Below are 72,089 nucleotides of genomic sequence, written 5' to 3' on the forward strand. Positions count from 1 at the left end.
GACGCTTCGGTTTCAGCATCCGGGGGTGATCCTGGGGCTGACCAGTCCCCTGCACCGGTCTGACTGGTTCGGTCTAGCCAGCAGACCTGAGCGGTTTTTGACCAGATGCTATGGATGTTGCTTGCCCCCTGTGTCCAAAAGCTTTTACACTAATTTTGAACGAATCTCTGCCATCTGAAAACTTTTCATACACCACTTCCCGTGTCAACTCCTTTTTCCTCAAATCGGGCTTTTCTTCCCCGATCACCACATTTTTGCCTTTAGTAGCTTTAGCTTGATCCAGACGAACCAGTACCTTGGGCTGCTGTATATCCATCGTGTTGATAGGGAATGGTGTCTTGTCCACTTGCATCTCATGGAAAGTCAAACGGCCTTCATTTATAGCCAATTGAATCTACCAACGAAATACATTACAATCATTAGTTGCTTGGGAAAAAGTATTATGAAACTTGCAATATGCTTTCCTTTTTACCTCTTCGAGTGGAGGCATAGTATGAGATATTTTCAGATGTCCAAGTTTAAGCAATTCATCAAAAATACGATCACACTTGGAAACATTGAAAGTAAATTTTACTTCTTCTTGCCAACTCTTGTGGGCCGGCTTAAGAGATGTACAAGAATATGATTTAGCTTTGGAAGGACACACAAATTTAGTAACATAAACTTCATTGTCGTTGTTGTTCAAACTATTGGAATCATATTCAATAGCATGCATATTAAACCGACAAGACTTAAAGCTATCTTTTTCTTTAGCAATTCTAAGTTCCATTGTTGAAGCCTTCATAAGTACTTGTGCAATAGTATAAAGCTCAAAACCTTCTAGCCGATCCCTAATGGATGATTTCAAACACTTAAGAGCAAGATCAGCCAAATCACTATCAGAAAGCGACAAATTAAAGCATCAGTTTTTAGTTTCTTTGAATCATCTTATGTAATCAAAGACATATTCCTCTTTGCCTTGCCTAACCGATGTTAAATTCATCAACTTTAATTGAAAACTCCCGGTGTAAAAATGATCATGAAATTTCTGCTCTAATTGTTCCCACGAATCAATAGAGCTAGGAGCCAAAGATGAATACCAAGCGAAAGCGGTTCCAATTAATGATAAAGAAAATAAGCGAACCCGCAAAGCATTATAATAACCCGCTTCACCTAGTTGAGCCAGATACTGATTAATGTGCTCCCAAGTAGTTCGGTTATATTCGCCACTGAATTTTACAAAATTGGGCATGCGCCAACTGACAAGATAGGGGACATAGTCAAAATCAGCATGATACAGTTTGTGATACAACTTTGAACTACCTGTATCTATGCCAAATTTATTTTGAATCATAGCCAACATCTCCTCTCTAAATTTTCAATCTCGCGAAGGGGATGTGACTCTGGTAGCACTGAGGCTGATGTATTCACAGCACTCACGTGGGGTGGATTGCCATTCTGAATGCGATGCAAATCAAAAAACACGTCGTTTGAAATACCCCTAGATGCAACAGTGGCGTTAGGGATCAGGGGCGACGTGTACAATGGCGTTGTGCTAATTGATGGTGTATTCATCCCAAGTTCACCAGTACGGTTAGGAGTAACCGAACTAGGTACAACAGCGAGTGGCATGGGCGATTCAGGAACAATTGCTAACTAGCCGGCCTGGGAAGCCTGACCGATCAGACTACCTACCTGGACCGGTATGACTGCTTTAGCCGTGTTTGGCTTTGGCGGTTGGACCCGGGGTGGTGTCTGTCCTGCATAGAACTTCAACGGCATGTCGTACTTAGGGTTTTCAGGAGTACCCCCTGGGTTTCATAATGGACTTGCATGCACAACTCCACGCGAATCAACTTGAGAAAAATTGTCTTTATTAGATTCAACAGATTTTCCCTCTACAAGTTGACTTACTTGCGCCATTAAAGAAGCAGTAATCTTATTTTGGTGATGAGGATTTTACGAAACTCTTCATTTAAGACGGACTGATCGGGGAGAAAATCACTTACATTGTGTACTTCCTCGATCATGTGGTCCTTCATCTTGATCGTGGGCATCTCGAAGTCTTGTACTCTCGTCGCCTTGCCCTTACGATCTTTCTTGACGCCCAATAGATAGTAGTTCTTCACATACTCCTGGAGCGCTACTCCTCCTCCCTGAGATCCTCCACAGAAGCCGTGATGATATTGTCCTTGTCGATTTCCGTAGTAGATCCCATCTTGCTAGGTTTTCCATAACGGTTGTAAAACAAGATCTTTTCCCCAGCGGAGTCGCCAAAATGTGTTGATGCCTTTTTCTGGCCAACACACGAATGCGCTAGCTCATGCACAAATCAAAAGATCACCTCGTCGGGGCTTCTACGCCTAGCCGGTCAGACCGGTCAGGGGTCCGATCAGACTGGTCCTCGCAAGGGCACCACAAAAGCCTACATTCACCACCTCGGGAGGGACCCCGTCGGAGATGGTGTGCCTATGGTTGCTCTGAGATCGGTCAGGCCACTCAGAACGTCCTCAAACACCGCCGAGACACAGGAGGAAAGCAAAGGGGTTGGAAAAGCTAGGGTTTTGAAATAAAAGTGTAAAAGATTTGTTTGTTGATTGGGTGATAGCCCTCAATCGGCTAGGGCCCTTTATATTTATAGGGTGGGAGGTCTTTTCCCGCAAGGAAGTCCCGCTTCAACTCCAATTCAACTAGGACTCTTAAATTCATCTCGGACTTGGGGTGACCGGTATGACCAGTCAGGGCCACCGGTCAGACCGGCGGGCATGTGCCGGATTGGCTATAGAGACCTCGACCGGTCAGACCACCTAGAGGATCCGGTCTGACCGGCCAGTCTCAGCCTCATCGACTTGCTGCCACTTTTGGACGTCAACAACATGCATCAAAATTCAGCTTCATTATAAATGAGAAAATAAAATTACAGTTGTTACATGACCAAAGCCCCTGATACCAAACACAAGAAAGAAGATTTGTTTCAGTGGTAGTTAATGAAGTTATATATCAAATAGGAAAATGCTACTTACTCAGTACATGATTGAACCTAAACACCATCTTATACAAAGGCTAAGCATGAGTTCCTGCACTTTCATGCCTCTCACTTCTATTGCCTTCTCTTTGAAGATCCCCGGGTCTCAAAACCACAATCGACTTTGTGCGCCCTTGCTATTTCAGTGCCTGATTTTTGCACGATGAAGTAGGGAGCGCCGTGTCCTGGATACCATGCCATTCTATAATCTGTCAGATCAGGTTGGCAAATGTAACGTTTGATTGCCTTTGATCGTACTGTCTCGTCCATTTGCTGTAGGCTATCATTTATATGTTCTGCCTTCCCTCTGATTATCTCTACTGAAGTTCTCCCTTGCATGCACTCTTGGAACAGGTGAGGGATGAAGCCCACTCCCAGCTTCAGAGGCGGCCAGTGACCCACGAGGTTTCTTGCAGTTGCAGCAGCTGTGTTATGCAGGCTGCTGCACTCAAAGGCTGAAACGTAGCATTCGGGAATTTGCATGATAATTCTGATGGAATACAGCAAGTAGCACACCCGTTTGGCTTGCAACATAGTGGATCCGGGCACCAAAAGTGGGTGTCATAGGAACACAAATCTTTTATGGTGAAACATGAAGCAGCGTGTGAGTGGGAAATGTCTTGCTGAGGCAGTTGGGTGAGTTCTCTCACAATTGCTTCAGCCAAATCCTTCATCGAAGACGTGAATGACTGCAAGCATCTTATAGCAGTTCCGACAATGTCCGTGCTCTTTGACAATCGTAGCATCAGCATGAGAGAAAAACTTCTCATCGGTGTCTTCCAGTCTACATAGCGAAATTCCAGTGTCGCCTCCTCACTGTAGAGAAGTAGATGGGGAAATACCACACACCCTAATGAGGGGGGTGACCTCTATTATATAGCCAATATGGCTTGGAGTACAAGCAATAATACAATCAATTGTACATGGAAAGAATAAATACTTCCTAATACACATATATACTTCCTAATACCCGTCCGCAGCATAGTGGGAGGATCACAGATGCAAAGACTGGACCTAATCTTAGTGAACAAAGCAGTCGGGAGGCCCTTCATCATGATATCTACGAACTGGTGAGAGGATGGCACATGGAGGACCCGGACCTCACCCAATGCCACCTTCTCATGGACGAAGTGGATGTCAATGTCAATGTGCTTCGTACGTCGATGATGCACCGGGTTGGCTGTCATGTAGACAGCACTCATGTTGTCACAATAGACAACAATGGCCGAAGCAAGCAGGACATGAAGCTCCTGAAGAAGTTGATGAAGCCAGCAACACTCCACCATAGCATGGGCCACAACCCTGCACTCCACCTTACCACTGGACTGAGACACCATGTTCTGGTGCTTGGAGGACCAAAACACCAGATTGTCACCAAGGTAGATGCAGAAGCCGGAGGTGGAGTGTCGAGAGTTCGGGTAGCCAGCCTAGTCGGCATCGGATTAGGCAGTCAGAGACTAAACAGAGCCAGTGCTGATGTGAAGCCCAGACGAGAGCATGCCCTTCACATACCGCAGGATGCTTTTGATCAGGGCAAGGTGGGGCTCGCGCAGGTCATGCATGAAGAGGCACACCTGTTGAACCACATATGCCAGGTCAGAGCGAGTTATAAGGAGGTAATGAAGAGCCCCAGCAAGACTCCTATACTCGGAGCCATCCTTGAGCTTGGCACTATCGTGTGTCGAGAGCTTGGCATGAGTGTCAACGGGAGTCACTGTAGAGTGACACTTAGCCATACCAGCACGCTGAAGAAGGTCTAGGGCGTACTGTCACTGGGATAGGAACAAGCCCTGGGAGGAATGCGTGATGGAGATGCTAAGGAAGTGGTGAAGATCGCCAAGGTCCGTCATGGCGAATTCGGAGTGGAGATTCCCCATGATGTGCTGGAGGAGAATCAAGGATGAGGCAGTGAGAACGATGTCGTCGACGTAGAGCAGCAAGTAGGCGATGCTCGGCCCCTCTTTGTAAGCAAATAGGGAGGTGTCGGAGGTGGAGGTGATGAAGCCGAGCTATCAAAGGAAGGAGGCGAACCGCTGGTACTAAGCTCTCAAGGCCTGGTTCAAGCCATATAAAGACTTATGCAGGAGACAACCATGGTCTAGGGCGACGGGGTCGACGAAGCCTGGAGGCTGCTGGTAGTAGACAGTCTCCACGAGGTGTCCATGAAAAAACACAGTCTTCACATCCAGCTGATGAATCAACCAGGCACGAGAAGTGGCGATGCTGAGGACAGTCCGTATGGTCACTAGTTTGACAACTAGGCTCAAGGTCTCATCATAATCGATGCCATGGTGTTGGGAGAAGCCACAAACCACCTAGCGTGCCTTGTGCCGGGCGAGGGACCCATCGGCGTGGAACTTATGCTAGAAGATCCACTTTCCTATCACGACATTGGCGCTGAGCGGCTGTGGGATGAGACGTCAGGTGTTGTTGTTGAGGAGAGCCTGGAACTCATCGACCATGGTAGCGCGCCAGTTGGCATCAGCCAAAGCACTACGGTAGTTCGCCGGGAGCAGAGAAGGAAGGAGTCGTGGCCGTCAAGCCCCTATAGTGCACCCGCCGGATGGCCCTAGTCATAGACCGAGTGACAGGGCGTGGTGGAGCAGAAGGTGGCACCAAGACGGGCACAAGGGGCGGCCCCTCCAGGGCGGGGACCAATGCCACGGGTGCTAGGGGTGCAGGAAGCGCCGGGTTGGGCGCTCGGGCTGCGTGCGTAGTGGGCAACGGGGGCGCCAGAGGCGCAGGGCATCGCCGGGTGTAGTGGAGGGGCAGCGGCGCCACCAGCGGGCTGGTAGGCGCCAGGCCGGTGGAAGGAGCAGGGGTGGTGTAGGAGGGGGCCACGCCTGTAGACCTACTGGTGGATCCAGCGTGCGAGGAGGAGGGCATCATCCCACTCGCCGAAGGAGCCTAGTACATGGCTGGTCTGCGTACCCGTATGGTGGGGTCACCATCAGTGATCTCATACAAAACAACCACTAAGGGCCATGGCTGCTCAACATCCGAGGACAGAGCGATCGAGGTGGGAACAGGAGCACCTGAGGGACTCGACAAGAGGAAGTCGAGCTGTGACAAGGGGGAGGGGAGGCAGGAGAAGGGAAAAACAGACTCATCGAAGACAACATGGAGAGAAATAATGACTCGACAGGTGGACAAGTCAAGGTAGTGGTACCCCTTGTGAGAGGAGGGATAACCAAGGAAGACACATGTTGTGAAGCGAGGAGCAAGTTTGTGGCGTGCCATAGCTGAAAGCTTAGGATAGCAAAGACAACCAAATACACGCAAGTGGAGTACTCGGGAGGTTGGGAATATACGAGGCGGTAGGGAATATCATTCTGGATGGCGGAGCAGGGGTGCCTGTTCCGAAGATAGGTGGCGGTGGCGAGCGCCTCAGCCCAGTATGAGGTGTCCATAGAAGAGTGAATCAATAAAAGTGCGGAGGACACATTTGGCTTTCCTATTTTGTGGAGATGTATATGGACACAAAAGGCGCAAGTGAATGGCCCGTGAAGCCAAGAAGGACGTGAGAGTCCTGTTGATGAACTTGGTACCATTATCAGCTTGAAGACTCCGGATAGGCAGACCAAACTGTGGAGTGGTATATGCACAGAAATTAACAATGTGTGTGGACATGTTAGACTTGTGGACTAGGGGAAAGTCCTGCAAAAATGAGAGTAGTAATCTAGAACGACTAGATAGTAGCGGTAACTAGAAACGCTAGCAACAGGAGACATCTAGATATCACAATGAATAATCTGAAAAGGAGTAGTGCTGCGAGAATGGAGACTAGAAAAAGGTAACTGCACATGTTTGCCCAACTGACACAAATGACATAAAGTGTGAGTCCCTTTATTACAATCCATGGAGGAATTAAGTCTAAGAGTGTCGATGGCAGCAGAACTCGGATGACCAAGACGAAGATGCCACAAGCTGGAGGAGGTGGCGATGTCGGCATGGGGAGCTGCTGGGTTGGCGATGGGTGGGATGGTGTAAAGGTCGCCGGCATTACTACACTGAAGAATCATGTGTCTTGTCTGGATGTCCTTGACAGAAAAACCAAGAGCGTCAAATTCTATAGAGCAGTTACTGTCCCTAGTATGCTGACGAACAGAAATCAGGTTACGGACTAAAGAAGGAGCAATGAGGACATTGTGTAGGTGGAATTGTGACGTGGGGGTGGATAAGGTGGAGTTGCCACGACACGTGATAGGGAGAGTCTGACTGTTGCCTACGGTTGTGAAAGAATGAGAGGGAGGTAGGCGAGAGTGGAGTATACCATCAGACGAGGCCATGTGGCTGGAGGTACTGGAGTCAACCACCCAGCCGCTGTTTTGTAGGGCCATCTGGTTGAGGGCAGCAACTAGACCAGCCTGATCCTACATCACAGCCGTCGGGGATGCTTAGACAGGCGTCTGGAGAGGAGTGTAAGCCGTGTGTGCTTGGGGCGGCAGGCCTAGGAGTCCGGGGGCAGAGGCACGCCAGCCGGCCCTACCACTAGATCCATAGTCGTTGGCCTACTTCTGTGCACCATAGGGTCCAATCCCAGGACTGAAGCACAACCACGGACCGGAGGGGCGTGGCTGGCCGGCTTGTTGTCCACTAGAAGCAGGCTACTGGAACCGGCCACCATCGCCATCATACGAAGAGTGGTTTGATAGCTGATGAGGACCGGAGAATGAAACAAATATAAAGATCTGAACATCTCCCCATCTATGCATCATCGTACAAGGAAGGAACTCAACCGCACCCACCCCTCACCAGCCACCCTCATCGGCGACAGCCTGCCTTTCTCCTAGTCTCCAGTATTTCATCTATGCATCCCGTTTCCGGCCTTGAAGAAGTGTGCTAGGGACAGCATGACTCCATTCATCGAGGCATGTCAAGTTGTCTGCACGTGGTCAACGCTGTCCTAGCAATCAATTCTTTGACTGACTTTGGTCGAGCAACCGAAACATTTCTTGAATGGCAACTGCAGTTTTCTTTTTCTTTTTCAGTTTTTACCAAAGGGAAATCCCTTGACAGGAAACCGTACGTACCCATCCAATACACAAAAAGGTGTCCGAGAACATGTTCTAGGACTGAAACATATTCAGACTGCAACTTCGGCTCACAAGGATGCAAAATGACCCAATTACTGAAAAATGCTTAACGAAAGTAGCTACACACTCGAAAGTCACATAGAAAATAAGAACAAGTGATGATCCTACACTTATAAGTCTACACTTACAAATGCACTGCATTCTGATCTCCCATGTAATTGAGTAATTCCCAGCGTATACTCAACTGGTGAGAACCAAACATCATACACACAAGACACACAAATTGAAACAAAGAACAAGTGATGTGCTACAGTTGCATAGGTACCTAATGTAGAACACAACACTTCTAGATCCCAGAGCTGTTGTGGTTTTTTTTTTCTTTACCCTCTTCTTCTTTAATGAAATGATTTAGAATTTCAGGTGTAACTGTGGTGCTGCTATCAAAAGTTGTTTTTCTTTCTGAATCCAATTCATGAGCGACCTTTGCAACCGGACAGGCACATGTGTAAACCATGAGTCAAACCAGTGACAGATATGTATCCGACGCCTAATGAGCTCCTCATCATCTCCTTGAAACAGCTTTCTTTTCCTAGCTCCCCCAGAAGTGCTCTGTCTTCTCATGCTTGATCTCCATGTGCTCATGGATGGCTTCTCAACCTGAATAAGTGCAAAACCATGTTTAGACTCCCAAAGCATTTGGTAAACCATTGCTTCGGCATTCTGGCGGAAGTAATCTATTCCATTGGCAGCATAATCTCTTCCAGCTGTTCCAGGGTAATGTCTGTATGCAAGAAATGTTGCTCCTTGCGGACTATCGCCGCTATCTCAGAACTCCTATTCGCTGGCAGCATGTCCTCTAAAGAGCCATGGGGTGAAAAGAAGATCCCAGCTTTCAGATATGGATAATCTTGTAGAGAAATTAGATCTTCAGATAGTTAGGTCTTCTATTTTCTGTACATAGGTAGTGAGACGTGGCAATGCAAATTAAATTGAATTACTGGTTCTAGCAATCCATCTGATAATCTTGCCATGGCCATGTTGCTAAAACGTCGAACCTCATGCTGTCCATGCTCCTTGCAACAAAATGGGTTTGGTCGAGCCAACTGAGATAACAAGCTATTGAATTTGTCCCGATGTTCTTTATGGTCCGAATAAAAAGAGGACCCCCATGAGAAGTCTTCATTGGGGAGTTGAGTAAGTTCATTTCTAATATTTTCAAATCTACCCTTGAAATGAGGGGCAAATAACTGGAGGTACTTAACTGCGATCCCAACTATGTCTATACTCTCCGAGAGCTGTATGGCCAAACTAATGCAGATGTTGCCCTCTGGTGTACCATCATACTGGATAAATGTTAGGCTAACATCTATTCCATGCACTGGATTATGGATGGGAGTCAACCATAATTGAAATAAAGGATACTCGTTTCCCCGAACAATTTTATGATGTAGTTCCTTGCCTGCAAAAAGGTTTTTGACTAGAGATTCAAAGGGCATGTGATAGCGTGGTGTGCCACCAAGCTCTATGAATCTCAGAAACTCACTAGCACCATCTGAATACCACTCAAACCTTTGAGCAATGGATCTTCTCAAGTCATTGTCATTGCGTTTAAATATGGAGAGAGCAAATGACTTGGTAGCATGCACAATACGGTTAGGGAGGGAGGAATTCTTTACCTCCCATTCCATTTGTTCGTCTTCTAGGATTCTCTGCTTGCATTTGTGCAGTGTGTCATCACAATCTTAAGCAGCATGCTTCAGCTTCCTACGCCAACGCAATAAGGATGCATCAGTGATCTGCCAATTATTAGATGTCTCAAGAGCAGCCTCCAGCCTGATGTGTGCCATCTCTAGCCTCTCCAAGTTTCTTTTCTCATTTGATTCCTCTTTCTCATATTTTTGAACCAGACCAGATAGGAATTGGCCAACTGTCTCCTGGACAATCGCAGCACTGACTAATTCTGCCATTAGAGTTCAAGCATCGCTCCCCTGCTCAGAAAAAGTAAGATATAACAGTATGCATGAGAGATTAGATGATGAACTTTGGATCGTGACCAAAGATTTAGCTTAGCGGTTGTATGAACATACCGTCAACCGGATTGGGTGAAAATTGTGGACAGCTAACCTGTGTGTAGAGAGATACTATTATGGGTGTTAAAACTGAACGAAAATGTGGCCCAAGAGGCAAAGACGTTGAAAGCAAAAAGAGGTTGATGGGCTATTAATATAGATGGGTCTGATGGTGAGTGGTGGAGCAGTTGGTCTCTACAATGGAAAAATGTTGACAAGGTAGGATTGTTTCTGATTTTAACTTTCGCCTAAATGAGTGGTGGAGCAGTGGGTCTGATGGTGAGTGATGGGCCCTTAATGAAGGCTTGAAGCGAAAAAGTCTTGGTCACTTGTCACTAGCAATTTCTAGTGGAATCAGTCCAATATACGAGTTTTCATAAATTTATTTTCATAGCACGCTAGTCTGACTGATATTTTGTACTGACTCACTATCATTTTTCGTGTGTCCCATTTTCTCGATGAAGTTGGTTCACGGACTGGCATTCTCCGCCATTAGGATTCAAGCATCTGTAGCATCCTCTTCACTGCTCAGAAAAAGTAGTAACCTATAACAGTATGAATGACAAGATGGAGTTTGGATCATGAGCAAAGATTAGCGGTTGTAAGAATGCACCCTTGATCGAATACGGTGAAAACTGTGGATAGCTAATAACCTGTGTAGAGAGATATTATGGATGTTATAAAATTGAACGAGAATGTGGCCCAAGACATTGAGATAGTCATTAACATGGATGGGTCTGATGGTGAGGGATGCGAAGCAGTTGGTCTCTGCAATGGAAAAATGTTTGGCCAATGGAAATTTCTCGAAAACCTTGCAAATTCACCGAAATTACTGGTTCTAGAGAAACATCTGATAGTCCTGCCATGTCTTGGCTGCTAATACTTTGAAACTCATGCCGATCATGCTGCTTGCAACATAGTGGATCTGAGCGAAACCATTGAGTGCTAGCAACGACAGGAAAGAAAGTGAAACACAGCTTGAAAATATCTCATCTACGCTGCAATGGGACAAGGAACTTGGAAAAATCTTGACCAATTTCTAGTAGAACGAAGCCAATATAGATGAGAACATTAGGAGATGATAGTGATGTCCAAGACTTTTGAGGTGGGAAACGAGGTAGACAAGTCTTTTAGTGAGGGGTGTGCTGGAAGTTAGTTAACAAGGTTTACATAAGTCAACGATGAGAGTCTCCCCTTTGTGGAGAAAATTGGAAGAGGTGCACTCAAAAATGTAGAATGGTGTGATAGCTGACAACGACAAAGAAAGAAATGTTTCAAAAAACGACAAAGGAAGAAAGTGAACACAGCTTGAAAGTACTTTCTTCGTTGTTACTCCTACAGTTCTACTTACACAGGGTCTGATGCCTGGGCTGGACTGGTGCAATTTCGAGAAAGTCGTTCGAGGCCCATCACGAAGAGGAGGACACCGCGGCCTCTATCAGCCCAGCCCCATTGCGCACCGGCAACGTCGCCCGGCAGTACTGCGCTGGCGCGCTGCCCGGAGGTGGCCGGCCGCCATGGCGTTCCGCTGGACTGCGTGTGTGCTCGGGTGTGCGCGCGCGGCCGCAAGGAACGCGCCGTGGTGGAGGGAGATCGAAGCCGGTAGCGCGGTAATATTCGATGGGCGGGCGAACCTGACGGTGGCTGCCGGCGAGCCAACCGCTGTCGCCTGCGCCGGCGCCAAGCTACCAAGGCAGCCTCAATCTGCCCCGTTGCGCGCGTAGGCAGTTCCGCTCCGCAGGGCGCCAAGCGCTCCTGCAGGTGGCTAGCCGCCATGGCGTCCCGTTCCACGGTGCGTGTGCTCTGAGTAGCGCTTCGGACGCGGGGACGCGGCGGCGGAGCGATAAGTCGGCGGCACGGTGATGTTCGACGGGCCGTTGACGGTGCCTGCCGGCCTTCTGATTGTCAAGGTTTCTTTCAAGGAGGGATCCGGAATTTTCAGGGTCGGGTGGCATGGTGCTTTTCTTGCTCTGCTCTGCTTGGTTGACGCAGGCTGCTAGCTACTCAATGAAATGTAGCACGGGAAATTCATCTTCTCCGACCCATTCCCGGCTCCAACCCGCCATGGCAGCACATCTAGATCTTGGTACACGACTGACCACCCATGGAAGCTGAGAACGAGCTGAGATGCGTTCCGGATCGGAGTCGGAGGTTCAAGAGAAGGACATGTAAAATGCATCCAGTTTATTTGCCATACAAAAGATAACCTGTCGAGGTTTTCTGGCCGGATCGACGGCGACGCTCGTGCAAGCCCGCCGGAGGCCGCCGGTGAGGCAGCGCCGCGACCGGGAGGATGACGACTTCACGCGCGGGGCGCGCTCTGTTTGGCTTCACTGGAATTCGTATCGGGTGTGTCCTGACCGTGGGATGCTGATTGGACGGCCCTCAGCTGCCTCTCCTCCTATGGTTTTCAGACACTGATTGCCTGATGTCGTGCAATTTGGCCCCACATGTTGTTCTTAGCTAGAAAAAAGGTCTGATGCGTCAAACGGTAATAATAAAATCCGCTAAACTAAAATTTCGAAGGGAAAAAAAGATGATTATCAATTACACATGGATTATTCATATGAGATGCAACTCTGAACATTTCCCCTAGGACATACAGAGAAAGCATACCCTACTGTATAGTGTATACCACACCTTAACTTGTTTCTTTCCGTAGCACACCTCCTATTTTGACGTCACTAAGATATAACGTTGATAAATGATGCATGGTAGCTCCAGCTTGATGTACGATGGGTGACTGGCCGGGGCTTGAACCCCCAGCGGCACGCGCGGTGGTGCCGTGCTGACGCACAAGCAGATGCAAGCAAGGGAACGAGCGAAAGGTGCAAGGAGCAACAGTTTGTTGATCTTGCTTAATCCCATCCGATACAATTGTCTGGCTATTTATAACCGAATCACAACCCTAACAAACCAATCGATATCTCCTAACAAACTACTCCCCCGTCCAAAATTATAGGTTGTTTTGGTTTTTTCTAGTCTGTACATATTTTTTTTATCTAGACATGTACTATATTTGGATGCATATAAATATCTATACGTCTAGAAAAACTAAAACGACTTGTAATTTGGGATGGAGGGAGTAGTAAATATCTTACGACTCAAACGAACTAAAGCTGATAACTTAATTGGATCTCCGTAACAGCTGCCGCCTCGTGCTATCGTGCACGTACGTCTAGCCACGTTGCCGCTTGCCGCGCCTCTAGCACGTAATCCCGGTCATAACAGCTTGTGTTTCCGACAGGGCTTAAACAGAAAAGCTATCCCCTGGACGACCGCTTAACGTTGCCCCATCTAAAATGTCCACTATTTGTATTCCTTTGTAGGTTGCAATCACGAGCCTGCATAATTTAAAATGACATGGATTAGAAGTTTGAGATCCGTATAGACAATTATTGTACCATTTCAACATATATAGAGCACGGGCACTATTGTCCTGTCCTGAGCATTCCACATAGTTTATTAAATTACACACAAATACTATTATAAAAACTAAGAACCTATAACAACTCATAAATCTTCATTATTAACATATAAAAAGACTAAGTAAGAGTGTGCGCGCGCATGGCACTACACCAAAAACGATTTGTGCTAGTATAGACAAATTATTGTGCTGGCGGGCGTGATTGGCACCCGCCAGCGCAGTGGTTCCTTGTGCCGAGGGGGGAGCACCCACCGGCGTCGCGAGGAAGGTGAGGTTCAGGAGCGCGTGCGGGCCCAGGAACACTGGGATGCTGCAGCGCGCGTGTACAAAGAAGCGGTCATCGGCAGCGCGGCAGCGGGAGCGGCGACGCGGGAGCAAAAGCGGTGACGGCGATTGGCAGGAGCGGGCAGGTGGCGGTGACCTGTGCATGCTTTTTTTTTCAATCAAACCACCAGCACAAAGAACCATTTGTGCTAGCTCAAAGTTGATGGTAGGTGCTCCACCCGCCAGGACAGTGGCCTTTCACCCGCCAGCAAAAAAGCTTTCTGGCGTAGTGTGGGCATGGAAGCCACATATAATTGTATTTTGGGAGTGATGAGCATATGAATATTCATGGTTTAGTAATAGTTATGACTTTTTCTTATAAGTCTTGAGTAAAAAAATCAATATTAAATTTTATTAATACAAGTGTCCAACCGGCGAAAAAATGTTTCTTGTATGTTAGGACAGTGTTTAGACAATAAAACAAGTGTCCCATTGAAGAAAAAAATTTATTTTAGTGCCCAATAGACAAAATAACAGAAAAGTACAGTGTGCCACAGACAAATGTGTTTTGACTAAATTATTATAGCATATCAACATTCATAGTTTAACTTTAAGGCACTCCAAGGACTTTAGAAAATAATACAACTACACCCATACCTCTTTGATATAGCAAATTAAACATTTCGGGCATTGTGGTGAATGCTGAAACATTTGTTTATGCAATTGGATAATTAACAGTGCATCTATGACCTAGAGTGCATATTTTTAACAAATTCAAAAGGAGGATCTGGAAGAAAATGGACAAGTGTTTGTGGTTTAAAGGTGATAAAAAACATTTCTTACAAATTGTAGCAAGAAAGATCGAAATTGGAAAGCCAAAATATCATTCATGAACGCAGGACAAGTGGGCTACAACAAGAGCTAACATAACTCAAAATGATTGTTTAGTGTGACACATGCCAAACATATATGCTCGGAGGTGCGATGCGAGAAGAGAGAAGGAAAAGTATATGTAATAATTGCTAACCAGAAGTCTAGCACAACTAACCTAATATAGATTATAATAGGATCCATATGGTATTGTAAGAAAATAAACAAACTAGACAAAACAAACATAAACCATTTTGATTAACTATGGGCCTCAAATTTCACAAACTGCTCATACTTGTACCTCTTTTAAAATGCTCTTGTTTCTAAAAAAATTGATAGCACATGCTACAACACAGGTTGATAGAAAATAGTAGAGTGTAGACAGGTTAAGGACAGCACATATAATAAGCCTAGCGTTCCAAATGTAGCACCTTCTGCTAACAACTCTGAAACATATCAAAAAGTTTCTAAACCTGATTCAAAGATTTCATAGAACAAAGCAACAATGTTTGAGTCTTATTCAACAATTTATGAAAAAATCAATGAAGTCTGAAACCTAGTCCAACTATATATTTAACTTGTTCACCCACAAATGGAAGTTAGAAAAGGAACTAAAATGTTCACTAGACAAGGATCTTATTATGAACGCTCTACTATTAGCATTCCATTGTTATACAGCATAAAAAATACATTTACTGTAGGGAAAAAAATGCTCTAAGAGAGTAAATTTATCAAGAAAAAGTTGTTACCTTTGGAAGCCCTCGATGTCTATGAATCCAAGACCCCTGACCGGGTCACCACAATTAAATGTATAGACTCTCTTAAGCCTGTCAAATAAGAAATATTATGTCATTGAGTTGTTCTTTAACCTACAATCATTACTGAAAAACTACTACATATCGGGTGGTTGTTCGTCATGGAAAATTTTAGAACAGTTGGATTTAGTCAGTTTATCTCATGGTCATTTACCATCGGCCATGGCTAATTTACCTATCATGTTTAAATTAGATGCTACTGAGAAATCGGTGCCCAAACCTTGACACCGACTTCCTAGAAGTGGGACCAAAGTGGTGTGACACCACTTCTTCTGTAGACCTTATACCCACACTACTCTGAGAAGACCTTCACACCGACACCAACACGGGAGACTAAATCTAAATCTATACAAGGGAACCAAAATCTTTTATTCACCTACTCTCTACAAGGGAACCAAAATCATTGTGGTGTTGCCATGTGACAATTTCCACACTGTTCCATACAAAATATCCTAACTCTAGAATCCCCCTCATCCTTATCTAGTTTCTTATATTTCTACCATGCTAAAATATCTAGTTCTAGAGTATTCTACACTTCACCATGAAGCATGGCAACTATGGCTCATGCATTTTCTCTAATTTTCTAGAACTTTCTTACCTTGCCATGATCTTATCCTTAGACATGGCAAAGTTAGCATGCATTGCATATTTCAACAGATACAAATAAATCCTTGCATGCCACAGTTTTGTTATGAAACTGTAAGAGATATAGGAAGAATGGGCCCTTAATGCATTGTCCTATTCAATCCCTTCAATTTCTAGCACGGTCGTTGTGTCTTAACACATGGTTTCAATATACGACCTAAAAAAAATGAAAAGTCTCTGTTCCTCTGCCCACTTTTCAACTATTTCCTCCCGTTTGTGACAACTGACAAGCAAAAGGATATTTGTGCTCCTTTTCGGCAGGCCCTTTGGACCGTGTAGGCTTGCTGCACCAAACTTTGTGGCCGTGCACACCTCGGGTATTATGTAGATCATGTACACCCATAATCAATTCTCGAGCCAGATCATAACTATGCTTTCAGCCTAAACCCTAGTTCTCGAGCCATCATACCTTTGCTTTCAGCAGTGGCAAGTAAAACCTCAATACACATTCCACTTTGTCGTTTGCCTCCCTTCTTTTGTCCCCAACGTTGATCTATCAATGGGTCTGTTGCTGCTGCCACCGGTATGGCTGCTTTGGGGGTACCCTTACCTGTTCCCGAAATCCACAATTGGTGATATGGGTAAAAATCTCTATATCCTTAGGGCACGTCCAGTGGTATATATAGATAGTCAGCTCTCTATAACACACTCCATCGAGTCCCAGGGCCACTTATCATGTTTACATAAAGAGAAGGGAGGAGGGTCGGACATTGTTGGCTGTGATGTCGTAAGCTGTGGGCCTCGCATGTCATGGAGGGAGGCATCAGGAATTCAGGAGCAAAGGTGCACACAACACCTGTGCTGGTGCTGTTAGCACCACCACGGGCTGGCATCGGAATTTCATTGAAAGGCGCTTTTGGCTGCCACCAGCTGTGCAGCTTGCATCCATTGAGAGGGCGACCCATTTTGAGGTCGGCATGGAATGATGATGAATGGACGGGGTCCAGCAATGGGAACAGGAGATTAAGTTCTAGTGTTTTGTTTTTTGCTTAGATGTGGAGGGTTTGGAGAGGAGGGAAGGGTGGAAGTAGGAGTGGTGGCTGACCTAGACCTCGTAGTCAAGGCTGAGCTCCAATTTATTAGGCTAGAGTTTAGGGAAAGATTTCAAGTTTGAATACTTTAAAGATCATTGGTATTTGTTTTGGGAAGGTTTGGAGTTTAGTTCAAACTCAAATTTAATTCAAATTCAAAAAGGATTAGGCATGAAATATTTTATGCCAGGTTTGAGTTAGAAAAATGACTTTAAATATTTGCTAGCCAAGAAAATAAGGAAAATATATCAAGTTTGTAGAGAAATTTAAAAAGGCTCAAGTTTAATTTTGAGCGAAAATAAAGTTCTTTAAAAGGACGGTGTTACATTTAGTAAAATGAGCCACAAGTGGTTTATTTGGATCCTATGGTTTGCTATAACTTTAAGTGTTTGTTTTAAGCTATTATATTGCTTTAGCATCTAGAACTAATGTCTATGTTTGAAGGATACCATCATGGTATGAAAATCTTTGGTGACGCACTGACTAGCTTCAAGTCAATTAACTTATATGGAAGCCTTCAAAAAAGGACTATATAACTGAGCATCAAATTTGTTTTATTCAATAGTAATATTTTTGTCACTCAGTACTCTATGTTTTCCAATAATGAGTTGGCCTTGTGCTCGAAGCTAACCTATCCAGACCCATAATCATATACATTAACATACCTAACGGGTCATCATTAGCATTAGTATGGATACGCTAATATCATTGCTGAATTTGGTTAAAAGCCAACTGATATCTGTGTCGTATCACAATAATTGCTGGTAAAGATACAAATGATTATCGGTTCCAGCGTGAATAATGGCCTCTCAGCCATCATACCTTCCATAATCGGCACGGATGAGTATTAGGAGCTGGCAAGGATGAGGTTCTCTTCGGTAGTGAGTAGGGCCGTACGAAAAGCTCGATGCTTGTTAGCCCACTCGGCTCGGCTTGTTGTTGCATTTTTCTAACAATGCGAGCTGGTGTTTTAGCTTGATGTGATAACGACTGAGCTCGCGAGCCGATTTTCGTGAGCTGCTCGCAAGCTTAACAAGCCATGAAGAAAAGCAGGCCAGCAGCCAGCAGTGAGGCGCTCACCAGGGCAACAAGCAGCCCAAAAAGCCCAATCGGCTGACTAGTCACTCACCTAACCTAGATCCCATCCCCTATCCCCCATAGTCGAATTGCCCATCTCGTGCTGCCACGTGCTCAAGACATAGGCGAAGCCGCGGTCCATGGAGGCGGCAGGCTGTAGCAGCACCGCCGTGACTCGCTCTCGCTGTCCGTCTCTGCTCGCTTCCTCTCCCATCAGTCAGTCAACACCGGTGCTAGGCGGAGGAAAAAAGAGCAGATAAGCACAAGCAGGAGGAAAAAGATGATGAGCCATGCGCAGCAGCATCTTTGTGATCCGCTTGGTGATTCCGTGTTCTTCTCTAGCTTGTTTTCTCTTATCTTGCTTTTTCTAGCCTATAGATTTTGGAGATTTTTTGTTTGTGCGTTTCACGATGTATGTAACAAATCAATTTTGGAGATTTTTTTCTAGCCTATAGCCTTGACTTGTCTACCCGTTGAGTCATTATTTCTCGCCATGTTATCTTCGACGAGTCTGTTTTTCCCTTCATCTCCCACCCCATCCCCCGTCACAGTTCGATTTCCTCTTATTGAGTCTCTCAGATGCTCCTGCTCCCACCTCGGTCGCTCCGTCCTCGAACGTTGAGCAGTCGCGGCCCTCACCAATTGTTTTGCAGGAGATCACCAATGATGACCCTGCCATACTAGCATGTGGACCGGCCATGTACCAGGCTCCTTCGACGGGTAGGACACCGCCCTCTTCCTCGCCCGTTGGACCCACCGGCAGGTCTGCGGGCATAGCCCCCTCGAGCGCCGCCCCTGCTCCCTCCCTCAGGGGCCCCCAGCCGGCTCTCCCTCACCTAGCTCCCCCTAGCCTACTGGTGGTGCCCCTACCTCGTCACTACACCCGGCGGCCCCCAGCGCCTCTGGCGCCCCCGTCGTCCGCTGTGCCCGCAGCCCTAACGCCCACCCTGGTAGCTCCTGCATCCTCTATGCCCCCATCGCCCGCAGCCCTAGCGCCCATGGTTTTGGCGCTCGCCCCGGCATTCCTGGAGCCCATGGCTCTAGCACCCCCTGCGCCCGACCTGTCGCCACCTCCTGCTCCACTGTGTCCTGTCACTCAGTCTAACTAGGGCCATCCAACGGGTGCACTACAGGGGTTTGACGGCCATGACTTCTTTGCCCTCTCCGATCCCGGCGAACTACCGTAGTGCTTTGGCTGATGCCAACTAGCGCGCTACCATGGTCGACGAGTTCCAGGCCCTCCTTGACAACGACACTAGGCGCCTCGTCCCGTGGTCGCCCAGCGCCAATGTCGTGTCGGGCACGCTCTCCTCCGAGCTTCACATCGGCACCGGCTCTGTTCAGTCTCTGACTGCCTACTCCAATGCTGACTGGGCTGGCTACTCGGAATCTCGATGGTCCACCTCCGGCTTCTGCGTCTACATCGGCGACAATCTAGTATCTTGGTCCTCCAAGCGCCAGACCATGGTGTCTCGTTCCAGTGCTAAGGTGGAGTACAGGGCAGTGGCCCATGCTGTGGCAGAGTGTTGCTAGCTTCACCAACTTCTTCAGGAGCTTCATGTCCCACTTGCCTCGACCACTGTTGTCTACTGTGACAACGTGAGTGTTGTCTATATGACAGCCAACCCAGTGCATCATCAGCGCACGAAGCACATCGAGATTGACATCCACTTCGTCCATGAGAAGGTGACATTGGGTGAGGTCCGAGTCCTCTATGTGCCGTCCTCTCACCAGTTCGCGGACATCATGACGAAGGGCCTACCGACTCCATTGTTCACTGAGTTTAGGTCCAGTCTTTGTGTCCGTAATCCTCCCGCTGCGACTGCGGGCGGGTATTAGGAAGTATATATGTGTATTAGGAAGTATTTATTCTTTCCATGTACACTTGATTGTATTCCTTGTACTCCAAGCTATATTGGCTATATATAGAGGTCATCCCCCCTCTCATTAGGGTGTACGGTGTTTCCCATCTTTTTCTTATTCTCTACATACTCTATGTAGTGCCTTGAAGGAAGATGGCCTTTTCAGCAATTTATGCTAGTAAACGGGCAGGTTGCTTGTGAACCCTATTTGCCTGCATTATTTAGGTCCTCTTTGGCAAAGCTTAACTCCATAGTGCTGGTTCACTAATCGGCACAGATGAGTATTAGGAGGTGGCAAGGATGAGGTTCTCTTCGATAGTGAGTGGGGCTGGACGAAAAGGTCCATGCTTGTTAGCTCGCTCAGCTCGGCTCGTTGTTGCATTTTTCTAACAAAGCGAGCTGGTGTTTTAGCTTGTTGTGATAATGACCGAGCTCGCGAGCTGATTTTCACGAGTTGCTCGCAAGCTTAACAAGCCATGAAGAAAAGCAGGCCAGCAGCCAGCAGTGCGGCGCTCAGCAGGGCAACAAGCGTCCCAAAAAGCCCAATCGGCTGACTAGTCAGTCACTCACCTAACCTAGATCCCATCCCCTATCCCCCACAGTCGAATTGCCCATCTCGCACCGCCACGTGCTCAAGACACAGGCGAAGCCGCGGTCCACGGAGGCAGCGGGCTGTAGCGGCACCGCCGTGACTACCTCTTGAAGTCTGTCTCTGCTCGCTTCCTCTCCCATCAGTCAGTCAACACCGGTGCTAGGTGGAGGAAAAAAAGAGCAGATAAGCATGAGCCATGCGCAGCAGCGTCTTTGTGGTCCGCTTGGTGATTTCGTGTTCTTCTCTAGCTTGTTTTCTCTTGTCTTGCTTTTTCTAGCCTATAGATTTTGGGGACTTTTTTGTTTGTGTGTTTCACAATGTATGTAACAGATCGATTTTCATTCCAATCCCATTGCATTTGTCTAAAATTAAAAGCGCATTGATGCTTACTTCAAACTTTTTATCTACGATGCTGATTTTTATTCTGTTGTCCTGTTATGCACCGGCTCACGAGCTAAATGAGCTAGCTCGAGCTGCTGTTGAATGAAGCTGAGCTGCCTCTTCTGCTCGTTTAGATAATGAGCTGAGCCGAGCCGAGCTAGCTCACTATCTTAACGAGCTGGAGTGAGCCGAGTAGTAGTGAGATTACTCTATGTAGTGCCTTGAAGGAAGATGGCCTTTTCAGCAATTTATGCTAGTAAACAGACAGGTTGCTTGCGAAACCTATCTGCCTGCATTATTTAGGTCCTCTTTGGCAAAGCTTAACTCTAAGAAATCCGTAGATTTATTGGAGTTGAGTACCTATAGATCCAAAAAATCTTGGATCTGGAGCAAGCTGGAGTTGAGAGCATTCCACTAAATATTTAAACTACACTAATTTGATCTAGAAACTTTTGATCCAGCCATGATATAAAAAGCTGTAGCTCTAGCAAACAAGGGTTTAGTATAGCCGGTCGTTCTTCTATATATATGCAGTGGGAGGATGTTACCAACCTATAGACACAAATGCATAAGAAACTATCCCTCTTCTTTTTTGACAGTGTATTGACCATTTTTTTTAACACTACTGGACATGAAAGCTGAAACCAACAAGGTAAAATTGCATAAACACCCCTATAAGTCACTTGAAGTTTGAGATTCCCCTGTCCCCCAAGTCATTCTGTTGCAAATACCCACCCACATACTCTGTTCTGTTGCGAAAACATGCCCATTACACACATGCTTAACCGAATCAATATTTTTTTCACTGATGTAGAGCTATACCATAGTCCAAGAGCAAAGTCAAGCCTAGCCAGTTGCTTGGATTAGATTTATTATCCGTGTTGGATTGTTTCTTTTTTTTTCAACTCGCAAAATTTGGTGTGACAATGCCCAAGCTCCTATTCATCAATCTATTTGAGGAATTTTGGAAAAAATATCGATACCACATTGAAGGATTAAAAAATTATGAAAGCACGTTGAATCGCTTAAGATTGTGCACACTAGGGTGGTTTTACCAACAAAAATGAGTATATGGTGGGCATTTGCTACAAAATGACTTATGGGGGAAATGTCAAACTTTGGTTGACTGAGGGGGTGTTTCTTTTTTGCAAATTTAACCTAAAGCAAATACAAGCAACGAAGCGAGCATCAAAGAAACCATTACCCGTAACTAGTGTAGTTCCACAGGGCACCTGTATAGGGTGCGCATATGCTACATGTTGTAGCTAATAAAGGAAGCGTAGGGTGACAGGCAATAAGGCTCAATTCCTTGTATCCCTCAATTCGCATTGCGGCTTCAAGTGTTTGAACATGTGTAGTGTTTGAGCGCAAGTCCAATATCTGATTCAAAGCAACCAAAACAAGACGATTAACAACCGCACCGTTCAATAATACACTACACAGCTAGTTAGCGTTTTCAATATACTGAGTAGTATATATGTACTCTCTCGATCTATTCCAAATTATAGGTCGTTTTGGCTTTCCAAGGTTCGTAAATATTATTATGCATCTAGACGTACACTGTATCTAAATGCATAACAAAAACTATGCACCTAGAGAAGCTAAAACGACCTAAAAATACTAAAACGACCTAAAAAAGCTAAAACTATTTACTACTCCCTCCATTCTAAATTGTAGGTCATTTTGACTTTTCTAGATTCATAGATATTATTATGCATCTAGACATACATACTATATTTAGATTCATAATAATATCTATGAACTTAGAAAAGTTAAAACGACCTACAATTTGAAACGAGGGAGTGGAAGAGAATGACCACATACCTCTATCTTCTCTGTGTCGTCGACCATAGCCAGCATACGCTGCATGTTAGGACCTGTGTTGCAATAAGCAATAGCAGCAGTATCCCCACGGAAGCTGGTGATCGGTCTTTCATAATATATGTTCCAGAGCTACAAATTATAATTAATAATCATTCGGTCTCACAACGTGGTGGTCATCAGAAATAAAGAATATAATAAGGGAAATTAAAGGATTGGAGAGAGGGGCAAACATTTATGTCTCCACTGTAGTTAAGACTGGCAAAGGAGTAGGCATCTTTGGGGTCAAAGGCCATTTGGAAACTGACGCTCCTTCGTGTATCTGCACGAGAACATTTGAATTTTCGAATACAAATCCATCCCTCGTCCCAGTCCCATAGCTGGATGAAATTGCCCTCGGAGGAAGAAAGCAGATACGGGAGAGTTGGATGGACTGCCAAAGATTTTAGATTGTGTAATTGATAGTCAGCTTGAAACCTCTTGATTTCTGTCAGTCCATTATCAGCATATGTGAACACCGCGATGCATGTGCTGTGATACGCTGCGCACACCACCCATTGCATTCGTGCAATGAACTTGACTGAACTCATCCAAAAAAAGTAGTCCGATATCGGTGTACCAGTCATCTTAGACGTCATCCTCTCCTCACACGCACCTGTCTGCATGCCCATAATAATAAAGTAGAAAAATTTCATCAGTTAGTAGTACCATGATGACAACGAGCATAGTATGTACAGAGAAGAGAAACCAATGCGACCGCACACATCCAGCTACGTACGTAGTGGGGAGTAGCTAGCTAGAACACTGTTAATTACCTCGGTGTCTATCTTCCAAATGCAAACAACCCTGTTCCTATGACCGGTGACAATCCTGCACAAGTGTGCGATAATGAAACCAATTAATACATACAAATCGACAATTAAGCACAAGAGTAACGGTACGGTGCACCCACCATGGCTCTGTTGGATGCACGTCCATGCACTGCAGGGATCCGAGACCAATCTCATCGTCCATGCTGTGTATCACCTGAACAACAAATGAGGCACTGATCAGGATGGACGGAGAACTTATCATATGATCGATGAAGGGAAAATTTGACCTGAAGCAATAACTGATCGATGAAATTAAACATGTATACACTACAAGTATGTACTAGCCTATACCTGGTGCTGCTTACAATCTGTTGCCACGCTCTCTGGGTGAGGAGAGGTGTGTACGACGACACACGCCAACAGCACCTCGTGCACCTTTCCTCCCTCTGCTCTGACTTGACTCATTAGTTCCTCACGCGTGTCGCAAGTGTAGTTATCAAAGAAATCATCAGCGGAACGATAACGGCGGCTCCCACTGATCATCGTCACTCCAACTTGGTAATGATGATTGCTCACACAATGCACACGGACAGCACAAGTGGATTGGGGCGGCAAAACGCCTTTGTCATGGGCGATTATGCTGAAGACTTCCCCTCGTCGGTCATAGTAGTAATTGATGGCATACATAACATCATCATCTGTCTTGTTGGCTAGGCTTATGTACTCACCGTCGTCTCCTTCTTCGTCTCCTCCTTCGTATGAGACATGGAGCTCTGCAGGGTAGATGTGCAGCAACTCCGTCTCAATTAAAAAAGGGCTCATCTGCAGCATTATATGAAAGCATTATATAAAAAAAAACGCCAGCAATTAATCAAACTAAAATGGATATGAAGCGAAATACGCAGCATTGTTTGAGACGAAATAAAAGAATAAATGAAGCATTGAACTCACCAGCATGGCCCTGTCTCCCAATAACTCAAGTTGGTCCTCTTCCCAATCCTGATCGTCGTCGAACATAGGATGTCGCACTGATGAAGAAGCTGCTTGGGGCTGCTCTGCGAACACAATGTCCAACTCCATCTCGTGCACACCAATTTGATCATCGAAGAATTCCACCGTCACATCATCGTTCCTTAAACCCTTGTCCACGACGACGCTCCGCACAACGCATGTGTCCTTGCATTGCATCATCTCTGTAAGTGCTTCCTCCTTCACCAGCATGTCTACAACAACTCCTCGTGTTGACCATGGTGGCATGATACCCGTGCCAATTGCTTCGTGGTAGTAGAGCACATTGCCTTGCTGGGGCAGTACAAACGTAAAAGCCACGTAATCATCTGTCATGTTGGTCAGCTGTATTAAACAAGGCGACGGTTTATTCAGCTCAATAGTCCTGTATCGGAGCTCAAGGGGATCCACAATCAGGAGCTGCTTTGGTGCATGCACGCTTACCTGCAAGAGACGATAGATATGTGGAATATTGTTAATCGATGCGAACAAAACTAGCTACATAGAGATCAATTGTACTATTATTATTTGGAGATTCCTTTCAATCTACATATCAATTATGATCAGGATATGATCTAAAAATGAGAGAGATCCTATAAATTCTCACGAAACTCTGAAATATCCTGCTATTAATTCAGTAACCTAATAGTCATCGACAATATATAGTGGCCGTGTGAAAGGGGCCCCTAGCCTAGTTGTTAGAGCACCTGAGTAGCACCCAGCAAACTCGGGTTCGACTTCCCGTCGGAGTAAATTAACCGGATTTGGAATTAAAAAATTACACAAAAAATAGGTAGAAACTTCCATGCTGACTTTGGTCAAAAAAAATATATAGTGGCCGTTGGATCTACTCTGTTTTTTTTTAAAAAATAGTCACCTGTGCGGTTATAATAAGCCCCTAAATCTATAACCATTATGCACCGCTGCTACTATGAAAAATAACATAGAGTAATCTGAGCTTCTTCTAAATTACTTGCATATGCCATTATAAAAAAAATAGTCTACCATGTCAAGCAATTTCGATCACTAACCATAAAGTTCACCATGTCAACATCTTTGCCTGCCTCTTCCTTGAACATGTCTCCCGTTATATGCTTGGATGTAACACCCTTATCTACTCTGGTGCTCTGCACACAGAACTTCTCTATACAGTGCTTCTTCTGCAGTGGCTTCTTTTACTGCTTCCAATGTTACGGTGACCCTGCATGAGGACCGTGGTGGGACAACATCTTTGTTCGGATGCACGCACAATGGAAGTCGGCTTGGGGCTGATACCCAAAAAGCAATATTCTTTTCCTCGAGGGATATCTGAAAGGCAATGTAGTCATCGGTATCATTGGTCAGTTTGATTGATCCTGACGTCTGCTTGTTATGCTCAGCAGTGAAATGCAGGTCCAGTGGCTCTATCCCAAGCATGTCCTCCAAGAAAGAGTTTCTCTACGAGTAGAAACAAATATAATGTATTAATAAGATGAAAAATTTAGAACGCTTTCTGAGGTTGAGTGTATATATGGGCATACCTGCTGCTCAACTGTAGATATACTTGCATTGCTAATGTCTGGTGTACTATCCATTTCATTAAGTTCACGGATTATAACCAGTATATCAGGCCTTTCTGTGGGCTCCAAGTTAGTGCACCTTTGCGCCAATTGGAGGCATTTAGTCACTTGTTGCTGATATACTAGTGACATGTGCTTAGCATTCTTCCACCTGTGCCTCCATCTTCTTTGTACCTGCCATTTCCACAAAAGTGAATTATAATGGCACCAAATATATCAAATAATATAAATACTTAAGCTTCCGTCTGGAGTCTGGGGGACCTAATTAGTTCCACAGAGTAGCTTCTTAGAGAAACGGCAATAATAGAGCCAAGCTCTTGGCTATTAGCTAGCCAAGCCATGTAAACAGCTAATAGACAAGATATGCAATGATAGTCTTATATTTGCTCGTCTATAATTAATAAATCCTTTTATTTAGTTTTGGACCAACACTTCTTCACCCTTCTTTTAATACTATCTTCTATTATCTCCATGCATTCCAGCCCTCCGACTGTATCTGGGCCCACATATGTGCCTTGGAGCACAAGTAGCGACTGGCATAGCATTCCGCGCCATACTACGTCATTCATACAGATGACCTGGTGGCCATTAAGCCGATTATTTTACCTGCTCTTACAAATTCATGCGGTAGAGAACGAGAGAGAGGTGGAGAGTGATAGGTGGAAGAGAGAATTAATGGGACAGTCACATTGCCATCTCAGATTCTGAGTTTACTTGACAAGCCTTTAATGGGCTAGTGTAGCATGCAACTTCTAATCCAGGGGCAGGCGGGCAGCTAGGACAGAAAATTCGAACAATTCAACCTTATACACAATTTTGAAATTATTGGCATAACAAGAATGTATATATACTATAACAAGTGAGGTTATCACTACATTACCCTATCAACATTAGGCTCCTCCCTACTTCCGGTCACCATCTCTTTGATTATGACACCCAAACTGTAAATATCTGACATGAATGACATTCTCCGATCAAATTTGTATTCTGGAGCGCAATATTGTCTGCATAAAAGTATCAAATATTATGCAATATGACAATGGAAATGTAAGTGAGTAAATATTTGAAAAGGACAAATAATAATGTGTTGTCTCGATGCATTACTTACGGTGAATACATACGAACATAGTTTCTGATGTTTCCCCAGATCTTGATATGCCAAAATCTGTTATCTTTGGCACCAAATCATCATTTAATAGTATGTTGGCAGGTTTGAGATCCATATGAATAATACTCTTTTCCTTATGAAGATGATGCAAACCCTGACAAATCCCCTTAATAATTTGAAAACGAATATGCCATTCAAGTCCCCTTAATTCATCTAAGGACGCAATAGAAGAAATAATATTACAACCTAACTTTTTAAATCTCTAACTCAAATCTTTAAAGTTGATCAGTAACACGAATGTAATCAAAATCTATTTGCCAAGAGAGCTGGTATTTTTGTTCTTGGCGTGGTTGAGTTTTTGCAACAATATAATAAAAGTCTTTTCATACCGGTTACATGGTCCTCAAGACTTCCCTTGCTGATATACTCAAAACAGAGCAGCCTTTCCAGATCATCTGCAAAAACATGTTTTCTTGTCATTTGCACCGCTTCTTGTTCTGTATGAGAGCAGTACCCTATAAACCTAACTATATTTTGGTGCTTAACACTCATCATGGTTTCGACCTCCTGCTGAAACATCCTCTCATCCATCGTTTGGCTTTTGAAAAGCTTCTTGACAGCAACCATCTTGCCACTTGGGAGGATGCCCTGTTTAAAATATGTCGTGAGTGCAGCCATTAGTACTTGGATCAACATTAGATCTGCTTTGAGGAAATAAGGAGTGATGGATTTCAAATATATTTTACCTTGTAGACATGGCCACAGCCACCTTCGCCGATTTTTCGATTATCGGAGAAATTATCTGTGATGTGACTTAAAACTGGCAACTTCAATCTACCTGGCTTCATGCTCCCATCTAGTACACGACCCAGGCTCTCAAGTCCACGAGCTATATCACCCATTCTAAGTAAACAGTGCAGTTTAAAATTAGAGGAAGGAGAGATTAATTTTCTCCCTGAACAGAGAACAATCGCTTTAACACAGATTCATAAAAGTAAGCTCAGGAGAAGAATGGAAGAGACCTCAAACTGTGATTTAAACTAGTAGGATATATATTTGGAAATTTATGAAGACGAGAATCCATGAACGCACCTGCAAGTTTAGAAGCTCAGATCAACTGAAAAACAACAAGATTCTCAAGCTGGGATATAGACGGCCGGAGGGGGAGATAGATGCCCCTCGCTGCTCGCAACACCAATGAAGCAATGAGGACTGCATAATGCGTGGGACTTTAATTAACAGGGACAAGACATTGAATGCCCGGAGGTGTAGACTTTGGGTGCCTGGCATGTGATAGCACATGACATTCATTCAAATTAACATAATGCCATGTGATAGCACATGACAGTCGTTCAAATGATCTCATATGGTGTATACCTTCATGCTCAAATTTCACATAGAAAACAGGTTAAAATAAAATTTGATTTCATCTCAAGCCACAACTTGGCCAATAAGTGAATACACTACACATTAATATATAATACCCAGCACAAGATCTGCTGGTGAGAATCAAAAAGCACATCTGACACACAGTAAGAATCCTCACATCTCTCCTGTGCGCACAGTTGAGGAATTTTTTTCTAGAATACGCAAGAGAGCTGCGGCGTGAGGATTAATCAAAACGTCAAGTACTGTGAGATGTGGGGAGCGTACCTTGATTGCGCATGCGCAAGGAGGCACGGGCGGCAGCGGTGGTGCGGTGCGAGGCGAGCTGGGCCAGCGAATCGGACGAGCCGGCAGCGGCGTGTGAGATGTGGGGAGCGTACCTTGACTGCGCATGTGCATGGCCGACGCTGGCGCCACGCCGTCCTGGACGACTGTCGTCCTCCCCCTCCACGCCACCGCAGCCCCTCCAGCCACTCCAGCCGTCACTCCGCCACTCCAGCCGTCCAGCCTGCCGCCCGCAGTTTCCAAAGGTGGGAAGTGTTGACCTCGCGCTTGAATATCTGATAGAAATTAAATCTCCACCAATATTATTATTGGTCAGAGAGAAGTCCATGAAGCAACTGAAAAAAAAACATGATATAATCTATAATTATTTTATCCTCTTTAATTTTAACCCGCTTATGTTACAAAATACTTATAGAAGTTTTGTCACAAGCCCTGACTCAATATTCATTTATGGTGAAGAAAAACCCTCACAAGAGTAATGTGTTGCACTCATTAAACATCAAGCTTAGCTGCTTACGCCCTGTTGTGGTGTGCCTGTAGTCACTACCGAATCCTTCCTGCACATGACCAAATGTTGTGTTGAGCCCGTGGATGACATTCCAGGATTCCATTATTTGATCAGCTAATTCCCTAGAAAATTAAGTTTCATTCTTCTATTGATTCCTCTTTCCCTTATGCATGCATCCATGTCACAAGGTCCCAATTTCAGGTGTAACTGCGGTGCAGCTAACTGACGTCCCTTTTCTTTTTGCAGCCAGTCCACGAGAGTGCTTCGCAGCTGGACTGGCGCATGTACACCCCACAAGTCCAGCAATGCAAGTGAGAGATCACACGTGCCCAACTCACAAGCTCTTGATCCTGTCGTTTCATCAACTTCCCTTTCCTAGCTCCTCCAAAAGTTCTCCGCTTTCTCATGCTTTTTCCTTCTCGATCTGAATGTGTGCAGTGCCATGTCTAGACTTGCAAATAATTCTGTACGCTGTTGCTTCGGCATTCCGGTGGAAATAAGCTACTGCTCCTGGCAGTATGATCTCTTCCAGTTGTTCCAAGGTAATATCTGTATGCAAGCAATGTTGCTCCTCGCCAACTATCGCTACTATTTCAGAACTTGTATTTTCAGGCAGCACGTCTTTCAAAGAGCGCTGGGGTGTCAAGAAAATTCCAGATTTCAGATATGGAGGATATATCTTCCAGAGAAATTATGTCTTCAGATAGCAAGGTCTTGTGTTGTTGTAGACAGACGATGGGGTGTAAAGAAAATTCCTGATTTTTCTCTGCTTACATTTGTGCAACGTTTCGTCGCACTCTTGAGCAGCACGCTTCAGCTTCCTGCGCCAACGCAACAATGAGGCATCAGTGATCTGCCACTGTTGTGACGCAGCGGGGCTCGAGCTCGCTCGGTGGTGTGGGGCTCCAGGAGCGGATGGAGAGTGATGTCGTTGAAGTGGGTCGGATCATCTCGACCCGGATCTTAGGGGTATACTAGCAGAAATGTTCGTGCATTGCTACGGGTTCTTACTTGCTCTCACGTTATTATCCGCTTGTTCCTACTATATTGGCTTCGCTTCACAATATGTTGGTGCGTTGTCCCTAGTAGTCCTCTCTTTAAAAGTATAGTAGTAGAAGATATTTATGGGTGTTTGATGTCATATGTTTATTACGTGAGACCCACATATGAAAATAAAAAAAATCACCGCTTAACCTCAGCTCTATCGATTCATTCGATCCCCCCGTACTCATCGTCATCCAGCCAATCACTGCCTCTTCGTCCATTGGTGCCACCCGCATCTTGCCACATTCTCACCGTCACCCAGGCGCTGCGCATCTTGCTGTCCTCGCCGTCGTCCAGGCAAACACTCCTCCTCCCCGTGCCTAGCCTCATTCCCACTTCAAGCGCTAGGCTACGTCGCCTCTAGCCGCCATGAGCAGGAGTGCGTCCACCTCTTCTTCCTGTTTTCATCCATCTCCCTTCTATAATCTACTCCAAATCTTTTGAATCAAGTGCAAAATTGAGCCCCCCCAATTATTAGATGTGGAGGCCTTAGTTCTGGATCTAAAGGGATGGACGTCATTGAGAGGGGGTGTAAGGTCACGGCCTCTACCCCTGTTTGCATTGCCTGCCGACTACCACTGTGCCCCCCTTGTCCCTAGCATCATGCCCTCGCTGGCACATGGCTCTACTTGGTTGACTGCAAGGAGGCACTTCTCCTTGTTTCATTTCCCTTTCCTCCTCTCTCCTTCACCCCTTAGGTCCAGATGGTGGGTAGGGCGTGCAACCCGAGGGAGCAGCTACCTGCCAGGGTGAGTGGCAGTAGTGTGTGGTGAGAGCTGGAAGGGTTGGCAACGCCAAGAGACAGAGTAGTGGCACATGTCCCACCCCGCCACCGGCAAGCACACTGTGGGGGCGGGACAAAAGAATAGGAGGAAATGCTGGATCTCGGGTCAATTGCAGTAAAGTTTGGGAACCTTTTTGTAAAATCATCAAGAACTATTTCAAGGACTGCGTGTTGATTACGAAAGTGAGGAACTTTTTTGCAAAACAACCATTATGGTTGAAAGAAAAACCCGTACTTTAATATTATACTAGCATAAATGCTCGTGCGTTGCTACGGTTTCTTAGCTGCTCCCAAATTGTCGTCTGCTAGCTCTTAGTTCGCTTGCTTCACTTCCTAATGTGGTTTAGGATGTTTCATAATATTTGTATACATCTCTGATAATAATAAGCGGACAACTCCTTTAAATTCCACATGGCCTATTTGAACGGTGGAATCTCAATTTTTATACATTTGTAATGTGTCCTACGTCTGGTTCAAACATGCATTAAAACTTCTAGTAAGATTCAGTACTGCTATAACTCATATCTTAGCTTTTATGAATATGCAAGTTATTATGAACATAAGAGATTGTTCACAAAATTAAACTGCAAGGTTAAAATAAATGCTTAGTCCTTGATTATAATATGCTTAACAATTCATGCCTAAGTGTATACACCCTGACAGCTTGACATCATGGTCTAGTTGCTCGTCATCCTATGCATATGGTTCCTAGTTGAGGATTGCCCTCCTAGTGATGCAGCAATGGGCAGTGGAGCTTCTTGCTGAAGTCGAAGTGGCAGCCCTTCTGGCAGGTGGCAGTGAGTGTTGCTGACGAAAATGACATCAGCTAGCGCTGCCTCTGGTTGAGGACTATTGCTAGGCATGCGAGCGAATCCACACTAGTGGGTGGTGGCATACATCACTATCGCTATGCGAGATCTGCTACACGTCATAGGGGAACTCCTCCACCAGTATGCTATGCCTATGACGTCTCTCCCGCCGGGATTATATTCAAGTTCTAGCAAAGGGTGACGGCGATGCGACGCGACTCTACTGCGGGGAGTCCCAGCGCCACCACCGGGAAAGCCACCAGTATGCCCTCGTCGAAAGCCGCGACACCCCCATCCCCCTCGTGCGGTGGCGTAGCTGCACCAAGATCACCCCTCAGGCCTAGTACCGGCCATGCCTACACTGGCCGTGCTACTCCGTCCCCGCGCTCGCGCTCAACGACCATTACAAAAAAGCTAAGGGACTTTTTTGCAAATCATCATCGAACTACAGCAGTTTAACTCTCAGGACTATGGGTTGATTATGAAAAATTTAAGGGATTCTTTTGCAAAATAACCATAACGGTTGGAAGAAACAGTCGCACTTTAATATTAAGTATAAATAGATATAATAGATAGAGATTCCCTATAGGGATGAACCCAACCCACTTTATTTCTGAACCAAACATAGGTACATCAGGGTCCGACCCGTCCCAACCCACCCAACCCTCGAACCAAACACACCTACGGTCCTATTTACACAGGGTCTGACCGTCTAACGCCTGGGATGGGCTGATGCAATTTCGAGAAAGTTCGTTCGAGGCCCATCACAAGGCCCGTCATGACTTGACAAAACGAGGCCCATCAGAAGAGGACGACACCGCGGCCTCTATCAGCCCAGCCCATTGCGCGCCGGCAACATCGCCCGGCAGTACTGCGCCGGCGCGCTGCCCGCAGGTGGCCGGCCGCCATGGCGTTCCGCCAGACCGCGTGTGTGCTCGGGTGTGCGCGCGCGGCCGCAAGGAACGCGCCGTGGTGGAGGGAGAAGCCGGTAGCGCGGTAACATTCGACGGGCGGGCGAACCTGACAGTGGTTGCCGGCGAGCGAACCGCTGTCGCCTGCTCCGGCGCCAAGCTAGCAAGGCAGCCTCAATCTGCCCTGTTGCGCGTAGGCAGTGCCGCTCCGCAGGGCACCAAGCGCTCTTGCAGGTGGCCGGCCGCCATGGTGTCCAGTCCCACGGTGTGTGTGCTCTGAGTAGCGCTTCGGACGCGGGGACGCGGCGGCGGAGCGAGAAGTCGGCGGCGCGGTGATGTTCGACGGGCCGTTGACGGTGGCTGCCGGCCTTCTGGTTGTCAAGGTTTCTTTCAAGGAGGGATCCGGAATTTTCAGGGTCGGGTGGCATGGCGCTTTTCTTGCTCTGCTCTGCTTGGTTGACGCAGGCTGCTAGCTACTCTATGAAATGTAGCACGGGAAATTCATCTTCTCCGACCCATTCCCGGCTCCAACCCGCCATGGCAGCACATCTAGATCTTGGTACACGATTGACCACCCATGGAAGCTGAGAACGAGCTGAGATGCGTTCCGGATCGGAGTGGGAGGTTCAAGAGAAGGACATGTAAAATGCATCCATTTTATTTGCCATACAAAAAAGAACCTGTCGAGATTTTCTGGCAGGATCGAACGAGCTCCGGATCGACGGCGACGCTCGTGCAAGCCCGCCGGAGGCCGCCGGTGAGGCAGCGCCGCGGCCGGGAGGATCACGACTTCACGCGCGGGGCGCGCTCTGTTTCGCTTCACTGGAGTTCGTATCGGGTGTGTCCTGACCGTGGGATGCTGATTAGACGGCCCTCAGCTGCCCAGGGGGTGGACGGTAAATGAAATACCGTCCAGCGGTCCAGCCCCCCTGGTTGCCGGCCGCATGCGGCGACATGGCCGCCCGCCGGCGAGCCGAGGGCCGGCAAGCGAGGCAAGGAAGGGGGAAATGCTCTGCAATAAACCAAAGAGCGCCGGCCAGGCATCCGCCGCGGCCTGCGTCGCCACCAATCACCGCAGCCTCTGTCTGTCCCGTGACTCCCGTCGCGCGCCGGCAACGTCGCTCGGCCGGCAGTACTGCGCCAGGCGCGCTGCATGCAGGTGGACGGCGGCCATGGCGTCCCGTCCCACGGTGCGTGTGCTCCGAGCAGCGCGACGAAGGCGGTAACGCGGCGGCGTCCGCGCCGGACGTGACGCGGCGGTGGAGCGAGAAGTCGGCGGCGCGGCGACGTTGTTCGACGGGCGTGCGGCGAACGGGGCGATGGCTTCCTGCTGGTGCCAAGGTTTCCTCGAAGGTGCCATCGCCGTGGGGTGTCTTTTCTGTCACGAGGTGGCACGCGATGCCGAGTGTGGCGATGAACCCGACGAGCCGGTGACGGTGGGGCGCCGGAAGTTCAGGGTCGGGCGGCGTGGCCATTTTCTGGCTCTCCTCTGCTTCAGTTCAGGGTGAAGTAAGCCATCGCCGCTTCATGTGCAAGCCATAACAGAAGTAGCATCATGCTGGATTTCAGTTAACATGCACAACACGCCTTTGTCTGCGAGATTGTGCAATGGTAGTTTTAAAACCCACTAAATCGAGGGGAGGTGCTGATAAATAAGACATGGATTATTCAGATGTGATGCAGCTCTGAAAATTCAGAAAAAGAATACAGTACTGTATACCACACCTTTTTTATGCCCTGCTTTTATCTTACACTCTTACAGCAAATTTGTGAAGCAGACGAGTCCTTCAAATACTATGATGTTTTGGCCCATTTTTTCTCAGTTATTAATAGTAATTCCAATATTCGATATGTTCCTGCAACTTTCTTTCGTACTATTCCTTCCACATTGATCTATGTTACATCATATAGATTTTCATGCATAGCCGCGGCACTAAGGAAGAAAATTGGGTGCAAACCGGATGCAAAACGCATCCGGTGCATACCCAATCGGCTCGGCCGACGCGTGGAGTCCGCTTCAATCCGTCGATTGGCATCGTTTCGCGTTTTCGGAGTTTTCGCGGCTCCTGTACACGGCTCTAGGACTGCATGTGTACTCGGCTTCGTCATTTGACTTTTCACAACTACATGGCAACGCCATCGGACCGGGCTAGAACGCACAACGCCATCGGACTGCTCGCGTCCTCGGAACCGTACTAGTTGTAGCTCTTGTTTCCTTCGACTCCCCTCCGAAGAAACCGTACTAGCTGTAGCTGTTGAACATTTGAGTCCCTCTGCTGCCACCCCCTACCTACCCCCCGGTGTGTCGCCGAACCCCTTCTTCATTTGTGAATCTGTACGGCTTTGCTTGTTCTTCTGAACCTGATTGCGGTTGAATCCAGTTTGTAGTTCTATTTGTTCATCGAACCTGCTCGACTCTTTTGGTGCCGATGAAAATGCAGTTGCTGTCCCTTTATCTCCTCGTGTTGTCAGGATTGTGCCTTTTGTGTTGCCAGTTAAGGGTATGTTCTTGAAGGGCCATGCGGCCGGTGCCACTTGTCTCAAAATGTTTTCTCGATGGTTATGCGGTCGAGTTGAGAGCTCGTGTTGGTCAATGACCGACAGATGGACGAATCAAGACGGGAATGGCTAATAGACCCTCGCCTCAACTAGGGCTCTTATCTAGCTTCCGAAAGTTAGATGTAAGTTGTAGTTTCCGGCTCATTCAAGGCTCATCTCCATCCTCTTCTTCTTCCTTCAGCAAGCTCCACCTCCACCCCTCCTCCACCACCCTGCCCGACAGCAGCCGTGCCGTCCGCCCACCATCCGCCACTGCCCCCTTGACCCCGCCCTTCCTAGCCCCCGCCGCTAGGATCCAACCCCACCCGACTGGCGGCGCACCCGCGCCATGTCGTCTCTGCCACCGACCAACCCGCCACCACTGTCGGGTCTCCACACCGCCCCCGACCCATCCTCTTCTATGGACGCCGACCTTGGAGCCCCCACCCCCAGCAACCCCGAAGGGGCCGGCGACGCTGGCTACTGCTGCAGCGGGTCGGATAGGGAGCCTGCGGACGCCGCCATGGCGAGGTGGGGCGCGGCTGCGGTGGCGGTGAATGGGTGAGGGGAACATTCTAGAGCAGCAGACGAGAACGCGATTCTTCGAGATGGTTGGTCGGAGTTGGAGCCTCTCGATCTCGATTTCTCCATTCTGATTTCTGGTATGGAGGTAGACCACTGGACCGAATTAATAGGTGGTCTTGGGGCCTTGGGCCGAACGTGAATCAAATCATCTTGTAGCAGCATTTGGGAGCCATTGCTTTTTTTTTTGACAATTTCACAGCGACAGTCCTGCTTGATCCATCAACCAGCAGAAATAAGTAATCGGCTCTAATTACTATTTAAATCCAATCGGCTTGTCTGCACAGTGTTGCTTTACTTGTAATTTTGCGAATCAGGGCTTCTGGATGCAAACAACAATTGCACAGTGTTGGTTCCAGACACAATCTTGTTGGTGTTATCTGCAATAGGGGGACTGACTGTACAATACGCTTAAGCTCGACAGGATTGTCTGCACTCTGCACGCTCCATTTGCATCACCCGTAGAGGCACAAGGAACTACAGAAACAACCTCATGCTCCACGGACTCGTTGCCTACCTGAAGATAAACAACCAATGCAGAGTTCAGAAGCAGCATTACTGAAGTTAAAAATTCATACAACAGCACGTTCAAATCCTCAATCTCGACACCAGAAGGACTATAAATTTCAGACCAAACCGCGCCTCCATCCATCCAACACGAAATCAGCCACAAGCCCACGGCCATAGCATCCCAAGCACACCCCCAAGGCAAAAGACCAATGGCATCCTGCAAGCTCGTCACCCTCTTCTTCGCCTTCGCCGTGGTGGAGGCGACGACGGCGCAGCCGTCCGAAGCGAGAATTGGGGGAGACCAACTGCTCCACCCCTCGACGTTCCACAACACCCCGCCGCAGTTGCCGAGTTCGTCCGGCGGCACCGTCCCACCCCACCTTTCGTCCCCGCCGCCACCGTCACCGCCGGCTCAGCTAACAGAATGCCTGACGCCATTGATTGGCATGATGCCGTGCATGGACTACCTGACCAACCTCATCGTGCTAGCGCCTCCCGCCGAGTGCTGTGACGGCCTCAAGTCGATCATCCGCGACGCCCCCATCAGCCTCTGCCATGGCATGACTGGCGACATGAACGACCTCATGCCCCTACCCATCGACCCCGTCCGCATGATCATCCTTCCGCTTGCCTGCGGTGCCATGCTACCGCTCCAAACGCTCTTCTCCTGCATAAGTTTTTTGCAACCTTTTTCTTCATGCATATGTCGTCCGTACGTTATTTTGATCCATGGATCAGATATGGCTGCAAGGAGATTGACAACAGCATGGTGTGATGTGTTTTGATAGCGCAACAAGTGTCGCCGATAATGCCACCGATGGCGGTGCCGGTGCCTGCCAATCCTCCAGCGTCACCAATCAGGTGATTTATCTTCTTTGACACACCTTATTCTGAATGATTTGTTGCAGTTTGTGTTGTAATCGCCACCTAAAATATCCTTTTCTTCTTGTCTTCAGGTAATATATGTCATAGCAGTAGCAACTACCAAGAGGATCAGAGCACGGATGGTTTGCGTCAACGTTAGCACTAGGGGTAGTGGGTACAGTCTTGTTAGTTTTAAGTTGCTCTAAGGATAATAGCATTGTTTAGGTAGAGGGGAATTGTACGTTAGCACTAGGGGTCGTGAGGTGCAGTCTTGTTAGTTTTAAGTTGCTCTTAGGATAATAGCATTGTTCAGGTGGAGGGGAACTGTACTTATTGGTACGATCATGTAATGATTTCGTTGATGGATGCAACCGTCAACTGCGGATATATATTAGTAGATGTTAAATAAATATAATGGTGGTCTATGTTATGACACCTTGGATCTGACGATCTGATATTTACTTCTGAATTTACTAGCAAGATGCCCGTGCGTTGCTACAATAAAACGACGTTGCTTAGTGCACGATGTGTTCTATCGTGTCGTGTAGCACAACATATTTTTTATCATGTTGTGTAACTTTTTTATCACCTTGCTCCGGCGGACCGCGCGGTTGGGATATGGACACGCTAATGCGGCGCAGCCGAGGTGGCTCGGGCGCGGCCGGGTAGGGCTGCCGTGGCGGGCGGGCGGGCGGCCGGGGCCGAGGCGGCGCGGCTGGTGCCAGGCTGGGGCGGTGCGGGAGCCCTCTGACAAGTGTGACCCACTTGTCAGGACGATCGGAAATTTTTTGGCAGAATATCTGCTCCTCGGCCAAGTATTTCTTCAGTGACCAAGGGAGCTCCCCTTAGGACTCCGAGTCGCGGCCAAACGGCTTCTCCACTATAAATCTAGTCCATCCGGTTGAAGAAGACGTGGTGCGGCAAGCAGACCTTACCACATCTGATGAATATGTTTGGCGGGATCGACAAGTACAATAGCCTATTTGGTACCTTGCCTTCCTGATGACACAAAATTCTGAAGCGTGGTTATTTTGCATCTCACCACACAAATGCATCAGCTAACCTTAGAAACTGAACTCCAATCAAAAGAAAGGTACTATATGCAAAATCATCGCTCTTCCATACGATTTTGAGAACATTTTCTAAATTGCACGACAGATTAGGCATAGCGGGCACGATGCTTGCTGAATTTCCAATCCAAACTCGATTTGTGATATCCGTACCTCTTTTTCTTCAAGCTTCCCCTCCTCTGAGTTGTACTGCCGAGATTGGTAGAAGCACCTCTGCAGAAACTGCTCCATCTTATCGCCACAGTTCTCCCTATTGGTCACTCAAATAGAATTTCCATTACATTTAGAATATAAATTTGGGGATTGAAAATGTCTACAAAAGGTATGAAGCGATACTGATTGGATGGTTGACAAGCTTAGACGGATTGCATATGTAGCAGGTAGTTTTTTGAGTCACTAAACTTAAAAACACTGAATTTCTTAACTTCATACACTCTTTAATTTATGCAAATGCTCCTGAAGTCCATTTAAAATCAAACCGTAAATGATTTGAAATTAGTGACGTAATATTGCAATGGCGCAGTATTAAAGTACATAATACGATTTCCTATATTTTGGCTCTCCAATCTGATAGCTAGAACTGGATCCATGGTGCAAAACTATTGTAGTGTTGAACTGTTGATATATACCAATACATACTATTTTTTTTGCGAGTATACCAATACATACTAATGACAGAGCAAGAACATGCCTTTTGTCAATTCGACATATCAGTGTCATGCTAATCATGTTCCTGAGCTCTTCATCGCTCATCTTGCTACGGGCATAACCAAACACTGTAAAATGCTGCACTAACCATGATTAGCTGTAACTGAAACTATCACACATTCAGTAGCCCCACCCAAACCAAAACAGCCACAGCAAGGGTTCATGGAACCGCATCATCCACAGCCGAGCAATGAGGTCACAAACCTCCGGGAGGCAGTCCTCGTAGAACAAGGCGAAGAGCGCCGGGAAGATCTTCTTGGCGAGGTCGCCGGAGGCGCCCACGACGGTGATGCTGACGGTGCTCCCTCCCTGCTCTGGTGGCCTATCTCCGGATGGCTCCCCATCTAGCACCTCTGCAGGAACTACCTCTGCTCATAGCCATCATGGCACAGCCACTTGCTCGTCGTCCCTCGGGGCCCCACCTCCTCTCCTTGCTCCCTCCCTCTCTCTCTCTCCTCCCTCTCCTCCTCCTCCGCCGGATCCGGCTGGCCCCCACTCCTTCTCCCTCAGCCAAGGCACGCGGCAGGCGCAAGCTGGGCGGCCGGGGCTAGGAAGGCGGCTCTGGCGCGGCCGGGAGGGGTGGCCGTGGCGGGCGGCCGGGGCCGAGGCGGCGCAGCCGGGGCCGGGCTAGGGCAACGCGGGAGCCCTCCGACAAGTGGGACCCACTTGTTAGGTCGAACTAATTTTTTTTTGACAGAAGCCTTACTTGCTAGGTAGAGATTTTCCACCATATTGCTGCTTTGTATGGTCATAAACTACATGCAATAAATTCCTAGAGCAGTGGACCGAGACTAGAGTAAACCTAAGGTGATTGCAGACTTTTTTTTCTTTTTTGAAACTTATATTAGATATTACTGCTCTAAAAATACTTCCTCCGTTCCGAATTGTAGGTCGTTTTGGCTTTTCTAGGTGTATAAATTTTGCTATGCACCTAGATACAGTATATGTCTAGATTTATAATAATATCTATGAACCTGAAAAAGCTAAAATGATCTACAATATGGAACGGAGGGAGTATTTGGATACTGGTCCAATTCTGTTGCATAATCATAAGGCAGAGTTTTTTTTTAAGTTCTCAAAGCGATCGCGAACAAGATCCATTGAGTGTTGAGTGTCTCACCTGAACAAATCAAAATAATGTGTGTTAGAGCCAGTCAAATACAATCACACATGTTCTCCGATATTGTGAATCGAGGTATCGAGGAGTATCTATAGTCATTTGTTGGCAATGAGATTGGTATGATCGCTAGTACTGAAGTAGTTTAACATCTCTAAATATGGTGACATTTGCGTTAGAAAAAAGGTGTGACACCCAAGAGGAACAAATCAAAAGAACGTTTACTTCACTATAGAGAGACATTCGTATACAATCAAATACGTTCTCAGACTTTGTCAATTGAGAACTTGTGCGTGTATAAAGATGGTCTTCTCTATGTTGAAATCTGACAGTCCTGGACATCTGAATGATAACTCGGTAGAGTAGGCTTGTTCTACCTGAGCGTGACTACTGTTCTACCTGAGCGTGACTACTGCCCACACCCTCCAACAATCTCATCTGAATCCTATCATCTCTCCGTTGTTAAAAACATACGATCGACTGATCTGCGCATGGGACGTGGCGAGGGTGCAGCAGTTCAAAGTACGAATCGGGATGCAGGAACGGCCGGAATCTCGCGTCTAAAGCTCGGCCAACAGCAAAAAGGATGCAATATACAATTAGCGTGTGTTTGGCTGAGTGAATCGACGCGTACATGCATGACAACGTCCCGGATGATGTTTGATTCCCAGGATCGAACGTCCGGGACTCGTTGATCCAGGAATATACCGACCAGATGTTTTGCCGGAACGTCGCACAGTGTTGGTTCCGGACTCAATCTTGTTGGTGTTATCTGCAATAGGGGACTGATTATACAATGCACTTAAGCTTGATAGGCCATTTGCATCACACGTAGAGGCACAAGGAACTACAGATAGAACCTCATGCTCCACGGACTCCTTGCCTACCTGATGAAAAACGACGTTCAGAAGCAGCAGTAGTAAAGTCCAAAATTCATACAACAGCACGTTCAAATCCTCAATCTCGACACCAGGAGGACTATAAATTTCAGACCAAGCCGCGCCTCCATCCATCCAACACGAAATCAGCCACAAGCCCACGGCCATAGCATCCCAAGCACACCCCCAAGGCAAAAGACCAATGGCGTCCCGCAAGCTCGTCGCCCTCTTCTTCGCCTTCGCTGTGGTGGCGGCGACGACGGTGCAGCCGTCCGAAGCGAGAATCGGGGGAGACCAACTGCTCCACCCCTCGACGTTCCACAACACCCCGCCGCAGTCGCCGAGTTCGTCCGGCGGCGCCGTCCCACCCCACCTTTCGTCCCCGCCGCCACCGTCGCCGCCGGCTCAGCCGACGGAGTGCCTGACGCCGCTGATCGGCATGATGCCGTGCATGAACTATCTGACCAACCTCACCGTGCTAGCACCTCCCGCCGAGTGCTGCGACGGCCTCAAGTCGATCATCCGCGACGCCCCCATCTGCCTCTGCCACGGCATGACCGGCGACATGAACGACCTCATGCCCGTACCCATCGACCCCGTCCGCATGATCATCCTCCCGCTCGCCTGCGGCGCCATGCTGCCGCTCCAAACGCTCTTCTCCTGCAACAGTAAGTTTTTTGCAACCTTTTTCTTCATGCATATGTCGTCCGTACGTTATTTTGATCCGTGGATCAGATATGGCTGCAAGGAGATTGACAACAGCATGGTGTGATGTGTTTTGACAGCGCAACAAGTGCCGCCGATAATGCCACCGATGGCGGTGCCGGCGCCTGCCAATCCTCCAGGGTCACCAATAAGGTGATTTATCTTCTTTGGCACACCTTATTCTGACTGATTTGTTGCAGTTTGTGTTGTAATCGCCACCTAATATCCTTTTCTTTTTGTCTCCAGGTAATATATGTCATAGCAGTAGCAACTACCAAGAGGATCAGAGCACGGATGGTGTGCGTCAACGTTACCACTAGGGGTAGTGGGGTACAGTCTTGTTAGTTTTAAGTTGCTCTTAGGATAATAGCATTGTTAAGGTAGAGGGGAATTGTACTTATTGGTACGGATCCTGTAATGATTCCATTAATGGATGCAACCGTCAACTGCCGATATATATTAGTAGATGTTAAATAAATATAGTGGTGCTCTATGTTATGACACCTTGGATCTGACAACCTGATATTTGCTTCTGAATTTACTTGCAAGATGCCCGTGCGTTGCTACGGCGAACCGATGTGTCTTAGTGCACGATATTTTTTATTGTGTCGTATTGAGCACCATATTTTTTATCGTGTTGTGTAACTTTTTTATAACCTTGCTCCGGCGGTTTGTTGTGTGTGCGGTCTCCATGTGGTTGGGATATGGACACGCTCACACGACACAGTCGAGGTGGCTCGAGCGCGGTCGGGTGCAGCTGCCGTGGCGGGCGGGTGGGCGGCCGTGGCCGAGGCCGGGGCAGCGAGGGCGGCTGGGGCCAAGGCGGCGTGGCCGGGGCCAGGCTGGGGCGGCGTGGGAACCCTCTGACAAGTGGGAGGACAGTCGGAAATTTTTCTGCAGAATATCTGCTGCTCAGCCAAGTACTTCTTTAGGGACCGAGTGAGCTCCACTGAGGACTCCGTGTCGCGGCCGAACGGCTTGTGCACTATAAATCTAGTCCATCCGGTTGAAGAAGACGCGGTGCGGCTAGCAGATCTTACCACATTGACGAATATATTTGGCGGGATCGACAAGTAGAATAGCCTATTTGGTACCTTGCCTTCCTGATGACACAAAATTCTGAAGCGTGGTTATTTCGCATCTCACCACACAAATGCATCAGCTAGCCTTAGAAACTGAACTCCAATCAGAGGAAAGGTACTATATGCAAAATCATCGCTCTTCCATACGATTTTGAGAACATTTTCTGAATTGCATGAAAGGTTAGGCATAGCGGGCACGATGCTTGCTGAATTTCAAATCCAAACTCGATTTGCGATATCCGTACCTCTTTTCCTTTAAGCTTCCTTTCTAATTCAGCAAACCCCTCCTCTGAGTTGTACTGCCGAGATTGGTAGAAGCACCTCTGCAGAAACTGCTCCATCTTATCGCCACAGTTCTCCCTATTGATCGCTCAAATAGAATTTCCATTACATTTAGAATATAACTTTGGGGATTGAAAATGTCTACAAAAGGTATGAAGTGATACTGATTGGATGGTTGACAAGCTTAGACGGATTGCATATGTAGCAGGTAGTTTTTTGAGTCACTAAACTTAAAAACACTGAATTTCTGAACTTCATACACTCTTTAATTTATGCAAATGCTCCTGAAGTCCATTTAAAATCAAACCGTAAATGATTTGAAATTAGTGATGTAATATTGCAATGGCGCAGTATTAAAGTACATAATACGATTTCCTATATTTTGGCTCTCCAATCTGATAGTTAGAACTGGATCCATGGTGCAAAACTATTGTAGTGTTGAACTGTTGATATATACCAATACATACTATTTTTTTTTGTGAGTATACCAATACATACTAATGACAGAGCAAGAACATGCCTTTTGTCAATTCGACATATCAGTGTCATGCTAATCATGTTCCTGAGCTCTTCATCGCTCATCTTGCTACGGGCATAACCAAACACTGTAAAATGCTGCACTAACCATGATTAGCTGTAACTGAAACTATCACACATTCAGTAGCCCCACCCAAACCAAAACAGCCACAGCAAGGGTTCATGGAACCGCATAATCCACAGCCGAGCAATGAGGTCACAAACCTCCGGGAGGCAGTCCTCGTAGAACAAGGCGAAGAGCGCCGGGAAGATCTTCTTGGCGAAGTCGCCGGAGGCGCCCACGACGGTGATGCTGACGGTGCTCCCTCCCTGCTCTGGTGGCCTATCTCCGGATGGCTCCCCATCTAGCACCTCTGCAGGAACTACCTCTGCTCATAGCCATCGTGGCACAACCACTTGCTCGTCCTCCCTCGGGCCCCCACCTCCTCTCCTTCCTCCCTCCCTCTCTCTCTCCTCCCTCTCCTCCTCCTCCGCCGGATCCGGCCGGCCCCCACTCCTTCTCCCTCGGCCGAGGCGGGCGGCAGGCGCAAGCTGGGCGGCCAGGGCCAGGAAGGCGGCTCTGGCGCGGCCGGGAGGGGTGGCCGTGGCGGGCGGCCGGGGCCGAGGCGGCGCAGCCAGGGCCGGGCTAGGGCAACGCGGGAGCCCTCCGACAAGTGGGACCCACTTGTCAGGTGGAACTAAATTTTTTTCACAGAAGCCTTACTTGCTAGGTAGAGATTTTCCACCATATTGCTGCTTTGTATGGTCATAAACTACATGCAATAAATTCCTAGAGCAGTGGACCGAGACTAGAGTAAACCTAAGGTGATTGTAGACTTTTTTTTCTTTTTTGAAACTTATATTAGATATTACTGCTCTAAAAATACTTCCTCCGTTCCAAATTGTAGGTCGTTTTGGCTTTTCTAGGTGTATAAATTTTGCTATGTACCTAGATACAGTATATGTCCAGATTCATAATAATATCTATGAACCTGAAAAAGCTAAAATGATCTACAATATGGAACGGAGGGAGTATTTGGATACTGGTCCAATTCTGTTGCATAATCATAAGGCAGAGTTTTTTTTTAAGTTCTCAAAGCGATCGCAAACAAGATCCATTGAGTGTTGAGTGTCTCACCTGAACAAATCAAAATAATGTGTGTTAGAGCCAGTCAAATACAATCACACATGTTCTCCGATATTGTGAATCGAGGTATCGAGGAGTATCTATAGTCATTTGTTGGCAATGAGATTGGTATGATCGCTAGTACTGAAGTAGTTTAACATCTCTAAATATGGTGACATTTGCGTTAGAAAAAAGGTGTGACACCCAAGAGGAACAAATCAAAAGAACGTTTAGAGAGACATTCGTATACAATCAAATACGTTCTCAGACTTTGTCAATTGAGAACTTGTGCGTGTATAAAGATGGTCTTCTCTATGTTGAAATCTGACAGTCCTGGACATCTGAATGATAACTCGGTAGAGTAGGCTTGTTCTACCTGAGCGTGACTACTGTTCTACCTGAGCGTGACTACTGCCCACACCCTCCAACAATCTCATCTGAATCCTATCATCTCTCCGTTGTTAAAAACATACGATCGACTGATCTGCGCATGGGACGTGGCGAGGGTGCAGCAGTTCAAAGTACGAATCGGGATGCAGGAACGGCCGGAATCTCGCGTCTAAAGCTCGGCCAACAGCAAAAAGGATGCAATATACAATTAGCGTGTGTTTGGCTGAGTGAATCGACGCGTACATGCATGACAACGTCCCGGATGATGTTTGATTCCCAGCATCGAACGTCCGGGACTCGTTGATCCAGGAATATACCGACCAGATGTTTTGCCGGAACGTCGCACAGTGTTGGTTCCGGACTCAATCTTGTTGGTGTTACCTGCAATAGGGGACTGATTATACAATGCACTTAAGCTTGATAGGCCATTTGCATCACACGTAGAGGCACAAGGAACTACAGATAGAACCTCATGCTCCACGGACTCCTTGCCTACCTGATGAAAAACGACGTTCATAAGCAGCAGTAGTAAAGTCCAAAATTCATACAACAGCACGTTCAAATCCTCAATCCCGACACCAGGAGGACTATAAATTTCAGACCAACCCGCGCCTCCATCCATCCAACACGAAATCAGCCACAAGCCCACGGCCATAGCATCCCAAGCACACCCCCAAGGCAAAAGACCAATGGCGTCCCGCAAGCTCGTCGCCCTCTTCTCCGCCTTCGCCGTGGTGGCAGCGACGACGGTGCAGCCGTCCGAAGCAAGAATCGGGGGAGACCAACTGCTCCACCCCTCGACGTTCCACAACACCCCGCCACAGTCGCCGAGTTCGTCCGGCGGCGCCGTCCCACCCCACCTTTCGTCCCCGCCGCCACCGTCGCCGCCGGCTCAGCCGACGGAGTGCCTGACGCCGCTGATCGGCATGATGCCGTGCATGAACTATCTGACCAACCTCACCGTGCTAGCGCCTCCCGCCAAGTGCTGCGACGGCCTCAAGTCGATCATCCACGACGCCCCCATCTGCCTCTGCCACGGCATGACCGGCGACATGAACGACCTCATGCCCGTACCCATCGACCCCGTCCGCATGATCATCCTTCCGCTCGCCTGCGGCGCCATGCTGCCGCTCCAAACGCTCTTCTCCTGCAACAGTAAGTTTTTCGCAACCTTTTTCTTCATGCATATGTCGTCCGTACGTTATTTTGATCCGTGGATCAGATATGGATGCAAGGAGATTGACAACAGCATGGTGTGATGTGTTTTGACAGCGCAACAAGTGCCGCCTATAATGCCACCGATGGCGGTGCCGGCGCCTGCCAATCCTCCAGGGTCACCAATAAGGTGATTTATCTTCTTTGGCACACCTTATTGTGACTGATTTGTTGCAATTTGTGTTGTAATCGCCACCTAATATCATTTTCTTTTTGTCTCCAGGTAATATATGTCATAGCAGTAGCAACTACCAAGAGGATCAGAGCACGGATGGTGTGCGTCAACGTTACCACTAGGGGTAGTGGGGTACAGTCTTGTTAGTTTTAAGTTGCTCTTAGGATAATAGCATTGTTAAGGTAGAGGGGAATTGTACTTATTGGTACGGATCCTGTAATGATTCCATTAATGGATGCAACTGTCAACTGCCGATATATATTAGTAGATGTTAAATAAATATAATGGTGCTCTATGTTATGACATCTTGGATCTGACGATCTGATATTTGCTTCTGAATTTACTTGCAAGATGCCCGTGCATTGCTACGGCGAAACGATGTGTCTTAGTGCACGATATTTTTTATTGTGTCGTATAGCGCACCATATTTTTTATCGTGTTGTGTAACTTTTTTATCACCTTGCTCCGGCAGTTTGTTGTGTGTGCGGTCTCCATGTGGTTGGGATATGGACACGCTCACGCGGCACGGCCGAGGCGGCTTGGGCGCGGCCGGGTGGGGCTGCCGTGGTGGGCGGGCGGGCGGTCGTGGCCGAGGCTGAGGCAGCGCGGGCGGCCGGGGCCAGGCTGGCGCGGCGCGGGAGCCCTCTGACAAGTGGGACCCGCTTGTCAGGACGGTCGAAATTTTTTTGGCAGAATATCTGCTCCTCGGCCAAGTACTTCTTTAGGACCGAGTGAGCTCCCCTGAGGACTCCGAGTCGTGGCCGAACGGCTTCTCCACTATAAATGTAGTCCATTCGGTTGAAGAAGATGCGGTGCGGCTAGCAGATGTTACCACATTGACGAACATGTTTGGCGGGATCGACAAGTAGAATAGCCTGTTCGGTGCCTTGCCTTCCTGATGAGGCAAAATTCTGAAGCGTGGTTATTTCGCATCTCACCACACAAATGCATCAGCTAATCTTAGAAACTGAACTCCACTCAGAAGAAAGGTACTATATGCAGATTCATCGCTCTTCCATACGATTTTGAGAATATTTTCTGAATTGCACGACAGATTAGGCATAGCGGGCACGATGCTCGCTGAATTTCAAATCCAAACTCTTATTTGCGATATCAGTTCCTCTTTTTCTTTAAGCTTTCTGTCTAATTCAGCAAACCCCTCCTCTGAGTTGTACTACCCAGATTGGTAGAAGTACCTCTGCAGAAATTGCTCCATCCTATCGCCACAGTTCTCCCAATTGATCGCTCAAATAGAATTTCCATTACATTTAGAATATACCTTTGGGGATTGAGAATGTCTACAAAAGGTATGAAGTGATACTGATTGGATGGTTGACAAGCTTAGACGGATTGCATATGTAGCAGGTAGTTGTTTGAGTCACTAAACTTAAAAACAAACAGTGAATTTCTGAACTTCATACACTCTTTAATTTATGGAGATGCTCCTGAAGTCCATTTAAAATCAAACCGTAAATGATTTGAAATTAGTGATGTAATATTGCAATGGCGCAGTATTACAGTACATAATACGATTTCCTATATTTTGGCTCTCCAATCTGATAGCTAGAACTGGATCCATGGTGCAAAACTATTGTAGTCTTGAACTGTTGATATATACCAATACATACTAATTTTTTTTTGCGAGTATACCAATACATACTAATGACAGAGCAAGAACATACCTTTTGCCAATTCCACATGTCAGTGTCATGCTAATCATGTTCCAGAGCTCTTCATCGCTCATCTTGCTACGGGCATGCCCAATCACTGTAAAATGCTGCATTAACCATGGTTAGCTGTAACTGAAACTATCACACATTCAGTAGCCCCACCCAAACCAAAACAGCCACAGCAAGGGTTCATGGAGGGGCATCAACAGCCACGTAGGTAAGGCCGCAGGAGTTTAGATGCTCTAGCTTTGATTTGATTCGTTTTCTTTTGTGCAGCTTCGTTATCTCGGATGAGAGAGCACCTAAAATAGTAATAGGTGAGGGAGCCTGAATCATTTTTGTTAAAATAAATTTCTTTTGTAAATCTGCTATATTCTGATTTGAGATGCTCCGTTTAGTTTTCTGTGAAGAGATCTCATAGCTCACGGACCGACACACCGCCGGGTCATGCAGGATTGCAGGAGGAGCCGTGGATGACGAGGTGATGCAATTTCAACGCCCACAACTCCGATGAGCTCGGGCCCAAATCCGACGCGCCTAGCTCCTTCCTATCGTCTCGCACCGCCGTGCCGTCATTGAGGTAGCTTCACGCCCTCACCGTCGCTGACACTGTCCAGTCGCGGAGAGGTCTCCAGCTCACGAGCCAAAACGAGGTGGCTCGAGCTACTAATAATGAGCCGAGCAAAAATGAGGGTGTGTTCCCAATGGTGTTGTGCGTTCGAGCCGAGTCCGGTCCGATGGTATTGCCATGCTGCCATGAAAAGCCAACCGACGAAGCGGAGTACACATGCAGTCCTGGAGCCGAGTTCAGGAGCCGCGAAAACTCTGGAAACGCGAAGCGACGCCAACCGACGGATTGAAGCGGACTCCACGCATTGATCGAGCGGACTGGGTATGCACCGGATGCGTTTTGCATCCGGTCTGCACCCAATTTCTTAGTTGGATGGACACATGAGCACACCATAAGTCAATCCTGAATGAGTGCGGACCTATGTTTAGACTTCGAAATCATTTTGTAGATTGTTGCGTCGGCATTCTGGTGGAAGTAATCTATTGCCTTTGGTAGCATGATTTCTTCCAATTGTTCCAGGGTGATGTCTACACGCAAGCAATGTTGCTCCTCACCAACGATCGCCACTATTGCAGAACTTGTGTTTTCAGGCAGCATGTCTTCTGAAGAGCGATGAGGTGCAAAGGAAATTCCAGCTTTCAGACATGGATAATCTTGCAGTGAAATCATGTCTTCAGACAGCAAGGTCTTCTGTTTGTTGTGCAGAGACAATGAGACCTGGCACTGCAAAGTTACTTCAAGTACTTGGTCTAGCAAGATATCTTATAATCCTGCCATGGTGCTTGCAATATAATGGGTTTCGGCGAAACCATTGAGAATAAAGGATTTGGATATTGTTCTGATTATTTCTATACTCATTAGTAGGTGGTGTCACCCATTACAAGTCTTGAGTAGGTAGTTGGGAAAGTTCTTTTCTCATATTTTCAATCGTACACTTGAATGAGGGGCAAACAACTCCAAGCACTTAATTGTGATCCCAACTATGTCAGTGCTCTCCGAAAGCTGCCGCGTTATTACCTCTGGCCAAATGTCATCTTTCTGGATAAACATCAGACTAGCTTCTTTTCCATGCTCTACAGTATTGAAAGGCACCAACAATAGTAGAAACAAAGGGTACTTGTTTCCCCTAACTATCTTATGCTGCAAGCAAAAAGGTGCTTAATAAAGGAGTGGAAGGGCATGTGATGGTGTGGCGTGCCACCAAGCTCTACTAATCTCACAAACTCGCTAGCACCATCCGCAAACCACTCAAATCTTCGGATAATGGATCTGGCCGACCCGTCGTTGTTGTGGCTTAAGATTGAGAAAACAAATGATGAGGTAGCATGTGCAATACGTTTAGGAAATGAGGATTTTCTTACCTCCTTTTGTATCTCTTCATCTTCTAAGATTCTCTTCTTGAATTTGTGCAGGGTGTCATCACACACTTGAGCAACATGCTTCAGTTTTCTACGCCAACGCAACAAGGACGCATCAGTTTCTTCATGTTTTCATCTGATGTCTCAAGAGCACTTATCTGATCTCTCAAGAGCAGCCTCCAGCCTGATGTCTCAAGAGAAGCCTCCAGCCTGCTGTGTGCCATCTCCAGCTTCTCCATGTTTTCATCTGCGTTTGATTTCTCTTTCCTTTCACACTTGTGAACAAGACCAGATAGGATTCTTTTTAAAGGCAGCCTGCTAAGGAAAGCAAAGGTTAGGGTATCAGCTTTGGGATACAAGCAAAAATCTAGCAGTGGTTGTAGAATCTACCCTCGACTAAATTACACGAAAATTGTTGACAACTATCGGCCTCTATCCAGAGAGATCTTCTGGATATGTTAAATTTGAACTGTGCTGCTGTAAGATGACAACTTTATAATAAGAAGACAGTGGGGCCAAGACTGTGTGTGCCGAAAAAGATAGATTTCCACATGGGAAAAGTGTTAATAACTTGAGTTGACTCAAGAAGTGTAGCTGACTTGAGTTGACTTTATTGACTCTCAATTCCGAGACGTCTAAATCTTGGAGCGGAAAAAAGAGTAATCTAGTCAATAATGGGGCCTGAATCGTCGAGAAGGATTATTTGACGTAAATTATGTATCTAAACATAATTGGCCATCATGGATCAAGTGGTGAAAATGTGAAGGGGACATGTTAAGATGTCTAGTTTCAGAAAGCCTGGCACACCACCAAATTGTGGCTTAGAGACCAGAGGTGCCAAGAACCACGGTTTTGAAAAATGAGGTCTCAAGTGGAGTTTCTAAAACCCCAAAACCATGTTAGTTTCTGCAATTTGTTGTATATGAAGCAAATGTCCAAGTCTTTGTAAACTTATGGCACATGTGCCTGTTCTGTCGATCGAGGACCTTTTTATTTCCTCTCCTCCTATGGTTTTCAGACACTGATTGCTTGATGTCGTGCGATTTGGCCCCACATGTTGTTGTTAGCTAGGAAAAAGGTCTGATGCGTCAAACAGTAATAATAAAATCCGCTAAACTAAAATTTCGAAGGAAAAAAAAAGATGATCATCAATTACACATGGATTATTCATATGAGATGCAACTCTGAACATTTCCCCTAGGACATTCAGAGAAAGAATACCCTACTGTATAGTGTATACCACAGCTTGTTTCTTTCCATAGCACCTCCTATTTTGATGTCACTAAGATATAACGTTGATAAATGATGCATGGTAGCCCCAGCTTGATGTATGATGGGTGACTGGCCAGGGCTTGAACCCCCAACGGCGCGGTGGTGCCATGCTGACGCACGAGCAGATGCAAGCAAGGGAACGAGCGAAAGGTGCAAGGAGAGCAACAGTTTGTTGATCTTGCTTAATCCCATCCGATACAATTGTCTGGCTATTTATAGCCGAATCACAACCCTAACAATCCAATCAATATCTCCTAACAAACTACTTTCTCCATCCTAAATTATAGGTCATTTTTGTTGAGGAATGAAATGGAATGGAATGACAGAATGGAGTGGAATAGATTGATTTGTCTGTTGTCAATGTTTACATATATACATGCCCAAGGGCCATGAAGGTGCCTGTTCGGAAGGGGGATTGGCCCCTTCGTGAAGTGGCCCCTTCGAAATGTTATATGACATATGCGATTGCTTTGTAATGTATATTGCCTCATTAAAAATCTATTTATGAGAAAACCTTGATAGGAAAAACTCATTAGGAAAAGTGCAATATTCATAATTAGAAGATTATGTACAGGTTATATTAAGGGATCCTGATGCTTGCAAATCTTTGAGTCGTCTCATACCTATTCCAAAAACATATTTTTGGAATAATGATGTTGGTAAGGACTTTGTGAATAAATCTGCAAGATTATCACATGATTTGGTTTGCAAGATTTCTGTCTCTTCTTTTTCTTGCAATTCATGAGGATAGAATAACTTAGGAGCAACGTGTTTTGTAATATTGCTGTTTATATAACCTGTATTCATTTGTGCAATACAAGCAGCATTATCTTCATAGATAATTGTAGGATTCGTGATCGAACCTATACCACATGACTGTTGTATGCGATTAATCATTCTGCGAAACCATACACATTCACGTAAAACTTCAAATAATGTAATTATTTCAAAATGATTTGGGGATGTGGCTACAAGAGTCTGTTTTGATGACTTCCATGATATAGCCGTTCCACCATGTAAAAATACAAAGCCTGTTTGTGATCTGGCATTATGGGAATCAGATAAATAGCCAGCATCGGTATATCTAGTCATAGTTTTGTCTTGGTCAAATTCGTAAAATAAGCCAAGATCCATTGTGCCAATAAGATATCTGAAGATATTCTTAATCCCCGCCCAATGGCGCTTTGTTGGTGCAGCGCTATGTCTACCCAGTAAGTTTACCACAAATGCAATGCCAGGCCTTGTGCAATTTGCGATATACATTACTGCTCCAATGGCACTGACATATGGAACTTCTGGTCCGAATAACTCTTCATCTTCACCCTTTGGTCTAAATTGATCTTTATCAATATTAAGAGATCAAACTACCATAGGTGTTTTGGTTGGATATGATTTATCCATATTAAATTTGTGCAGAATTTTCTGGATATATTGATGAATTAAAATCCCTGTTAGGACATGCTCAAGTTGTAAACCTAAGCAAAATTTGGTTTGACCCAAATATTTCATTTCAAATTCCATCTTAAGATGGTTGCGTGCTTCATTTATATCTTGTGTATTCCCAATGATTTTGAGATCATCAATATACACGGATATAATACAAAATCCAGTTAAGGATTTCTTGATGAATACACATGAGCAAGCATCATTATTGGAAAAACCCTTATGTAGAAGGAATTCCTGTAGTCGGTTGTACCACATTCTTCTCGACTGTTTTAAGCCATATAATGATTTTTGAAGTTTTACGCAATACATGTTGCGAGAATGATTCTTGTTCGGAATATCAAGTCATTCAGGAACTTTCATGTAAATATCCGAATCTAGTGACCTATAAAGATATGTTGTCACTACATCCATGAGATGCATGGATAGACCGTTTTGTACTACCAATGATATGAGATGTCGGAATGTTATACCACTCATAACTGGAGAATATGTTTCATCAAAATCGATGTCGGGTCTCTGCGTGAACCCTTGTGGTACAAGCCTCACTTTGTATCTTACCACCTCGTTGTTTTCATTCCTTTACGGACGAAAACCCATTTTGATCCCACTGGGAAAATATGACAAGTAGGTATCACTGTGGAGAATACCTCTCATTTTTTGAGCGAGCACAATTCTGCCTCAATTGCTTCCTTCCATTTGATCCAGTCTGAGCGCTTGATGTACTCTGCCATGGACTTAGGTTCTGGATCATGTTGAAGGTCATTTGCAATCTTGGAGGCGAAATAAATATCAACATTTGTAGTCTTTCTATTAAATGATTCTCCAGAATCAATATAGTTGATGGAAATTTCATTTACCCCTTGTGACTCATCATGATAGAGTCCGGATCTTCCGATGTCCCAGCACTTATATTGTTGTGTACACTTGTGCTGGGTACGTGATGTTTCTGTTGAACATCCATAACATTTGGATTTACAATATCCAATTGGTGTCTATCAACTTGATGAGGATTTGCATTTACCACTTTGGAAGTAACTTTCCTTGATTTCCGTGGAGGCTTTTGTATAACCATATCCTTTGTAACAGTACCTCTCCCTGATTTGGGAGATCTTGAGTAGGAATTGCTACTATTTTTGGTACATTTACAGCAGGATTATGTGATTTTGTGACTATATTGGTCAGTAAATGCTTCTGACAGATTATTTGCAATGTTTTACAAATTAATAATCTTCTAAACTTCACGTTCAGATTCTGTAGTATGTGGATCATAGGACTGAATACCAGTGGTATTCCTAATGCCGGGAACTTGTCCTCATCGAAGATGCAATCAGCGTGCCGGGCTATAAATAAGTCCCCTATAAGAGGCTCGAGGTACTTTATGATTGACGGTGATCCGTACCCCACATATATCCCCAATTTTCTATAGGGACCCATTGATGTACGCTGCGGTGGTGAAATCGGTACGTATATAGCGCAACCGAATTTTCGCAGATGGAAAATATTTGGTTGATTTTCACGTACTAATTGCAACAGGGAAACCATATTGTATCTTATTTGAATCAAATCAGCGGCGTGTTAGACCATATGACCCCAACATGATGTTGGTAAATTGTAATTCTGTAATAGTGGTCTTGTAATTATAGGCCGTTGTAATAATTGTAATTCTAATTATAGGCCGAATCACAACCCTAACAAACCAATTAATATCTCCTAACAAACTACTCCCTCCATCCCAAATTATAGACCGTTTTGATTTTTTTAGATCTATAGATGTTTTTATGCATCTAGACGTACACTATATTTAGGCTATATGTCTAGAAAAGCCAAAATGACTTATAATTTGGGACAGAGAGAGTAGTAAATATCCTATCAACTCAAACGAACTTAATTGGATCTCCGGAACAGCTGCCGCCTCGCCCTGTCGTGCACGTCTAGCCACGTTGCCGCTTGCCGCGCCTGTAGTACGTAATCCCGGTCATAACAGCTTGTGTTCCGACGGGGCTTAAAGGAAAAGCTATCCCCTGGACGACCGCTTAACGTTGCCCCATCTAAAATGTCCACTATTTGTATTCTTTTGTAGGTTGCAATCACGAGCCTGCATAATTTAAAATGACATGGATTAGAAGTTTGAGATCTGTATAGACGATTATTATACCATTTCAACATATATAGAGCACGGGGACTATCGTCCCTGTCCTGAGCATTCCACATAGTTTATTAAATTACACACAAATACCATTATGAAAACTAATAACAGCTCATAAATCTTCTTATTACCATATAAAAAGACTAAGTAAAAGTGTGTGCGCGCGCGCATGGGCATGCGAAGCCACATATAATTGCATTTGGGAGTGATGAGCATATGAATATTCATGGTTTAGTAATCATAACTTCATGGCTTGTTTCTTTAATAAGTCTTGAGTAAAGAACAATCAATATTAAATTTTATTAATACAAGTGTTCTGGACTCTTTTGTTGGGAAAGTATACAGCAAGAGGAAGAAGGCGCCAACAGCCTCTAGTGGCTGAGTAGGTGCCCGATTGATTTAGTTTGTTAGCTAGGTCAGTAGTTTGTTAGGCTTAAGATAAGGATGAGAGGAGTTAGTTGAGATTTATAGTGGCCGGCACTCATATAAGCTGAGCCACAGTACAGGATATGCAAGCAGAGTAGAATCAATCTTTTCAGAGCCTCCTAGGGATAGGGAGGGCGAACATGATCTACTATTGTGCCATTGGCATCAATAAAGCCCTCAGTTTACTAGCTCTATCATCTGGTATCAGACAGGACTTTCCTTAGCCTCTATCTGCTGCCGCCACCTCGCCCACCACCCACAACTCCCCTGCGCACTGCTAAACCCACTACTCCACCGCCACCATGAGTGATGATCTAAAGCACGCCCTGGAAACCATCCTCGCTGACCTCTCCGCCATCAAGTCTGAGATGTCCACGATCAAGGGCGACCAGAGCCGCCTCAACGTGGCGGTCAATAGATTGCAATCTGACCACCACTCCTCCGGCACCTCCCACAGCGGCACCCTTACTGCCCCGCCTCCTCCACTGCCGCATGAGCACGCCAAACACAAGCTCCGCTTCCCACGCTATGACGGCAGCACAGACCGGGTCCTTTGACTATACAAGGCGGAACAATTCTTCTGCGCTGACCGCACATCGGACAACAAGCGCGTCTGGCTCGCCTCCTTCTACATGGAAGGCACTGCCCAGGACTGGTATTACCTCCTGGAGCAGAACCATGGAGCCCCCACATGGCCAGAGTTCGTTGACAAGGTGCAGTGGGTTTTCGGTCCTCAGATGCACAGCAATTTGCTCGGTGCTCTCATGAAGCTTTGCCGCACTGGGACAGTGGAGGAGTACAAGGCGCAGTTCCTTCCCCTGCTCGCATGCTGCAGCACTTTCTAGGAGCAAGATCAAATCGATTGCTTCATCGACGGCCTCCGCAACCCGCTGCAGATCGACATCAAGCTCCAGCACCCAGCCACCCTCGACGACACGATGGGTCTCGCTCAGGCCTTCGAGCGCTGCCTGCAGCTAGATGATGATGGCGACAATGGCATTGCGGCCACCTCACCTGCCCACGCCAACCCCCTGGTCCGATCACGCCCGTTTCATGCCCCAACTAGTCCCCAGATGCCACCGCCAGGTGCCAAGATGGCACCATCAACTCTACCCACCCCAACCAACACCGCCCCTCTAGCAGGCGTGTGTTTCAAGTGCTTGACGCCGCAGGAGATGGCCCAGCGCTGGGTGGAGGGCCTCTGCTTCAATTGCCCTGAGAAGTTCTCCAAGGACCACAATTGCATGACAAAGAGCCTGTACCTGATGGAGCTTGATGACGACGCACCACTCACGAGTGCTGCGGAGATAGAGCCGACTCCTTCCGAGAATGTCAAGATCTCCCTCCACACCCTCACCGGAATCAAAACAGCTGACCATGCACCTGGCCACCTCCATCGCTGGCACCTCCCTTCAGGCCCTCGTGGATTCGGGGTCTACGCATTCATTCATCACCACAGCCACAGCCCGCCGCCTCGGCCTCTAGCCTGCGCACACCCCGACCTAACAGTGGGGGTTGCCAATGGGGATCACGTCCAATGCGCCAGAGTCTGCGCCGCCATTCCTGTCACCATCGGCAATGAGGGATTCTTCATCGACCTCTTCGTCCTTCCCCTCACCAACTACGATCTTGTGATGGGCTGCCACTGGCTCAAGTCCCTAGGCCTTATCCTTTGGGACTTTGAGCACCAAACCATGGCATTCTGGTGACAGGACCGTCTCGTCCGATGGACCAGCATCACGCAGTCGAATGCCTGGACATCCTCCAACTGCTCCTCACCGAGTTCAGCAACATCTTCACCACGCTGTCCTCGCTGCCTCCTACTCAGCCCTGTGATCACCAAATCCATCTCCTCCCAGGCACTTCGCCGATCGTGGTCCGCCCCTACCGCTACCCCCAACTACTCAAAGATGAGCTCGAGCGCCAGTGTGCTGAAATGCTGCAACAGGGCCTCATCCACCCCAGCACTTTGGCGTTCTTGTCACCGGTCCTCCTCATGTGCAAGAAGGATGGCTTTTGGCGATTCTGCGTTGACTATCGCGCCCTCAATGCTAAGACAGTGTGCGACATGTTCCCCATCCCCGTCATCGACGAACTGCTGGACGGGCTCAACGGCACCACCTACTTCACCAAACTCGACCTTCGCAGCGGCTATCACCAAGTCCGGATGCACGATAATGGCATTCACAAGACAGCATTCCGGACTCATCACGACCACTTTGAGTTCATGGTCAGGCCTTCAGCTTGACGAATGCCCCGGCGACATTCCAATCTCTCATGAATGAGGTTCTTCGCCCCTTCCCATGTCGTTTTGTGCTCGTGTTCTTTGACGACATTTTTATCTATAGCACCTCTCTCGTCGAGCATCTGTAACACATCCAAGCGGTCTTGACCACCCTGCGTACCCACAGCTTGTTCCTCAAGTGCTCCAAGTGCTCGTTCGCGGAGTGTCGGGTGGAATACCTGGGCCACTTCATCTCCAAGGACGGTGTGGCTATGGACCCGGCCAAAATTGAGGTTGTACAAGGTTGGCCAACGCCGCAGTCCGTCCGACCTCTGCGCGGTTTCCTCAGCCTCATGGGCTACTACCGCCGCTTCATCCACAACTACGGCATCATCACTACACCCCTAATAGCCCTCCTTAAGCGGGAGGCTTTCTGTTGGACCAACACTGCCACCACCACCTTCAATGCGCTCAAAGCAGCACTGACGTCTGGACCGGTCCTCCAGCTGCCTGACTTCATAGCGCCATTCTTCATCGACTGTGATGCTTCTAGCTCTGACTTCGGTGCCATCCTCCACCAGGGTGTGGGGCTACGAGCTTAGCAGCCTACAAGTGTGAGCTCATCAGCTTGGTCAAAGCCGTGCGCCATTAGCAGCCGTACGTTTGGGCATGGCCATTCACCAACCGCACCGACCATTTTGCCCTGACGTTTCTCCTGGACCAGCACCTTTCCACCATTCCCCAGCACACTTGGGTTAGCAAGCTGTGGCGGAACTGCCCAACTTAAGCTGGTTTAAATGCGCCTAATCGCTGTCGGAACAGCAATTATCTGAAACGCACCTAAAACAGCATAAGTCCGGTAGTCCGTCGAGTGTCCCTAGGACTCCTCGAAGGATCCACGGCGTGTCTCATAACCATACATCAGGATAATATCCGCGATGGGATAATATCAACAAACATTATATTTTTACATAATTAAAAGGTACGAGTTATTACAAGACTTAAATTGAGACAAACTTAGTGATGCAGAGTTAGACAAGTTCTAAGATTAAACATAAACAGTTTGGGAGAAGATGCGTCGATACAGGGTTTTCTAGAGTATTGAGAGACTCAGATCAACACTCTAGGTCTTCGGGGTCTCCTTCTCGGTAGCCTCCTGTGGAGCTTCTGAAAGATAACCACAAGGGGAAAACCCTGAGTACGGGGTACTCAGCAAGTCTTACCCGACTAACCAATATAATAGTTTTTCTTTGGAATGCATGTCAGCCTTTGGGTGTGCTTGGTTGACATGGTTTTGCCGAAAAAGCTTACTACGAGTGAGGCCTTAGTTTTATCTTTTATTTTAGTTAAGTCATTACCTAACCATTCTAGATGATAACATAAGTAAAACAATCATAACGGTTAAATCATACAGTACTTAGCAACAGGAGATTTTATATCACATGAGTTTATACTACGATGCTCAACAGTGATCAAGTGCATTCATGACCGAGAATTGCGGCGATCCGGATCTAATTACATCCTGCAGGAGAGTACCCTGATCACCAGCATTATACGACTGTCCAGGTCGTACTAACAACCTCTCGATTAGCAAAGTCAATGATTAGGAATACAACTACCCGGACCCAGGGATGCACCCCCACATGGGACCCCACGTCTGGCCCGATCTCCATGTGAGTTTCAGGCTACACCCCTGCCAATCTCCAGCACGTCAAGCGCGGGTACGAAGCATTCCTGATCATAGAATTTACTAACCTACTGGGCTTTACTGGTCCCATACCCAGTAAGTGATCAGATGTTATCACTTGATCAGCGGTTAAGACAACGATCGGGCCTTAACCAAATTAATCTAGCAGACAGAACTACATCTCTAGCTTCTGTCCGTATTCATATTCCCAACTATCCTTCATAAGCAACATGTATGACTTAAGAGTTTTCCTTAAGGTTGGTAAACCAAACATGTAAGCATATAAGCATTTCTAGACTTGGGTAGTTTCTAAGATTTTAAACAAGTGGCAAAGATGTCCTTAATTCAAGGCATGATCATACACAAGAATAGGTTTCATTCAACTCCTAGACTTAGTGCATACAATAAACAAATAACCTATAACTAGTCACATGAAATAACGACTCTAAAATAGATAGGTATAAATGCACCGGGGCTTGCCTTGATCGTTAAAAAGATTAGTGGAAGCTGACGGGTTTGCTTCACAGGGAATAAATTCAAACACTTCGTCGGACTCCAAGGGTCCTTCTGAAAATTCCCAGTAATCCTCTTCTGGTGCTTCTGGATCTACGGCACAACATATGCAGGGGTTAGAATGCAAACTTTTTAAATAACAGACTATACAACTTTCCTTCATGATAAAGTTGCAAGCCAACAAAGACTATACGACTTATCACGATAAAGTTGTAAGTCAACACACAAAAGAAATCTAAAAAGATTAACCTATATCTTTATTTTTCTTATTTAACCCTTCCTATAGCTTTTAATTTTTGATAAAGGTGGTAAATAATTTCTAACTTAAAAATCTAATTTCCTATGGGTAGAGAGTTATTTGTGATTGATAAAGTATTATTCATGTTTTTATACATTTTATAAATATTAAGTATTTATTTAATTACCTTAAAAGGAAGGTATTAAATAAATACCCAATTTGTTTTATTATTTTCCTAGGGTGTAAAAATTTTAATGCATAAAGGAAAATAAAACAAGCCTAACAAAATTGGTTTCATTAATTTTGGACACTCCTACAAATTTCTGTGATTAAAATGGTGTAAAACGAGTTTAAACGGATTATTTTGCTAAAGAAATCTAACTTTTCCCGAAAATTCCCCCGGAAAAACTTTTCTTACCCAACTCCTTTCTACCCTTCCTCACGAAACGCTGGGCCCCACGACGTGGACCCCACCTCTCCTATTCCTTCTACCCGCCGGCCTTACTCCTCCTTCCGGCGGGCCCCGTGGGCCGATTTCCTCTTCTCTTTCCTCTAGCAGCCCAGCACCGGCCCACGGCCCCTCTTTCGTTTTCTTCCTTTTTCACGTGACGCCGGCCTGCGTCGCTGCCCTGGGCCTCCGGCCTTTTCTCTTCCGGTCACCCGCGCGCGTGCCACTGGGCCTCAACGCGCCGGCCCACAGACGACCGCACCGCTTCGGCCTGCGCTTTCCTCCCCCCTTCTCTCTCTCTGACACGCGGGCCCGAGCGCACAGCGCTTCTTCTACCTCCCGCCAAAAACGCCCGTGACAGGGGGCGGGGCGGCTCGCCGGCCGGCGCCCTCCCGGCGGCGGGACTAGGTTGCTACCCCAACCCTAGACCTACACGACCCCGTGCGCGGCAACAGCTTCCCCGGAGATGACCGGAGCCATCCCCTCCACGGCGACGGGCGGCAACTCCCTCAGCCGGCCGTGGTTACTCGCGACAACCGCTTAACCGACTCAAACGACTACTTCTACTCCATCCTGGAACCCTAAGGACTCGACCATGACTGCTCAAGAAAGAAGAAAGGTAGCGCAAGGTGGTTCTCACCGTGAGCGGGCGGCGCGACGGCGGCGGATAGAAGCGGCGGCGATTCAAGGTGTGACAGCGAAGAAGCTGGGCAACAAGTGGTTAAGGTTACTGGTGGGGTGTAGGCGGAGGTGTGGACGGAAGGAATCGACGGGAGCTGCGGTGTGGCGGTGGAATTTGCTTGGCGGCGGTGCTCGGGCAGAGGAGAGCGGGCGGCGGTAAAAAGGGCGACGGTGAAACGGCGGCGCGGGAGCGGTAGATATTCAAGTGTTTCACCGCGCGCATGGGCGACACCGTGGCCTACCCGTAGGCTTATGTGGTGAGGAGGTGGCCTAGCTAGCTGCGCTGGCGGACGACCGACGACGGCGGCGGCGACACGTCTGGAGGTTCTGTCACCGCTCCTCCCGCCCGTGATCTTCAGAGCCAAGTCGTGGTCGATCTCCAATCCGACGGCCTCCCGTGCCTTAACAGAAGTTGAAGATAATCTCAAACCCATCATCTTTTGTTTTGGCTCTGACTCAAGATAAACATCAAATTCGACGCAATTTCGATTATTTTCCGGGTTCCTTTGAAGTTCACTGAAACTGACATTCAGTTCGTCAGTTTAACGACAGTGGCGTTGAGCTTACTTGGTGAACCGATTCAATGATCCAAACCTTATTCTTTCAATCCAACTTCTTCTCAAATATGTTCTATAATGTGTCAAAGTTCCATTTTGCTTATGAACACCTACCTTTCTTGATCCATACTACTCTGAATTTGAATTCAAAGTCGACCCTCATACTGTCGGTTTCAGACTTAGTCATTTTTCAGAGTGTCAGTTAAGTGTGACATTGTGCTGACTTTGAGCTTGAGTTTGACTTCCTTCTTGTTATTAATCCTGGCCAACAACACCCAGATCTTGTAGTCCAAGGTTCACACTTCAATATAATGTAGTTGTCTTGATGCACTTATTTGCAAATTTTCCCAGAATTCAATTTCCAAAATGGACTCTGGAGCTGTTTTTCTGGAATTCTATTTTCGGACGATGAACAGTACACGTCCTTTTCTTTTTCTTTTCTCTGGTTCTTTTGAGAGATTTAGTACTAGCTTGGTTCCAAATTTTTGATGCTTCAGTCCTAAATACTCTTACACTTGTATTCCACACATTTGACAAATTTTTCTGAATTTCAAATTTGAAATTCAAATTTCGGTCAAAATTTGGCCGAATTTGATCTTTTTGCCATTTTTCCTTCTTTTTCTTTTGGATTTCCTTCAGAATTTTTCATGGTCACTATATTATTTCAAATGGCATTTATTACAGCCTCTCCCCCTTAACAGAATCTCGTCCCGAGATTCCCGGAGTTAAATCCTTGGTTTTTGGAATGGAAAGGAAACTGCGTCAGGTCATTTAATTTTTCTTTTTCTGTACAAGGATAGTGGGGTGATGGTCCTTGTTCATCTGTCCCTGACGGTTTCAAATAACTCCGGATATTTAGACTCTAGGTCTTCCGCTTTTTCCCAAGTAGCTTCGTCCGGAGTATGATTTTTCCATTGCACTTTATAAAACGTGATACTCCGAGTTCGGGTATCGCGTGTTTTTTTGATCCAGAATTTTAATAGGTTTCTCTTCATATGTTAGATCCGGTTCGAGCTCAATTTCTGGATCCTCCAAAATTTCTTCTGGAATTCTTAGGCATTTCTTAAGCTGGGATACATGAAATACGTCATGTATAGAAGCAAGTTGATCAGGCAATGACAACTTATATGCCACAGGACCTTTTTGTTCCAGAATTTCATAGGGACCAATATATCTCGGGGCTAGCTTACCCTTTACTCCAAAGCGCTGTACGCCTTTCATTGGAGATACCTTTAAGTGTACAAAATCTCCGGCAGAAAATTCCAAGAACCGTCTTCTTTTGTCTGAATAACTCTTTTGCCGGGATTGAGCTATTTCCACGTGCTTGCGAATTTTCTGGATCTTCTCCTCGGTTTCCATAACCAAGTCCGATCCCAGATGTGTCCTTTCTCCTACTCCTGACCAATTCAGAGGAGTTCGGCATCTTCGACCGTACAAGGCTTCGAAAGGTGCCATTTTAATGCTAGCTTGATAGCTATTATTATAGGAGAATTCGGCTAGGGGCAAACATTCATCCCATAGCTTAGAGAAAGTAAGGACACATGCTCTTAACATGTCTTCTAAAATTTGATTGACCCTCTCTGTCTGTCCTCCAGTTTGAGGATGATAAGCAGAACTTCTAATGAGGGTAGTACCCATGTCTTTTTGTAATTGTTCCCAGAATCTAGAAACAAACTGGGAACCTCGATCGGAGATAATGGTTTTTGGTACTCCGTGCAAAGATACAATCCGGGTTATATAGAGTTTGGCATATGTCGACACATGGTAAGTAGTCTTAACTGGAATAAAGTGAGTTGTCTTAGTAAGGCGGTCGACAATAACCCAAATGGAGTCATACCCCTTTGAAGTGGTAGGTAATCCTACTATGAAATCCATAGAAATATCTTCCCACTTCCAGACAGGAATTTCTGAGGGTTGTAACAAACCTGCTGACTTCTGCAGTATGGGTTTAACTTTTTGACAAGTGTCACATTCTGACACATATCGGGCAATTCCAGGTTTCATTTTAGCCCACCAAAATCTTTGCTTTAAATCTTGGTACATTTTATTGGTTCCGGGATGAATGGAGAACTTGGATGAATGTGCTTCTTCTAGGATTAATCTTCTCAGGTTCTCATCTTCTGGAACTACTATCCTGTCCTTAAAATATAGTCCTCCGTCTTCTTCTTGATTAAGTTCAGGAATCTTCCCCTCGGCTTTTTGCTGATACAGTGCTTTAATCCATGGGTCTTCTTTTTGGGCTATCATGATCCTTTCTTTTAGGGTATCTTGAACCATAATATTCTGGAGGGTACCTTGTTTTACTATTTCCAAACTTAATCCTTCCATTTCTTCACATAGGGTCTTCAAGTTAGACTGGACGGTAGTGCAGTGGCATTGGGCCTTTCTACTCAAGGCGTCGGCCACTACATTAGCTTTACCAGGATGGTAATGAATCTCTAGTTTATAGTCTTTAATCAATTCCAACCACCGTCTTTGTCTCATGTTTAAATCCATCTGAGTGAAGATATACTTCAAACTCTTGTGGTCAGTAAAGATACGACATTCACTACCTAAAAGATAGTGTCGCCATATCTTTAGTGCATGCACTACGGCAGCAAGCTCTAAGTCATGAGTAGGGTAATGTTCTTCATGCCGCTTTAACTGACGAGAAGCATAAGCGATAACCCTACCTTCTTGCATTAGAACACACCCAATGCCTGTTCCTGAGGCATCGCAGTATACATCAAAGGGTTTTTCTATGTCAGGTTGAGCTAGCACTGGGGCTGTAGTCAATAATTTCTTCAAGATTTGAAATGACTCTTCACACTCAGGTTTCCATTCGAATTTCATGTCCTTCTTTAATAACTCGGTGATTGGCTTAGAAACTTTAGAGAAATTGGGAATGAATCTACGGTAATAACCAGCCATTCCCAAGAAACTTCTTACTTCATGAACAGAAGTTGGTGATTTCCAATCCAGTATATCCTTGACTTTTCCGGGATCTACTTCAATTCCTTTTTCGGACAGTATATGCCCAAGGAATGGAACTTTCTTTAACCAAAATTCACACTTACTAAATTTGGCATATAGCTGGTGTTCCCGGAGTCTATTTAGAACAATGCGCAAATGTTGCGCATGTTCCTCTTCATTTTTAGAAAAGACAAGGATATCGTCTATAAAGACAACCACAAATTTATCCAGTTCTGGCATGAATACTGAATTCATGAGATACATAAAATGCACTGGGGCATTTGTCAATCCGAAAGACATAACCAAATACTCATATAGTCCATATCGGGTGGAAAAGGCTGTTTTTGGTATGTCCTCGGGTTTTATCTTAATCTTGTGGTACCCTGACCGAAGGTCGATTTTTGAAAAGACCTTAGCTCCGGACAACTGGTCGAACAACAAGTCAATCCGTGGCAGCGGATACTTGTTTTTGATGGTTACTGCATTCAAGGGACGGTAATCCACACATAGCCTTAAGGTACCATCTTTCTTTTTAACAAAGAGAGCTGGGCAGCCCCATGGTGAAGTACTGGGTCGGACAAAACCCTTATCCAACAATTCTTGGAGTTGTGTTTTTAATTCTGCTAGCTCCTTAGGTGGCATTCGATACGGTCTTCTAGAGATAGGAGCAGTGCCGGGTTCTAATTCAATAGTGAATTCTACCGCTCTGTCAGGCGGTAGCCCAGGCAAATCTTCTGGAAATACATCTAGGAACTCATTAACGACAGGAATAGATTCTAGAGTCACTGCTCTAGTCTTTTTGACCATTTGGTCCAAACAAGGTTGAATGGGTAATTGGAGTTTGCAAGAATGGCCTTGGTCATCTTTCAGGCTGACGATTCGTGTGACCATATTAATTTGAACTGCATGTGCTTTCATCCAATTTACCCCCAAAATAATATCTATTCCTTGATCTTCCAAAATTAAAGGATAAGCTCCCACTTTATTTCCTTCTAGGTTTAGAATTACATTGCGAGCTACTTGATTAGTATTCTGTGTGGCACCAGTAGCTTGAATCGCATATTTGACATCTAAAGTTTGAACTTCTAGTTGATGTTGTGTCACAAACTCTTTACTTATAAAAGTATGCGATGCACCGGAATCAAACAAAACCATAGCAGGATAATTGTTAACAAGGTACATACCTGCTAGGATTGGCTCCCCTTCTGGAATTTCTTCTACAGTCATATAGTGAGCTTGGCCCGTCTTGGTGTTGACAAATTTACGACGGACAAACTTTTGTCCAGTGCCTTGGCCCGAGGTCTGAGCCTTTAAGTTCGCGTTTCCCCCAATTTTGGGAAAACGACAGTCTCGGGCGAAATGTCCTGGCTTCCCATAGTTGAAACAAACCTGTGGGGTTCCCGAAGGAGTAGGGTTACGAAACCCGAAAGGTGGTGCAGTTCCAGGACGAGGGGCAGCATTGGGAGCTCTGGCATTCCAGGACTGGAAAGGTCGTTGCTGGAATGAGGGACGATACATGGGTCGGGGAGGACCTCTATATACCATCCTCATTCTTTGAGGAGCATTTCCAAAATTTCCAGAAGGAACAGCCTTCCTCTTTAATGCTTCTTCTTTCTTCAATGTTTCATCCAATGCTTTCATCTTTTCTTCTGCGGTAATGGCTGTACTTACCGCGGAACTGTAATCGGCGAACGTGCAAGTGGATAACTTTTCCTGCATTCTTGTATTAAGTCCTCGAAGATAACAATCTCTTTTTCTGGTTTCAGTATTGACATGCTCTGGAGCATATTGAGCTAAGTGATCGAACTCATTGGTATATGCTAGAATACTGCGAGTTCCTTGTTGCAGTCCCAAGAACTGTTCCAGCTTCATCCTCATGACGCCCTCGGGTATAAACTGCGTCCGAAAGGCTTCCTTGAAATCTTCCCATGTGACTTCCCTTCCCACTGGCTGCCTGGCCAGATGACTGGTCCACCAAGTTGCTGCGGGACCTTGAAGCTGAAGCCCCGCAAACTCGGCCTTCTGAATGGCAGTACATTGGGGAATTACTCGAAATTTCTGCTCCATGGCCTGAAGCCACTCATTAGCCTCCAAAGGATGCTCAGCTTTTAAGAAGACTGGGGGACGTGTTTCTAGAAATTGGGTGTAGGATACCCCCTGCTCCGGCTCTCTCCTACGTCCACCGTTGCCGGTGTTCTGTACTATCATCTGGAGTAAGCGGGCTTGCTCTGCCCCAGAATTCATTAAACTGGCTATTGCGTCAGCCAATGTAGGTGCTCTGGGTAAATCCTCTTCCTATCCTCTGGAACCTGAAGCTCGGGGTTCCCTGGGATCCGTCATGCTGCCAAGAGTAACAAGATATTAATATCTACGGTGCATTTTTATCAACAACTTTCGGCATACTAACATATCACACATCACAGCATGCTCACACACAAACCATACTTATACACATCCTTATTTATATTACATGCCTAGGAGTTAATATTTACAAAACCCCTTGGTGCCACTTGTCCATTACCTATATCTTACAAGAATATATTACAACACACTCAAACCAAGTTCATGTCAACCGTCATAAGGGAAAATGCCCAGTTCTTCGGCATTTAATCCCAGTCGTGCCATGGCTTCTTGTAGAACGTCTTGGTCTACAGTCATCAGAGTTTGCCCTGGGGGAGCAACAGGTGGAGCTTGATTGACAGAATTTTCACTCCCGGACTCCGGTCCGTAGTCACTCCAAGTGCGGGAAGTGTCAGAGGTACTAATTCCAGAATTTCCTTCCATCTCTTCTGGCTCCTCTTCTTCTTCGCTTTCCTGTTCTTCTTCTCCCCACTGCTGCATGGGACCATAGCCTTGAGGATCTAGTCCATCGGCATTGGCATTAGCCCATGCAAACTGCTGATTACCCGCAGGGACTTCGCCCTGATCATCTTCCATGTCCACATCAAAGCCTTCCAAATTCTCGTGAGCATATAAATCTATCTCAGGTTCTGCCGGTGGCACTGGATCTTCCTCCATTTCTATCATAGGCACTAGTTGATCTGCTTCCTCCGGGTTCTGTGGTTGGGGCTCTTCTGGTGGGGGAGGTGGTGGAACATTAACAATATTTTGCGCAGGTGCTTGAGCTTGCATTTCTTCTAGGGCTAGACGAAGTGATAGAATCTCGTCTAGCTGCTGAAATCTCTCCGCCTCCAGCCTATGGACATTGGATTCAGCTTCTTCTCTTGCTCTATCCGCCATGCTGCGACTTGCTTCGATGAACCCTTGCAGTGCCCGAAGTTTCTCTTCATAATCTTCAATCCGTCTGGACTGCTCTCGCATTGCCTTCTCCATCTCATGCTCCCTTGCCATTGCCGCCTTCTTGTACATTTCCTTGTCATACCGGGCACCCATCGCTTCCATTCTAGTATCTTCGTTCTTCTGTTTCTGATTGTAATACTCCCGGATACAGGCTTGATGTAAATTGTACATAGCGGTCATGTAGTCAGAAGCAGCAGCCACCATCACATCGTGCTCCACACGAGAGGTGTTCTTCAAGGCTTTAATCCTCCGCTTCCATACCCCGTCATCTTGATGCTTGATTGGATAGAATCGAGCAGAGCTCGACCCTATTTCCACCTTATGATTCTCACACAGCTCAGTAAGAGCTGTCATGGCTGCCCTTTCTATAGTATCATTGAATTCAAAACCCGATTCCATTACTTCCTCCAACCGCCAATTAGGTCGGGTATCATCATCTGGGATATGCACATACACCGTGCAATACTGCTTATGACCGGTATCTTCCTTTCTCCAATAGTACTCTGGGGGACTATGAAAACCCAACTCTTGTAGTGTTTTCCAGAGTAACTGCACGAACCCTAGTTTATCCAGATAACGACCACGGGTCCACCCATCCCTATCCGTATAACCTTCTTCAAACATCCTATAAAAAGAAACGAGATCAGGTCTAGCGGCACTCACCAAACCCAAAAGTTTTAAACATGCAATGCAATTATGATGCAACGATTCTTACGTACTTTCAGACTCATATACACACTCGTAGAAAAATTGGTGGCATCGTAATCTCTCCCTAAATAATAAACTACCGAATACTAGCGACACGCAGCAAACAGTTAGTATCTGCAAAACAATCAACCAGTTAATACTACTGCCACCTATGACTCTTGTTTTTATTATTTAAAATAGAGTCTCAGGTTTTTAAAAGGTAATATTTGTTGATTATCCCAACCTACGGCTCTGATACCAGCTGTGGCGGAACCGCCCAACTTAAGCTGGTTTAAATGCGCCTAATCGCTGTCGGAACAGCAATTATCTGAAACGCACCTAAAACAGCATAAGTCCGGTAGTCCGTCGAGTGTCCCTAGGACTCCTCGAAGGATCCACGGCGTGTCTCATAACCATACATCAGGATAATATCCGCGATGGGATAATATCAACAAACATTATATTTTTACATAATTAAAAGGTACGAGTTATTACAAGACTTAAATTGAGACAAACTTAGTGATGCAGAGTTAGACAAGTTCTAAGATTAAACATAAACAGTTTGGGAGAAGATGCGTCGATACAGGGTTTTCTAGAGTATTGAGAGACTCAGATCAACACTCTAGGTCTTCGGGGTCTCCTTCTCGGTAGCCTCCTGTGGAGCTTCTGAAAGATAACCACAAGGGGAAAACCCTGAGTACGGGGTACTCAGCAAGTCTTACCCGACTAACCAATATAATAGTTTTTCTTTGGAATGCATGTCAGCCTTTGGGTGTGCTTGGTTGACATGGTTTTGCCGAAAAAGCTTACTACGAGTGAGGCCTTAGTTTTATCTTTTATTTTAGTTAAGTCATTACCTAACCATTCTAGATGATAACATAAGTAAAACAATCATAACGGTTAAATCATACAGTACTTAGCAACAGGAGATTTTATATCACATGAGTTTATACTACGATGCTCAACAGTGATCAAGTGCATTCATGACCGAGAATTGCGGCGATCCGGATCTAATTACATCCTGCAGGAGAGTACCCTGATCACCAGCATTATACGACTGTCCAGGTCGTACTAACAACCTCTCGATTAGCAAAGTCAATGATTAGGAATACAACTACCCGGACCCAGGGATGCACCCCCACATGGGACCCCACGTCTGGCCCGATCTCCATGTGAGTTTCAGGCTACACCCCTGCCAATCTCCAGCACGTCAAGCGCGGGTACGAAGCATTCCTGATCATAGAATTTACTAACCTACTGGGCTTTACTGGTCCCATACCCAGTAAGTGATCAGATGTTATCACTTGATCAGCGGTTAAGACAACGATCGGGCCTTAACCAAATTAATCTAGCAGACAGAACTACATCTCTAGCTTCTGTCCGTATTCATATTCCCAACTATCCTTCATAAGCAACATGTATGACTTAAGAGTTTTCCTTAAGGTTGGTAAACCAAACATGTAAGCATATAAGCATTTCTAGACTTGGGTAGTTTCTAAGATTTTAAACAAGTGGCAAAGATGTCCTTAATTCAAGGCATGATCATACACAAGAATAGGTTTCATTCAACTCCTAGACTTAGTGCATACAATAAACAAATAACCTATAACTAGTCACATGAAATAACGACTCTAAAATAGATAGGTATAAATGCACCGGGGCTTGCCTTGATCGTTAAAAAGATTAGTGGAAGCTGACGGGTTTGCTTCACAGGGAACAAATTCAAACACTTCGTCGGACTCCAAGGGTCCTTCTGAAAATTCCCAGTAATCCTCTTCTGGTGCTTCTGGATCTACGGCACAACATATGCAGGGGTTAGAATGCAAACTTTTTAAATAACAGACTATACAACTTTCCTTCATGATAAAGTTGCAAGCCAACAAAGACTATACGACTTATCACGATAAAGTTGTAAGTCAACACACAAAAGAAATCTAAAAAGATTAACCTATATCTTTATTTTTCTTATTTAACCCTTCCTATAGCTTTTAATTTTTGATAAAGGTGGTAAATAATTTCTAACTTAAAAATCTAATTTCCTATGGGTAGAGAGTTATTTGTGATTGATAAAGTATTATTCATGTTTTTATACATTTTATAAATATTAAGTATTTATTTAATTACCTTAAAAGGAAGGTATTAAATAAATACCCAATTTTTTTTATTATTTTCCTAGGGTGTAAAAATTTTAATGCATAAAGGAAAATAAAACAAGCCTAACAAAATTGGTTTCATTAATTTTGGACACTCCTACAAATTTCTGTGATTAAAATGGTGTAAAACGAGTTTAAACGGATTATTTTGCTAAAGAAATCTAACTTTTCCCGAAAATTCCCCCGGAAAAACTTTTCTTACCCAACTCCTTTCTACCCTTCCTCACGAAACGCTGGGCCCCACGACGCGGACCCCACCTCTCCTATTCCTTCTACCCGCCGGCCTTACTCCTCCTTCCGGCGGGCCCCGTGGGCCGATTTCCTCTTCTCTTTCCTCTAGCAGCCCAGCACCGGCCCACGGCCCCTCTTTCGTTTTCTTCCTTTTTCACGTGACGCCGGCCTGCGTCGCTGCCCTGGGCCTCCGGCCTTTTCTCTTCCGGTCACCCGCGCGCGTGCCACTGGGCCTCAACGCGCCGGCCCACAGACGACCGCACCGCTTCGGCCTGCGCTTTCCTCCCCCCTTCTCTCTCTCTGACACGCGGGCCCGAGCGCACAGCGCTTCTTCTACCTCCCGCCAAAAACGCCCGTGACAGGGGGCGGGGCGGCTCGCCGGCCGGCGCCCTCCCGGCGGCGGGACTAGGTTGCTACCCCAACCCTAGACCTACACGACCCCGTGCGCGGCAACAGCTTCCCCGGAGATGACCGGAGCCATCCCCTCCACGGCGACGGGCGGCAACTCCCTCAGCCGGCCGTGGTTACTCGCGACAACCGCTTAACCGACTCAAACGACTACTTCTACTCCATCCTGGAACCCTAAGGACTCGACCATGACTGCTCAAGAAAGAAGAAAGGTAGCGCAAGGTGGTTCTCACCGTGAGCGGGCGGCGCGACGGC

General features: G+C 46.2%; 2 protein-coding genes, 1 long non-coding RNA gene and 1 other non-coding gene across 4 annotated transcripts; 2 read left to right on the forward strand and 2 right to left on the reverse strand.

Moving 5' to 3' along the window:
* Positions 1 to 8,146: 8,146 nt before the first annotated feature.
* LOC117845755 (uncharacterized) lies at positions 8,147 to 10,249 on the reverse strand. The gene is made up of 2 exons (XR_004638129.2): positions 10,128 to 10,249; positions 8,147 to 10,028 (listed from the first exon to the last, which is right to left on the reverse strand). It is a non-coding gene; the product is annotated as an uncharacterized lncRNA (long non-coding RNA).
* A 2,014-nt stretch (positions 10,250 to 12,263) lies between these two features.
* On the reverse strand, positions 12,264 to 28,747 carry LOC117843244 (uncharacterized). The gene is made up of 16 exons (XR_011897470.1): positions 28,474 to 28,747; positions 28,128 to 28,284; positions 27,771 to 28,029; positions 27,382 to 27,594; positions 27,154 to 27,277; positions 26,235 to 26,447; positions 25,746 to 26,151; positions 24,658 to 25,158; positions 24,058 to 24,528; positions 23,847 to 23,920; positions 23,710 to 23,764; positions 23,128 to 23,553; positions 22,898 to 23,026; positions 22,278 to 22,453; positions 15,420 to 15,497; positions 12,264 to 13,453 (listed from the first exon to the last, which is right to left on the reverse strand). It is a non-coding gene; the product is annotated as an uncharacterized protein (transcript).
* A 12,784-nt stretch (positions 28,748 to 41,531) lies between these two features.
* Positions 41,532 to 42,330, forward strand: LOC117842018 (non-specific lipid-transfer protein C6). The gene is made up of 3 exons (XM_034722348.2): positions 41,532 to 42,043; positions 42,161 to 42,233; positions 42,327 to 42,330. The coding sequence occupies exons 1-3, from the start codon at positions 41,578 to 41,580 to the stop codon at positions 42,328 to 42,330; spliced, it is 543 nt and encodes a 180-aa protein (XP_034578239.1). The 5' UTR covers positions 41,532 to 41,577.
* Positions 42,331 to 58,251: 15,921 nt separating this feature from the next.
* LOC140221799 (uncharacterized mitochondrial protein AtMg00860-like) lies at positions 58,252 to 58,581 on the forward strand. The gene has a single exon (XM_072291769.1). It carries the CDS (start codon positions 58,252 to 58,254, stop codon positions 58,579 to 58,581), a length of 330 nt encoding a protein of 109 aa, XP_072147870.1.
* The last annotated feature ends 13,508 nt before the right edge of the window (positions 58,582 to 72,089 follow it).

This window comes from Setaria viridis, chromosome 2 (genome assembly GCF_005286985.2).
Source record: "Setaria viridis chromosome 2, Setaria_viridis_v4.0, whole genome shotgun sequence".
Taxonomy (NCBI): domain Eukaryota; kingdom Viridiplantae; phylum Streptophyta; class Magnoliopsida; order Poales; family Poaceae; genus Setaria; species Setaria viridis.

Bases quoted from the DNA above. Each gene is read 5' to 3' on its own strand.
- LOC117842018 (XM_034722348.2), top strand. From the start codon at position 41,578: ATGGCGTCCCGCAAGCTCGTCGCCCTCTTCTTCGCCTTCGCTGTGGTG. The intron at 42,044-42,160 runs GTAAGTTTTTTG...GTGTTTTGACAG, and splicing joins AACGCTCTTCTCCTGCAACA to CGCAACAAGTGCCGCCGATA.
- LOC140221799 (XM_072291769.1), top strand. From the start codon at position 58,252: ATGGACCCGGCCAAAATTGAGGTTGTACAAGGTTGGCCAACGCCGCAG.